The 61,815-nt window shown below is 55.4% G+C and overlaps 2 gene segments (V, D, J or C); one reads left to right on the top strand and one right to left on the bottom strand.

Moving 5' to 3' along the window:
- Window positions 1-4,146: 4,146 nt before the first annotated feature.
- LOC104577971 (immunoglobulin heavy constant alpha-like) lies at window positions 4,147-14,058 on the bottom strand. The segment is given in 5 exon segments: window positions 4,147-4,536; window positions 5,634-5,954; window positions 7,496-7,804; window positions 8,804-9,091; window positions 14,019-14,058. Coding segments are annotated over 5 exon segments (1,345 nt in total).
- Window positions 14,057-26,298, top strand: LOC148590644 (Ig gamma chain C region-like). The segment is given in 6 exon segments: window positions 14,057-14,083; window positions 14,150-14,222; window positions 19,770-20,045; window positions 22,151-22,480; window positions 23,598-23,930; window positions 25,967-26,298. Coding segments are annotated over 6 exon segments (1,371 nt in total).
- Window positions 26,299-61,815: the final 35,517 nt, after the last annotated feature.

The following is a 61,815-nucleotide window of genomic DNA, read 5'->3' as shown; positions in this document are numbered from 1 at the left end:
GGAATGCCATGGTGAGCTTGGGAATGCCACAGTGAACTTGGGAATGTTATAATGAGCCTGGGAATGCTATGATGACCTTGGGAATGCCATAGTGAGCTTGGGAATGCCATAACGAGCTTGGGAATGCCATAATGAGCTCGGAAATGCTGTAGTGATCTTGGGAATGCCATGACGAGCTTGGGAATATTATAATGGACTTGGGAATGCCATGATGAGCCTGGGAATGCCATGGTGAGCTTGGGAATATTATAATGGACTTGGGAATGCCACGGCGAGCTTGGGAATGCCATGGCGAGCTTGGGAATGCCATAAGGAGCTTGGCAATGCCATGATGAGTTTGGGAATGCCATGACGAGCTTGGGAATGTTATAATGGACTTGGGAATGCCAGAGTGATCTTGGCAATGCCATAATGAGCTTGGGAATGGCACGGTGAGCTCGGGAATGCTGTAATGAGCTTGGGAATGCCATAGTGAGCTTGGGAATGTTATAATGAGCCTGGGAATGTTATGATGACCTTGGGAATGCCATAATGAGCTTGGGAATGCCATAATGAGCTTGGGAATGCCACGGCAAGCTCGGGAATATTATAATGGACTTGGGAATGCCATAGCGAGCTTGGGAATGTTATGATGACCTTGGGAACGCCATGACGAGCTTGGGAATGCTGTAATGAGCTTGGGAATGCCATGGCGAGCTTGGGAATATTATAATGGACTTGGGAATGCCATGATGACCTTGGGAATGCCATGATGACCTTGGGAACGCGCCTCCCGCCTTGCCCGCTCCCGCATCCCGATCCCTCGACTTTTCCGGGTGCCATCACAAGATGGCCGCGCGCCCCGTCCCCATTCGGACACAAAAAAATGACACTTTTGCCCCAAAATTACCTATTTTGCACCTTGTTTATTCGGTTTTTAACCTTTTCCCCCCCAAATTTGCCTTGCGGCGCGCGGGGTTTCCCATGAAAACGGCCCCTCCGTTTCCCCTCCCCTTGGTCGATTCGACCGGGAAAAGGGGTGGGGAAACGAGGGCGTTTTGGGGCCAAAACCGGCGATTTTGGGGTTATTTTCGCCCCGTGCTGACTCAGAGGGGGAGACGGTGCCGGCGTAAACAGGAAACATCTGGCGGCCCCGGGCCAGATGTTTGGGGCAAATTTGGCCCGTTTTGGCTTCCCGAATGACTCAGCGGCGCCCGGAGAACGTGGGAAAAAGGGCAAAATCGGGCGGTTTTCTAATAGCGAAACCCGCCTTCTAGGGCGCGTTTTTGGGGCGATTTGCACGAAAACGCCGCGGTTTTGTCGCTCGAGAGTGAAAAATGGGGGTTGTTTGCACAAACCGGCCGTAAATTGGGGTGAAATGCGCCAAAACGCCCCGGTTTTGTTTCCGAGGGGAAAACGGGGGTTATCGGGGCGCAATGCACCAAAACACCCCAGTTTCACCCCAAAGGGATTAAAAAATGGAGATTTTTTTGCAACCTGGTGTAAATCAGGGTAAAATTCACCAAAACACCCTGGTTTCACACCAAAGGGAAAAAAAAGGGTGTTTTTTTTGCAACCTGGTGTAAATTGGGGTAAAATGCACCAAAACACCCCAGTTTCACCCCAAAGGGATTAAAAAATGGAGATTTTTTTTGCAACCTGGTGTAAATCGGGGTAAAATGCACCAAAACACCCCAGTTTCACCCCAAAGGGATTTAAAAAACGGGATTTTTTTGCAACCTGGTGCAAATCGGGGCACAATGCACCAAAACACCCCGGTTTCACCCCAAAAGGGGAAAAAAAAGGGTTATTTTTGCAACCTGGTGTAAAGCGGGGTGCAATGCACCAAAACAGCCTGGTTTCACCCCAAAAGGGAAAAAAAACAGGGATTTTTTTGCAACCTGGTGTAAATCGGGGTAAAATGCACCAAAACACCCCGGTTTCACCCCAAAAGGGAATAAAAAAGGGGATTTTTTTTGCAACCTGGTGTAAATTAGGGTAAAATACACCAAAACACCCCAGTTTCACCCCAAAGGGATTAAAAAAACGGGATTTTTTTGCAACCTGGTGCAAATTAGGGCACAATGCACCAAAACACCCCGGTTTCACCCCAAAGGGATTAAAAAATGGAGATTTTTTTGCAACCTGGTGTAAATCAGGGTAAAATACACCAAAACACCCCGGTTTCACCCCAAAAGGGGAAAAAAAAGGGTGTTTTTTTGCAACCTGGTGTAAATCGGGGTAAAATACACCAAAACACCCCAGATTCACCCCAAAGGGGAAAAAAAATGGGGATTTTTTTGCAACCTGCTGTAAATCGGGGTAAAATGCACCAAAACGCCGGCGTTTCCGGCTCCCCGGCGAGGACGAGGAGGACGAAGGCTCCGGGGCCCTCATTGGGACCCGTGGAGGTCACATGACCTGGGGAAGAGACCCGGTTTCATTAATTTGCCCCCGCTAATTGGGTTAATTAACCAATTAACGACCCAACGAGGCCGTTTTACCTTGAACAGGGTGACCCCGGTGCTGTAGCAGAGGCTGAGGAGGAAGAGGAAGATGAAGGTCACGGCCGTCCACAGGTCGCCGGGGTCCTCGGGGCTCTCGGCCGCCGCGTCCTCGCCGAACGTGACCACGACCCAGTCTGGGGGGACAGAACCGGGGGGCCCAATGAGCTCCCGGTGCGTTTTGGGGCAAAAAACGGCGATTTTGGGGCCAAAAACGCCCCCGTTTCCCGCCCCGAAGCGCGTGGTGAAGCAGCGGCGCCGCGATGGGTTTTTGGGCTCAAATCCACCCCCAAAATCCCCCATTTTCCCCCCATTTTCACCCGCCCCCAAAGCAAGGCCCGGGGGGATCCTTCGGCCCGTCGTTTTGGGGTGAAAAAGGGGCGTTTTGGGGTAACTCGGTGTCTAGAAGGAGCCAACGGGGGTGGGAGGGAGGAGCGATGAGTTTGGGGGTCCTGAGGGGGTTTCTTGCCCTTCTGGGGGGATGTGGGTTGTTTGGGGCTCTTTTCCCCGTGTTTTGGGCTCTTTCCCACCCATTTTGGGCTCTTTTCCCCCGTTTTGGCTTCTTTTCCCCTGTTCTAGGCTCTTTTCCCCCCATTTTGGGCTCTTTTCCCCCATTCTAGGCTCTTTCCTCCCCATTTTGGCTCTTTTCCCCCCATTTTCGCTCTTTCCTCACCATTTGGGCTCTTTCCTCCCCATTTTGGCTCTTTTCTCCCCATTTTGGCTCTTTCCCCCTGTTTGGGCTCTTTCCTCCCCATTTTGGCTCTTTCCTCCCCATTTTGGCTCTTTTCCCCCCATTTTGGGTTCTTTCCTCCCCATTTCGAGCTCTTTCCCCCAATTTTGGGCTCTTTCTCCCCCTTTTGGGCTCTTTCCTCCCCCTTTTGGGCCCTTTCTTCCCCTTTTGGGCTCTTTCTTCCTCTTTTGGGCTCTTTCTTCCCCTTTTGGGCTCTTTCCTCCAATTTTGGGCTCTTTTACCCCGTTTCAGGCTCTTTCCCCCCATTTCGGGCTCTTTCTCCCCATTTGGGGCTCCTTTCCCCTCATTTTGGGTTATTTCTTCCCAATTTTTTGGGCTCTTTCCCCCCATTTCAGGCTCTTTCCCCCCATTTCAGGCTCTTTCCCCCCATTTCGGGCTCCTTTCCCCCCCATTTCAGGCTCTTTCCCCCCATTTTGGGCTCCTTTCCCCTCATTTCGGGCTCTTTCTTCCCAATTTCGCACTCTTTCCCTCAATTTCGCGCTCTTTCCCCCAATCTCAGGCTCTTTCCTCCCATTTTGGGCTATTTTCCCCCGTTTTGGCTCTTTCTTCTCCATTTTGGCTCTTTCTTCTCCATTTTGGCTCTTTCCTCCCCATTTTGGCTCTTTCCTCCCCATTTTGGCTCTTTTCCCCCCATTTCACGCTCTTTCCCCCAATTTCACGCTCTTTCCTCCCATTCCATCCTCTTTTCCCCCCAATTTCATCCCAGGGCGCTCCGGGCAACCCGGGGCCGGAGGAGACCCCCCCCATTGGCCCCGTTGGGGTCAACCACGACCAGGCGCCATCACGTTGCATCTCCGCTTTATTCGGTAGCCCAAGGGCCACCCAACGCAACCCAACGCAACCCAACGCAACCCAACGCAACCCAACCCAACTCAACGCAACTCAACGCAACCCAACGCGCCCCAACGCGGCCGCTCAGGAGCAGGTGACGTCGGCGTCGGCCAGGACCACCGAGACGTTGACGGAGGCGGCTTTACCCGAGCTCTTGTCCAGGCTCTTCTGCACGAACGTGAGCGGCAGCCCCTCGTGGGCCACCACGCAGGCGAACGAGTCGCCCCGTTGCCACGCGGCCCACGTGGTCTGCAGGGCGCTGTAGACCGTGTAGCCCCCGGCGTCCTCCTCGGGGCCGAACACCTGGTAGCTCCCGCTGGCCACCGGCTGGTCCTGCTGGGTCCAGGTCACCAGGATGTCCTTGGGGCGGAAGTTGGTGGCCAGGCAGGTCAAGGTGGCCGTCTCCTCCCGCGCCAGCTCCTCCGCGGGCGGCCCCGAACACGTAGACCGAGGGCGCCTGCACGGGGCCCGCTGCGGAGACGGGGGGAAGAGGCGCTCGGGACGTGGCCACCGCTGGCCCGGGCGGCTCTCGCCATGGCCTGGACCCTTCCCGTTGACCGGTCCCTTCCATAGACCGGCCCAGTTGGCCCTTCCGGTAGGTTGGACCTTCCCAGTAGACCGGTCTCTTCCAGGAGAGCGGCCCATTGGGCTCTCCCAGTGGCCCAGTTGACCCTTCCAATAGACCAGACCCTTCCAATAGACCAGACCCTTCCAGTTGACCAGTCTCTTCCACTAGACCAGCCCAGTTGACTCCTCCAATAGACCAGACCCTTCCAATAGACCAAGCCCTTCCAGTAGAGTGGCCCAGTTGACCCCTCCAATAGACCAGACCCTTCCAGTTGACCCATCTCTTCCCATAGAGTGGCCTGGTTGACCCTTCCAATAGACCAGACCCTTCCAGTTGACCAATCTCTTCCACTAGACCAGCCCAGTTGACCCCTCCAATAGACCAGACCCTTCCAATAGACCAAGCCCTTCCACTAGGGTGGCCCAGTTGACTCCTCCAATAGACCAGACCCTTCCAATAGACCAAGCCCTTCCACTAGGGTGGCCCAGTTGACTCCTCCAATAGACCAGACCCTTCCAATAGACCCATCTCTTCCACTAGACTGGCCCAGTTGACCCTTCCAGTAGACCAGACCCTTCCAGTTGACCCATCTCTTCCCATAGAGTGGCCTGGTTGACCCTTCCAATAGACCAGACCCTTCCAGTTGACCAATCTCTTCCAGTAGACCGGCCCAGTTGACCCTTCCAATAGACCAGACCCTTCCAATAGACCCATCTCTTCCAGTAGACCGGCCCAGTTGACTCCTCCAATAGACCAGACCCTTCCAATAGACCAGACCCTTCCAATAGACCCATCTCTTCCAGTAGACCGGCCCAGTTGACTCCTCCAATAGACCAGACCCTTCCAATAGACCAAGCCCTTCCAGTAGAGTGGCCCAGTTGACCCTTCCAGTCGCCTCATCTACCCCAACAGCCCCAGCTCTCCATCCGACCCCATCCACCCGCGTCACCTCTCCCACCCGACCACCCCGGCGCGGGACCGGGCGTCCCGGAGCTCCTACCCGTGCTCTTCTCGATGCTCTTGCTGATGGGCTCGAGCAGCTCGGGGCCGGACACGGTGCACGTGAAGGTCTCCCCCGAGTTCCACTCCTCGGCGCAGACCTTGAGGACGCTGGCGACGCGGTAGAGCCCGTTGTCCTGGCGCGCGGCCTCCCCGGTGGCCGCGTCCAAGGCGCCGCCGCTGCCGCCCTTGCGCTTCCACGAGAAGGTGACGTCGCCCGGCGCCCGCACGTTGGTGGCCACGCAGGTCACGCTGGCGTTCTGCGTCACGAAGAGCTCCTCCAGGGTGGGCGGGAAGATCTCCACGATCACCGTGGCGTCATCTGCGTGGAGGAAGCGGCAGGTATTAACATTTTTCCCAAAAAAGAGAGAAAAAATGGCTTTTTTCCCCAAAAAAAGAGAGAAAATATGGCTTTTTTCTCAAAAAAGAGAGAAAAAATGGCTTTTTTTCCTCAAAAAAACTAGAAGCCCTCTCCTTCTTCTGGGTTCTCACCCAGGGGCTTTTTTTAGAGCTGCTGTCACCTCCCATGGGGGTTTCGCAGGTGGCCGCGGCGCCACCGCAAGCGGCGGGGGGTGACGAGACGCGTCCGGGCGCTGGCGCGTGCAGAGAGCGGCGTGGGACCGCGCGCCCGGCCATCCACACAACCATCCAGCTTCCCATCCATCCATCCATCCTCCCATCCATCCATCCACCCATCTTCCCATCCATCCATCCATCCATCCATCTTCCCATCCATCCATCCATCTTCCCATCCATCCATCTTCGCATCCATCCATCCATCTTCCCATCCATCCATCCATCCATCCATCCATCCATCTTTCCATCCATCCATCTTCCCATCCATCTTCCCATCCATCCATCCATCCATCCATCCATCCATTCATCCATTCATCTTCCCATCCATCCATCCATCCATCCATCCATCCATCCATCCATCCATCTTCCCATCCATCCATCCATCTTCCCATCCATCCATCCATCCATCCATCCATCCATCCATCCATCCATCTTCCCATCCATCCGTCCATCTCCCCATCCATCTACCTGTCCCTCCACCCACTCAGTCACCCATCTTCCTGTCCATCCATCTGCCCATCCATCCGCTCAACCATCTCTCCATCTATCAACCCCTCCATCCATTCAACCCATCTCTCCATCCATCAATCCATCCCTCCGTCCACTCAATCCATCCCTCCATCCATCAATCCATCCCTCCATCCACTCAACCATCCCTCCATCAACTCAATCCATCCCTCCATCCATCAACCCATCCCTCCATCCACCAACCCCTCCATCCACTCAACCCATCCCTCCATCCATCCATCCCTCCATCCACTCAACCCATTCCTCCATTCCCTCAATCCATCCCTCCATCCACTCAATCCATCCCTCCATCCACTCAACCCATCCCTCCATCCACCAACCCCTCCATCCACTCAACCCATCCACTCAATTCATCCCTCCATCCACTCAACCCATCCCTCCATCCACTCAACCCACTCAACCCATCCCTCCATCCACTCAATCCATCCCTCCATCCACTCAACCCATCCCTCCATCCACTCAATCCATCCCTCCATCCATCAACCCCTCCATCCACTCAACCCATCCACTCAATCCATCCCTCCATCCACTCAATCCATCCCTCCATCCACTCAACCCACTCAATCCATCCCTCCATCCACTCAACCCATCCCTCCATCCACCAACTCATCCCTCCATCCACTCAACCCATCCCTCCATCCACCAACCCATCCCTCCATCCACTCAACCCATCCCTCCATCCACCAACTCATCCCTCCATCACCCCCTCCACCCCCGTCCCCCCGTCCCGCCGCGTCCCCCGCGTCCTCCTCCCCTCACCTAAGCACTCGTTGCTGATGGAGCGCTCGATGGGCTCCAGCAGGGCCTCCTGGGACACGCGGCACGCGAACACGGCGCCCGCGTCCCAGCTCTCCCGGCTGACCCGGACCTGGCTCGACTGCACCGAGCGGTTGTCGGAGCACTCGGCGCACACGTAGTCCTCCCGCGGCGCCTCCAGCGGCTCCCCGTTCTGCAGCCATTCCACCTGGGCCTCGGCGAAGAGGTTCTCCACCAGGCAGGCGAGCAGGACCTCGTCCTCGCCCTCGTGGCTCAGGATCTTCACGTCGGGCTGGGCGGTAGGGCAGGATCCTGGAGAACAAGGAATTGGATGGGCTGGTGGCCCAAGACCTTGTGCAAGGCCAGGAGCGTCTTCAAGAGCCAACCAAGGTCTTGTTCAATGGAGGAACCAGATCAGGAGCATCTCCAGGACCTCCTGGAATCAATCAAGGCCTTGGATGATGGAGGAAACAAGGCCAGGAGCAACCCCAGGACCTCCTGGAGTCAACCAAGGCCTTGTAAGATGGAGGAACCAGGTCAGGAGCAACCCCAGGACCTCCTGGAGTCAGCCAAGGCCTCGTACAAGGCCAGAACCAAGGCCAAGAGCAACTCCAGGGCCTCCAAAGCTTCGTAGAAGGCCAGAACCAGGGCCAAGGGCAACTCTGGGGCCTCCAAAGCTTTGTAGAAGGCCAGAACTAAGACCAAGGGCAACTCCAGGGCCTCCAAAGCCAACCAAGGCCTCATAGAAGGCCCAAAGTGAGACCAGGAGCAACTCCAGGGCCTCCAAAGCCTTATACAAGGCCAGAACCAAGGCCAAGGGCAACTCTGGGTCCTCCAGAGCCAACTGAGGTCTCCAAAAAGGCAAAACCAAGGCCAGGGGCAACTCCAGGGCCTCCAAAGGCAACCAAGGCCAGAACCAAGGCCAAGGGCAATTCCAGGGCCTCCAAAGCCAACCAAGGCCTCATACAAGACCAGAATCAAGGCCAGGAGCATCTCCAGGGCCTTCAAATCCAACCAAGGCCTCATAGAAGGCCCAAAGTGAGACCAGGAGCATCTCCAGGGCCTCCAAAGCCACCCAAGGCCTCGTACAAGGCCAGAACCAAGGCCAGGAGCAACTCCAGGGCCTCCAAAGCCACCCAAGGCCTCATACAAGGCCAGAACCGAGACCAAGAGCATCTCCAGGGCCTCCAAAGCCAACCAAGGCCAGAACCAAGACCAAGGTCCACCAAGGCCTCATAGAAGGCCCAAAGAGAGACCAGGAGCCACCCCATCCCACCCAGGGCCCCCATCGAGGCCCGGATCCCTCCTCACCGGAGAAGCTCTTGGTGACGGTGGTGTCCGTGTCCGGGTGCGTCACGGTGCAGGACACGGAGTCGGCGTTGAGGTTGGCCAGGGTGGTCGTGAGGCTGGAGACCAGGGAGGAGACGCCGTCGGCGTCCGCGTAGACCGGGTAGACGTAGGACTCGTAGGGCTGCTCGGAGGCCCAGGTCACGGTGAGGGGCTCGGGGAAGAAGGCATCGGCCCAACAGGCGACGGTGACGTTGTCCTCGGGGCACGAACAGGGTTTCAACGGGTAGACAACGGGCGCCTGGGCCGGTTCTGGTGGGAGAGACGCGCGGTGACGTCGCGGCGGCCATTTTGCCCCGGAGGTGACGGGGTCGGCGGCCGAAAAGGGGACGTGAAAGTCCCGGCGGCGCCGGCGCCCCCCGGAAAAAAGGGGAAGTTCGAAAGGGCAGGAGTTTTCCCCCGAGACGCCGTTTCTGAGCCCAAAAAGGGCCCCGGCGCCGCCGGCGTCTCCTTGGGCTTCGGGGCGGCGAGAAGGGCTGGTGATTGGCCAAAAAGAGGGTTTTGGGGGTGTTTTTGGGGGGCAACGAGGGGTTTTGGGTCGCTCCCCGGCGAGGACGGGCCCGATTTGGGGGTGAATACGGCGAATTTGGGACGCGGCCCCCGAGGAGAGCGGCAGAGCGGCCCCCCAAGAGCAGGTATCGGAACGGGGCGTCGCGAGGGGCGCGAAAATGGGGTGGAAATGGGTGTTCGAGCACGAGCGTCGCGAGTGCGGGTTAAAAATGGGCTTTATGGGCACGGCTTGAGCACGAGCGTCGCGAGTACGGGTTAAGAATGGGCTTTATGGGCATGGCTTGAGCACGGGCATCGTGAGCTTGGCTTGATTAGGAGCCCTATGGGCACCGTTCGAGCATGAGTATCACGAGCTCGGCTCAATAAGGAGCCCTATGAGCTCGGCTTGAGCTCAAGCGTCGTGATCTTGGCTCAAACAAGGGCTTTGCGAGCACGATGAGCACGAGTATCATGAGCTCAGCTCAATAAGGAGCCCTATGAGCTCGGCTTGACCCCGGGCATCATGAGCTCGGCTCAATAAGGAGCCCTATGAGCTCAGCTTGAGCGCGAGCGTCGTGATCTTGGCTCAAACAAGGGCTTTGCGAGCACGATGAGCACGAGTATCATGAGCTCGGCTCAATAAGGAGCACTATGAGCTTGGCTTGAGCTCGGGCATCATGAGCTTGGCTCAAACAAGGGCTTTGCGAGCACGATGAGCACGAGTATCATGAGCTCAGCTCAATAAGGAGCCCTATGAGCTCGGCTTGAGCTCGGGCATCATGAGCTCGGCTCAATAAGGAGCACTATGAGCTCGGCTTGAGCTCGGGCATCATGAGCTCGGCTCAAACAAGGGCTTTGCGAGCACGATGAGCACGAGTATCATGAGCTCGGCTCAATAAGGAGCCCTATGAGCTCGGCTTGAGCGCGAGCGTCATGATCTTGGCTCAAACAAGGGCTTTGCGAGCACGATGAGCACGAGTATCGTGAGCTCGGCTCAATAAGGAGCCCTATGAGCTCAGCTTGAGCTCAAGCGTCATGATCTTGGCTCAAACAAGGGCTTTGCGAGCACGATGAGCACGAGTATCATGAGCTGGGCTTGATAATGAGCACTATGAGCTCGGCTTGAGCTCGGGCATCATGAGCTCAGCTCAATAAGGAGCTCTATGAGCTCGGCTCAATAAGGAGCCCTATGGGCACCACTCGAGCGCGTCGTGAGCGCGGCAGGAAGGCGAGTGCGGTGAGCACGAGTCGGTGGTGCCCGTCGTGAGCGCGGCGCGGAAACGAGCACGACTCGAGCATGAGCGTTGTGAGCTCGGCTCAATAAGGAGCCCTATGAGCTCGGCTCGAGCACGAGCATCACGAGCTCAGCTTGAAAATGAGCATTGAGAGCACGGCTCGAGCACGAGCGTCACAAGCTCTGCTCCATAAGGAGCTCTATGAGCACTGCTCTAGCGTGGGCATGGCGAGCTGGGCTCAAAAAGGGCTTTATGAGCACGACTCGAGCGCGAGCATCATGAGCTCGGCTTGAAAATGAGCTCTATGAGCTCGGCTCAAGCTCGTGCGTCGTGAGCTCGGCTCCATAAGGAGCCCTATGAGCTGGGCTCAAAAAGGGCTTTATGAGCACGACTCGAGCACCAGCATCATGAGCTCGGCTTGAAAATGAGCTCTATGAGCTCGGCTTGAGCTCGGGCATCATGAGCTCAGCTCAATAAGGAGCCCTATGAGCTCGGCTTGAGCTCGGGCATCATGAGCTCGGCTCGATAAGGAGCCCTATGAGCTCGGCTCGAGCTTGAGCATCGCTAGCTCGGCTTGGAAATGAGTACTATGAGCACGACTCGAGCTCAAACATCATGAGCTCAGCTCAAAAATGAGCACTATGAGCTCGGCTCAAGCACGAGCATCGTGAGCTCGGCTCCATAAGGAGCCCTATGAGCACGGCTCGAGCTCAAACATCGTGATCTTGGCTCAAAAAGGGCTTTGCGAACGCGACTCGAGCATGAGCATCGTGAGCTCGGCTTGAAAATGAGCCCTATGAGCACCGCTCGAGCACGAGCATCATGAGCTCAGCTTGATAAGGAGCTCTATGAGCTCGGCTTGAGCTCGGGCATCATGAGCTCGGCTCAATAAGGAGCTCTATGAGCTCGGCTTGAGCTCGGGCATCATGAGCTCGGCTCGATAAGGAGCTCTATGAGCTCGGCTCGAGCTTGAGCATCGCTAGCTCGGCTTGGAAATGAGTACTATGAGCACGACTCGAGCTCAAACATCATGAGCTCAGCTCAAAAATGAGCACTATGAGCTCAGCTCAAGCACGAGCATCACGAGCTCAGCTCCATAAGGAGCCCTATGAGCACCGCTCGAGCTCAAACATCGTGAGCTCGGCTTGAAAACGAGCACTATGAGCTCGGGTTGAGCATGGGCATCGCGAGCTCGGCTCAATAAGGAGCCCTATGAGCTCGGCTCGAGCACGAGGAACGCGAGGTCGGCTCGAAAATGAGCACTATGAGTGCGGCTCGAGCACGAGCATCGTGAGCTCAGCTTGATAAGGAGCCCTACGAACACCGCTCGAGCACGTGTCACGAGCTCTACTCCATAAGGAGCTCTATGAGCTCGGCTTGAGCTCGGGCATCATGAGCTCGGCTCGATAAGGAGCCCTATGAGCTCGGCTTGAGCTTGAGCATCGCTAGCTCGGCTTGGAAATGAGTACTATGAGCACGGCTCGAGCTCAAACATCATGAGCTCAGCTCAAAAATGAGCACTATGAGCTCGGCTCAAGCACGAGCATCGTGAGCTCGGCTCAATAAGGAGCCCTATGAGCTCGGCTTGACCCCGGGCATCATGAGCTCGGCTTGATAAGGAGCCCTACGAGCACTGCTCAAGCTCAAACATCGTGAGCTCGGCTTGAAAATGAGCACTATGAGCTCGGGTTGAGCTTGGGCATCGTGAGCTCGGCTCAATAAGGAGCCCTATGAGCTCGGCTCGAGCACGAGGAACGCGAGCTCGGCTCGGAAATGAGCAGTACGAGCTCGGTTCGAGCTCGAGCGTCGTGATTTTGGCTCAAAAACGAGCACTACGAGCATGGTTTGAGCTCAAAAATCACGATCTTGGCTCAAAAATGAGCACTACAAGCATGGTTTGAGCTCAAACGTCGCGATCTTGGCTCAAAAATGAGCACTATGAGCACAGCTTGAGCTCAAAAATCACGATTTTGGCCCAAAAATGAGCACTATGAGCACAGCTTGAGCTCAAAAATCACTATTTTTGTTCAAAAATGAGCACTACGAGCGTGGTTCGAGCTCAAACGTCGCGATCTCGGCTCAAAAATGAGCACTACGAGCACAGCTTGAGCTCAAAAATCACGATTTTGGCTCAAAAATGAGCACTATGAGCGTGGTTTGAGCTCAAAAATCACGATTTTGGCTCAAAAATGAGCACTATGAGCGTGGTTTGAGCTCAAACGTTGCGATCTCGGCTCAAAAATGAGCACTATGAGCACAGCTTGAGCTCAAAAATCACGATTTTGGCCCAAAAATGAGCACTATGAGCATGGTTCGAGCTCAAACGTCGTGATCCTGGCCCAAAAATGAGCACTATGAGCACAGCTTGAGCTCAAAAATCACGATCTTGGCTCAAAAATGAGCACTACGAGCACCGCTTGAGCTCAAACGTCACGATTTTGGCTCAAAAATGAGCAGTAGGAGCGTGGTTCGAGCTCAAAAATCACGATTTTGGCTCAAAAATGAGCACTATGAGCACAGCTTGAGCTCAAAAATCAGGATCTTGGCTCAAAAATGAGCACTATGAGCGCGGTTCGAGCTCAAAAATCGCGATTTTGGCTCAAAAATGAGCACTATGAGCACAGCTTGAGCTCAAAAATCACGATTTTGGCTCAAAAATGAGCACTATGAGCACAGCTTGAGGTCAAAAATCAGGATCTTGGCTCAAAAATGAGCACTATGAGCATGGTTCGAGCTCAAAAATCACAATTTTGGCTCAAAAATGAGCACTACGAGCGCGGTTCGAGCTCAAATGTCGCGATTTTGGCTCAAAAATGAGCACTATGAGCGTGGTTTGACCTCAAAAATCACGATCTTGGCTCAAAAATGAGCACTATGAGCACAGCTCGAGCTCAAAAATCATGATTTTGGCTCAAAAATGAGCCCTACGAGTGTGGTTCGAGCTCTAAAATCACGATCTTGGCTCAATAAGGAGCACTATGAGCACAGCTCGAGCTCAAAAATCATGATTTTGGCTCAAAAATGAGCACTACGAGCACAGCTTGAGCTCAAAACTCAGGATCTTGGCTCAAAAATGAGCACTATGAGCGCGGTTCGAGCTCAAAAATCATGATTTTGGCTCAAAAATGAGCACTATGAGCACCGCTTGAGCTCAAAAATCACGATTTTGGCTCAATAAGGAGCACTATGAGCACAGCTTGAGCTCAAAAATCACGATTTTGGCCCCAAAACGAGCCCTACGAGCACGACGAGCCCGCGCGCCGCGACATCGACCCCCAAACGGCTTCGGAATCGCGTCTCGAGGGCCAACGCGGCCCAAAAACCCCAAAATGGGGTTATTTTGCCCCAAAAGAGCCGGTTTTTGGCCCTTCCGGGGGGTTTCGGCGCCCCCGAGGGTCCCCCAACGCGTCCCCAACGTCCCCAATGTCCCCAATGACCCAATGACCCAAACCAACGTCGAGGCGGCACCACCGGGTCCTTCTTCACGACCGTCATGGCCGAGACCTGCAAGAGAAAAACGGTGATTTCCGGCGCGCGAAACGGGGCAAAAATCGCCCAAATTGACCCATTCTTTCTCGTTTTTCAGCCCCCGGGCCCGTTTTGGGCTGAAAAACGCCCGTTTTGGGGCCGCCGAGACGCCACGCGCTGCGAATCAAGAGGTGGGAAGTGGCCGCCCTCTCCATCGCGCCCGGATCGATGGATCGGCCGAGCGATTAGCGTTCCTATTGATTATTGATTATTGATTATTGATTATTGATCGTATCAATTATTGATTTTATTGGTTATCGATCCGATTTTATTGGGCGTTTCTCTATTAATTAATGGTCCGTTGATTGATCCTATTGGTTATTGATCGTGGCCGCCATCGACGCCGGCGCTTGGCCATCCCCTATTGGCCACTTATCGGCCACTTATCGATCACTTATTGGCCACTTATTGGTCCCTTATTGGTCACTTATCGGTCACTTATCGATCACTTATTGGCCGCTTATTGGCCGTTTATCGGTCGCTTATCGGTCATTTATTGGCCGTTTATTGGTTGCTTATTTGGCGCTTATTGGTCATTTATTGATCACTTATTGATCACTTATTGGCCACTTATCAGCCTCTTATCAGTCACTTAATGGTCACTTATTGATCACTTATTGGCCGCTAATTGGCTGCTAATTGGCCGCTTATTGGGCACTTATTGGCTGCTTATCGGTCACTTATTGGTCACTTATCGGTCACTAATTGGCCGCTTATTGGTCACTTATTGATCACTTATCGGCCGCTAATTGGCCACTTATTGGTCACTTATTGATCACTTATTGGCTGCTTATTGGTCACTTATTGGCCGCTAATTGGCTGCTTATCGGTCACTTATTGATCACTTATCGGTCACTTATTGATCACTCATCGGTCGCTTATTGATCACTTATTGGCCACTTATTGGCTGCTAATTGGCCGCTTATTGGTCGCTTATTTATCCCTTATTGGCCACTTATCGGCCGCTTATCAGTCACTTATAGGTCGCTTATTGGCCGCTAATTGGCCATTTATTGGCCGCTAATTGGCCGCTTATTGGTCGCTTATTGATCACTTATTGACCGCTTATTGGCCGCTAATTGGCCACTTATTGGCTGCTTATTGATCACTTATTGGTCACTTATTGGCTGCTTATCGGTCACTTATTGGTTGCTTATTGGTCACTTCTTATTGGCCACTTATTGATCACTTATTGGTCACTTATTGATGGCTTATCGGCCGCTTATTGATCGCTTATCAATCGCTTATTGGTCGCTTATTGATCACTTATTGGCTGCTTATTGGTCCCTTATTGGCTGCTTATTGGTCCCTTATTGGCTGCTTATTGGCTGCCTATTGGTCACTTATCAATCACTTATTGATCACCTATTGGCCGCTAATTGGCCGCTTATTGGTCGCTTATTGATCACTTATTGGCCACTTATCGGTCCCTTATTGGCTGCTTATTGGCTGCCTATTGGTCACTTATCGATCGCTTATCGATCACTTATCGATCGCTTATTGATCACTTATCGATCACTTATTGATCGCTTATCGGTCCCTTATCGGCCGCTCATTGGTCGCCTCCGCGCGGCGGGTCAGGACGCGGCGCCGTTTTGGGGCCGTTCAGGCAGAACGGGGCCGTTTCGGGCCCGTTTCTCAGGAAGTCGCTGGTTTCTCCAATTTTAGCCAATTTTCCACCCGCCCCAGCAGAGGCTTTTTTGGGTTTTTTTCGGGTTTTTCTCACCCTTTTTTTGGCCTTTTCGGCGTCCTCCAGGTCTCGGCTCAGAAAGGAGCCATTTGGCGCCTGGCAGCGGCCCCAAAAGCTCCAGTTTTGGCCCCAAATCTTCACCAGGGACCCAAGGGCTCCGTCATGGAGCTGGAACCTCCAGGATGGACCCAAAAACTCCATGAATGGACCCAAATTCTCCAGCATCGACCCCGGATCTCCTTCACGGACCCAAAAATCTCCATTATGGACCCAAATTCTCCAGCATCGACCCCGAATCTCCTTCACGGACCCAAATTCTCCATGAATGGACCCAAAAACTCCATTATGGACCCAAATTCTCCAGCATCGACCCCGGATCTCCTTCACGGACCCAAATTCTCCATGAATGGACCCAAAAACTCCATCACAGACCCAAATTCTCCATGAATGGACCCAGAATCTCCATCAGGGACCCAAATTCTCCAAGATTGACCCCAAAATCTCCATGAATGGCCCCAAATTCTCCAGCATCGACCCAAAAATCTCCATGAATGGACCCAGAATCTCCATCACGGACCCAAATTCTCCAACATTGACCCCAAATCTCCTTCGTGGACCCAAAATCTCCATGAATGAACCCAGAAACTTCATGAATGGACCCAAATTCTCCAGCTTCAACCCAAATTCTCCAACATTGACCCCAAATCTCCTTCGTGGACCCAAAATCTCCGTAAATGGACCCAGAATCTCCTTTGTGGAACCAAATTCTCCAACATTGACCTCGAATCTCCTTTGTGGACCCAAAATCTCCATGAATGGACCCAGAATCTCCATCACGGACCCAAATTCTCCAACATTGACCCCAAATCTCCTTCATAGACCCAAAATCCCCATAAATGGACCCAAAAACTCCTTCGCGGAGCCAATTTCTCCAGCATCGACCTCGAATCTCCATCACGGACCCAAATTCTTCGAGAATGGACCCAAAAGGACCGGGACGGACCCAGAATCTCCAGGTTTGGCCCCAAAAGCAGCGTCATGGCCCCAAATGTCCAAATTTGGACCCAAATCTTGGCCGGGGAGCCCAAAATCTCCAAAATGGAGCCCGGAATCTCCCACCTGGACCCAAAAACGCCCCTTTTGGACCCAAAATCGCCAACGTGGCCCTAGAGTGACCCGAAAGCTCCATAATGGACCCAAAATCGCCTCCAAATGGCTCCAGAAATGACCCAAAACTGCCGGAATTGACCCCAAAACTGGGGCAAGGGCCTCCGATATGGGTCCAAAAGGGCCAAAATGGCCCCCGAGTCTCCGGAAAGGCCCCAAAATCTCTCGTTTTGGCCCCAAATCTGAGCCGCGGGGAGGCCGGAGGTGAGAGGGGCTGGGAGCTATGGGGCTGGGGAGAGCTATGGGGCTATGGGGAGCTATGGGGAGCTATGGGGAGCTATGGGGCTAGGGGAGCTATGGGGCTGGGGAGATCTATGGGGCTGGGGGATCTATGGGGCTAGGGAGAGCTATGGGGCTAGGGGAGCTATGGGGCTGGGGGAGCTATGGGAGCTATGGGGCTAGAGGAGCTATGGGAGCTATGGGGAGCTATGGGGCAGGAGGAGCTATGGGGAGCTATGGGGCTGGGGGAGCTATGGGGCTATGGGAGCTATGGGGAGCTATGGGGCTGGAGGGGAGCTATGGGGCTAGGGAGAGCTATGGGGCTGGGGGAGCTATGGGGAGCTATGGGGCTATGGGCGCTATGGGGAGCTATGGGGAGCTATGGGGCTGGAGGGGAGCTATGGGGCTGGGGGAGCTATGGGGCTGGGGAGATCTATGGGGCTAGGGAGCTATGGGGCTGGGGGAGAGCTATGGGGAGCTATGGGGCTGGGGGGAGCTATGGGGCTGGAAGCTATGGGGCTAGGGGTAGCTATGGGGAGCTATGGGGCTGGTAGCTGTGGGGTTAGGGAGTAGCTATGGGGCTGGGAGAGCTATGGGGCTGGAAGCTATGGGGCTAGGGTTAGCTATAGGGCTGGAGAGGAGCTATGGGGCTAGGGGTAGCTATGGGGCTGGGAGCTATGGGGCTGGTAGCTGTAGGGATAGGGAGTAGCTATGGGGCTGGGAGCTGTGGGGCCAGGGGTAGCTGTGGGGCTAGGGGAGCTATAGGGAGCTATGGGGCTAGGGGTAACTATGGGGAGCTATGGGGCTGGTAGCTGTGGGGTTAGGGAGTAGCTATGGGGCTGGGAGAGCTATGGGGCTGGAGGTAGCTATGGGGCTGGAGGTAGCTATGGGGCTGGGGGAGCTATGGGGCTGGAGAGGAGCTATGGGGGGGTAGCTATGGGGCTGGAAGCTGTGGGACTATGGGGTAGCTGTGGGGCTAGGGGAGCTATGGGGAGCTATGGGGCTGGTAGCTGTGGGGCTGGTAGCCATAGGGATAGGGAGTAGCTATGGGGCTGGGGAGAGCTATGGGGCTGGGAGCTGTGGGGCCAGGGGTAGCTATGGGGCTGGGGAGAGCTATGGGGCTGGTAGCTGTGGGGCCAGGGGTAGCTATGGGGCTATGGGGAGCTATGGGGCAGGGAGCTCTGGGGCTACGGGTAGCTATGGGGCTGAAGGGAGCTATGGGGCTGGGGGAGCTATGGGGCTAGGGGTAGCTATGGGGAGCTATGGGGCTGGAAGCTGTGGGGTTAGGGAGTAGCTATGGGGCTGGGAGAGCTATGGGGCTGGGAGCTGTGGGGCCAGGGGTAGCTGTGGGGCTAGGGGAGCTATGGGGAGCTATGGGGCTGGAGGGGAGCTATGGGGCTAGGGGAGCTATGGGGAGCTATGGGGCTGGAGGGGAGCTATGGGGAGCTATGGGGCTGGAAGGTGTGGGGTTAGGGAGTAGCTATGGGGCTGGGGAGAGCTATGGGGGGGTAGCTATGGGGCTGGGAGCTGTGGGACTATGGGGTAGCTGTGGGGCTAGGGGAGCTATAGGGAGCTATGGGGCTGGGGAGAGCTATGGAGCTGGAAGCAGTGGGGCTACGGGTAGCTATGGGGCTGAGGGGAGCTATGGGGCAGGTAGCTATGGGGCTGGGAGCTGTGGGGCTGGTAGCTGTGGGTTAGGCAGTAGATGTGGGGCAGGGTCTATGGGGCTGGGACCGTCCGTGGGGCAGGAGGCAGCCGTGGGGCAGCACCATGGGGCTGGGGGGGGGGCTATGGGGCAGCAGCCGCCAGGCCCAGCCCCACAGATCCCCCCTGCCCCACAGATCCCCCTGCCCCACAGATCCCCCTGCCCCATAGATTCCCCTGCCCCACAGCTCCCCCTGCCCCATAGATCCCCCCTGCCCCATAGATCCCTTCCAGCCCCACAGATCCCCCCTGCCCCACGGAGCTGCCCCCCAAGTAGCTGTGAGAGCTGTGGGGCAGGGGGCTCCTCTCAGTCTCCTCCCCCTTCTATGGGGCTCCCCTCCGCTATGGGGCAGGGGGCTTCTCTATGGGCCCGCCCTGTTCTATGGGGCAGGAGGCTCCTCCCCATTCTATGGGGCTCCTCTCCTTTCTATGGGGCCCCTCCTCATTCTATGGGGCAGGGGGGTCCTCTCCCTTCTATGGGGCAGGGGGGTCCTCTCTAGCTCCTCCCCCTTCTATGGGGCTCCTCCCCATTCTATGGGGCAGGGGGCTCCTCCCTTTTCTATGGGGCAGGGGGGTCCTCTCTAGCTCCTCCCCATTCTATGGGGCTCCTCCCTCTTCTATGGGGCTCCTCCCCATTCTATGGGGCAGGAGGCTCCTCCCTTTTCTATGGGGCAGGAGGCCCCTCCTGTTCTATGGGGCAGGAGGCTCCTCCCCATTCTATGGGGCTCCTCCCCATTCTATGGGGCAGGAGGCTCCTCCCCCTTCTATGGGGCCCCTCCCCCTTCTATGGGGCAGGAGGCCCCTCCCCATTCTATGGGGCAGGAGGCCCCTCCCCTCTATGGGGCGGGGTCTCCCTACAGGTCCCCCCATTGACGCCCCTCCCTCCCTCCCCCCCCAGGCCCCGCCCCCTCCGTGTTCCCGCTCAGCCCCTGCTGCGGGGGCGGGGCCGACGCCCTGGGCTGCCTCGTGATTGGCCCGTTCGCGGCGGCCCCGCCCATCGCGTGGCGGGACGAGGCCACGGGCGCCGCCCTCGATGACGTCACCAGTGACGTCATTGGCCATGACGTCACGGGCGCCCTGCGAATCAGCAGCCTCCTGCGCCCGCCCCGCGGAGCCGGGGGGCGGAGCTTCCGCTGCGCCGTGGGGCAGAGCGGCCCGGCCGCCGTCGTCACAGGTGAGAGCGACGGGGGCGGGAACGGGGCCGAAACGGGGCCAAATTTGGAACGAATTGGCCCGGATTGGCCCGAATTTGGTCCAAATTGGTCCAAATTGGTGCAAATGGGTCCAAATGGGCCCAAATGGGCCCAAATTGGGCTGTTTTTGCAAAATGGAAGGGGTGGGATGTTTTGCCCGAATTGGCCCGAATTGGCCCGAATTGGTCCAAATTGGCCCGAATGGGCCCAAATGGGCTCACATGGGCTCAAATTGGCCCAAATTGGGCTGTTTTTGCAAACAGGAAGGGGTGGGATGTTTGGCCCGAATTGGCCCAAATTGGCCTGAATTGGTCCAAATAGGTCCAAATTGGTCCAAATTGGCCCGAATGGGCCCAAATTGGCCCAAATTGGGCTGTTTTTGCAAGAAGGAAGGGGTGGGACGTTTTGCCCGAATTGGCCCGAATTGGCCTGAATTGGTCCAAATTGGCCCGAATTGGTCCAAATGGGTCCAAATGGGTCCAAATGGGTCCAAATGGGCCCAAATTGGGCTGTTTTTGCAAGAAGGAAGGGGTGGGATGTTTTGCCCGAATTGGCCCGAATTGGTCCAAATTGGCCCGAATAGGTCCAAATTGGCCCGAATGGGCCCAAATGGGCTCACATGGGCTCAAATTGGCCCAAATTGGGCTGTTTTTGCAAACAGGAAGGGGTGGGACGTTTGGCCCGAATTGGTCCAAATTGGCCCGAATTGGTCCGAATTGGTCCAAATTGGCCCGAATTGGTCCAAATGGGTCCAAATGGGCCCAAATGGGCCCAAATTGGGCTGTTTTTGCAAAATGGAAGGGGTGGGATGTTTGGCCCGAATTGGCCCGAATTGGCCCGAATTGGTCCGAATTGGTCCAAATTTGGCCCAAATTGGCCCGAATGGGCCCAAATGGGCTCACATGGGCTCAAATTGGCCCAAATAGGGCTGTTTTTGCAAGAAGGAAGGGGTGGGATGTTTGGCCTGAATTGGTCCAAATAGGTCCAAATAGGTCCAAATTGGCCCGAATGGGCCCAAATGGGCCAAGAGTGCAAAATGGGGCAAAAACGGTGCAAAATGGGGAAAAACGGGTGAAAAGGATGCAAAATCAGTGCCAAAGCGATGCAAAATGGGGAAAATCGGTGCATAATGGTGCAAAATCGATGCAAAATGGGGCAAAATGGGGCAAAAACGGGGCAAAATAGGGGAAAATGGGGGGAAAACGATGCAAAATGGGGAAAAATGGGGAAAAAGGGTGCAAAATCGGTGCAAAATCGGTGCAAAATGGGGAAAAATTAGTGCAAAATGGGCAAAATGGGGCGAAAACGGTGCAAAATGGGGCAAAAACGGTGCAAATTCGGTGCAAAAATGGTGCAAAATGGGGCAAAAACGGGGGAAAAAAACGGGGAAATTCGATGTAAAACAGTGCAAAAACAGTGCCAAATGGGGAAAGATCGATTCCAAATGGTGCAAAATGGGGAAAAATCGCTGCAAAGTGGGGGAAAATCGCTGCAAAATGGTGCAAAAACTATGCTAAATGGTGCAAATTGGGGCAAAATCGATGCAAAATGGGGAAACATCGGTGCAAAATGCTGCAAAATCGATGCCAAATTGGTGCAGAAACGATGCAAAATGGGGAAAAAAGGGGGAAAAGGGTGCAAAATCAGTGCAAAATCGATGAAAAATGGGGAAAAAGGGTGCAAAATCGGTGCAAAATCGGGGCAAAATGGGGCAAAATCTGTGCAAAATGGGGCAAAATCGGTGCAAAATCGGTGCAAAATCCATGCAAAATGGGGAAAAGTCGGTGCAAAATGGGTGCAAAATCGCTGCAAAATGGGGCAAAAACAGTGCAAAACGGTACAAAATTGGTGCAAAATGGGGAAAATTGGGGGCAAAATGGGCAAAATTGGTGCGAAAACGGTGCAAAAACGGTGCAAAATGGGCAAAAACGGTGCCAAAATGGGCAAAAACGGTGCAAAAACGGCACAAAATGGGCAAAAACGGTGCCAAAACGGCACAAAATGGGGAAAAATGGTGCCAAACGGTGCCAAAAGGTGCCAAACGGTGCCAAACGGGTGCAAACGGGTCATTTTCTCCCCGTTTCAGCGTGCCCCCCGGGCGCCGCGTCCCCCCCGTGGCTCCGCGTCCTGCACTCCCCCGCGTGCGGCGCCGGCGGCTCCGTCGAGCTGCTCTGCGAGGCCGGCGGCTTCGCGCCGGCGCCGCTGGCCATGGAGTGGCTGGTGGACGGGGCGCCCGGGCTGCTCCCCATGGACGCCCTGGACGGGCCCCGGCGCGCGGGGGCCACCGGGACGTTCGCGGCTGCCGGGAGGGCCAACGTGTCGCGGGACGAGTGGACGCGCGGCCGGGTCTACACGTGCCGCGCGGAGCACCCCGGGAGCGGCGCCGTCGTGGAGGAGCACGCGCGGTTCTGCCCAGGTGGGACGCGCGATGGGGGGCTTGGGTGGGCTTGGAGGGGTCTTGGGAGGGGCTTGGATGGGTCTACAATGATGGAGGGTCTTGGATTGGTCTTGGAAGGGTCTTGGGAGGGTCTTGGATGGGTCTACAATGATGGAGGGTCAACAATGATAGAGGGTCTTGGATGGGTCTTGGATGGGTCTTGGATGGGTCTACAATGATGGAGGGTCTTGGAAGGATGGAGGGTCTTGGATGGGTCTTGGATGGGTCTACAATGATGGAGGGTCTACAATGATGGAGGGTCTACAATGATGGAGGGTCTTGGAAGGATGGAGGGTCTTGGATGGGTCTCGGAAGGGTCTACAATGATGGAGGGTCTTGGATGGGTCTTGGAAGGGTCTTGGAAGGGTCTTGGATGGGTCTCGGAAGGGTCTTGGGAGGGTCTTGGATGGGTCTACAATGATGGAGGGTCAACAATGATAGAGGGTCTTGGATGGGTCTTGGATGGGTCTTGGATTGGTCTTGGAGGGGTCTTGGAAGGGTCTACAATGATGGAGGGTCTTGGATGGGTCTTGGAGGGTCTTGGAAGGGTCTACAATGATGGAGGGTCTACAATGATGGAGGGTCTACAATGATGGAGGGTCTTGGAAGGGTCTTGGATGGGTCTTGGAAGGGTCTACAATGATGGAGGGTCTTGGAAGGGTCTTGGATGGGTCTTGGAAGGGTCTACAATGATGGAGGGTCTTGGAAGGGTCTTGGATGGGTCTTGGAGGGGTCTTGGATGGGTCTACAAGGATGGAGGGTCTTGGATGGGTCTACAATGATAGAGGGTCAACAATGATGGAGGGTCTACAATGATGGAGGGTCTTGGATGGGTCTTGGATGGGTCTTGGATGGGTCTACAATGATGGAGGGTCTACAATGATGGAGGGTCTTGGAAGGATGAAGGGTCTTGGATGGGTCTTGGAAGGGTCTACAATGAGGGAGGGTCTTGGAAGGCTCCTGGAAGGGACGTCCAGCCATAGCGAGTCTCGCGATGCCGAAGGGACGTCCAACACGGAGGGTCTCCAGACCCGAGGCCGTAGGGCCTGGCGGGTCCCCCCGCGCCCCCCATGACACCATCATGGCCGCCCCGCAGGCCCCGAGCTCCGCTGCAGCAGCCCCGTGTCGGCCTTCGTGCTCCCGCCGGGCCCGGCCTCGCTCTACGTGCGCCGCTCGGCGCGGCTGCTCTGCCTCGTGGTCGACCTCCCCGGCGAGGCCGGCCTGGAGGTGACGTGGAGCCGCGAGCGGCCGGGGCCGCTGCGCCCGGCGCCGCTGCGCGTGCGGCCCCACGCCAACGGCACCTACACGGCGCTCAGCGCGCTCGACGTGGGCGTCGACGACTGGGAGGCCGGCGAGCGCTTCGAGTGCGCCGTGCGCCACGGGGCGCTGCCCGCGCCGCTCGTGCGCTCGCTCGCGCGGAGGCCGCCAGGTGGGTGCTGGGCCGGGAGGGGAGGGCGGGAACGGGCGGGTTCGGGGTCTGTGGGGGGCAAAAAGACCCGGGTTCGGCCTCCGCGGGCCAAAAAAGACCCGGATTCGGCCTCCTAGGGCCCAAAATCACCTGGATTCGGCCTCCTAAAATCACCCGGATTCGGCCTCCTAGGGCCCAAAATCACCCGGATTCGGCCTCCTAAAATCACCCGGATTCGGCCTCCTAAAATCACCCGGATTCGGCCTCCCTGGGCCAAAAAATACCCAGATTTGGCCTCCTCAGGCCCCAAAATCACCTGGATTCGGCCTCCTAAAATCACCTGGTTTCAGCCTCCTAAAATCACCCGGATTCGGCCTCCTAGGGCCCTAATTCACCTGGATTTGGCCTCCCTGGGCCCTAAATCACCCGGATTCGGCCTCCACGGGCCAAAAAATACCCCGATTCGGCCTCCTCGGGCCCAAAATCACCCGGATTCGGCCTCCTAAAATCACCCGGATTCGGCCTCCATGGGCCCAAAATCACCCAGATTTGGCCTCCTAGGGCCCCAAATCACCCGGATTCGGCCTCCATGGGCCCAAAATCACCCAGATTTGGCCTCCCTGGGCCAAAAATCACCTGGATTCGGCCTCCACGGGCCAAAAAATACCCGGATTCGGCCTCCTAAAATCACCTGGATTCGGCCTCCTAAAATCACCCGGATTCGGCCTCCTAAAATCACCCGGGTTCGGCCTCCACGGGCCAAAAAAGACCCGGATTCGGCCTCCTAGGGCCCAAAATCACCTGGATTCGGCCTCCTAAAATCACCCGGATTCGGCCTCCTAGGGCCCCAAATCACCCAGATTCGGCCTCCTAAAATCACCTGGATTCGGCCTCCGCAGACCCCAAATCACCCAGATTCGGCCTCCCTGGGCCCTAAATCACCTGGATTCGGCCTCCACGGGCCAAAAAATACCCGGATTCGGCCTCCCTGGGCCCTAAATCACCTGGATTCGGCCTCCTAAAATCACCCGGATTCGGCCTCCCTGGGGGAGATTGAGGCCAAAATTGCCCAGATTCGGCCTCCTTTGGTCCCAAATTGCCCAGATTCAGCCTCCTCGGACCCAAAATCACCCAGATTCGGCCTCCCTGGGGGCAATTGAGGCCAAAATCACCCGGATTCGGCCTCCCCGGACCCAAAATTGCCCGGATTCGGCCTCCCTGGGCCCAAAAGAACCCGGATTTGCCCTCCCTGGGGGCGGTTGAGCCCCAAAATCACCCGGATTCAGCCTCCCTGGGCCCCAAATCACCCGGATTCGGCCTCCCCGGGGTGGTTGTGCCCCAAATGACCCCGAACCGGCCTCCCTGGAGGCCGCTGTGCCCAAAGTGCCCCATTTTCACCCTCCCTGCACCCAATCACCCCCAATCACCCCAAATCCTCCCCAATCACCCCCAATTGCCCCCAATTGCCCCCAATCACCCCAAATTGCCCCCAATCACCCCCAAATCGCCCCATTTTCCCCCTCCTCACCCCAATTGCCCCCAATCACCCCAATCACCCCCAATCTCCCCCAATCGCCCCAAATCACCCCCAAATTGCCCCAATCGCCCCCAATCACCCCCAATCGCCCCAAATCATCCCCAAATTGCCCCATTTTCCCCCTCCTCACCCCAAATCGCCCCAATCACCTTCAATCGCCCCCAATCGCCCCCAATTGCCCCCAATCACCCCCAATCACCCCCAATTGCCCCAATCACCCCCAATTGCCCCCAATTGCCCCCAATCGCCCCCACTCACCCCATTTTCCCCCTTTCACACCCAATTGCCCCCAATCACCCCCAACCGCCCCCAATCGCCCCCAATCACCCCAAATCACCCCCAAATCGCCCCAATCGCCCCCACTCACCCCAATCTCCCCCAATCGCCCCAAATCACCCCCAAATCACCCCAATCGCCCCCAATCACCCCCAATCACCCCCAATCACCCCAAATCACCCCAAATCACCCCAAATCGCCCCAATCTCCCCCACTCACCCCAATCCCCCCATTCCCCCCCCAGAGAAGCTCTCGGCTCCCTCCGTCCTCGTCCTGGCGGCCCCGGACGAGGCCCCGTCGGCCTCCCCCGACGTCCACCTCACCTGCCTGGTCACCGGGTTCCACCCGGCCGCCGCGGACGTCGAGTGGCTCCAGGGCAGCGCGGCCGTCCCCGCCGGCGCCGCCGCCACCACCGCCCCCCAGCGCGACGGCCGCGGCGCCTTCTTCCTCTATAGCAAATTGAGCGTCGGGCGCGACGCGTGGGACCGCGGCGACGTCTTCACGTGCGTCGTGGCCCACGAGGCCCTGCCGGGGAGGCTGCTCCAGCGCTCGCTGCAGAAGAGCCCCGGTAAATAGAGGGGGCGCCCCCCGTGGCGAGCAATAAAGCCCCCCGTGATGACGGCCCCACGCGTCGCTTGTCTGCGCGCCGGGGCGGTGGGGGGGGGGGCGGTGGGTGGGTTGGGTGGTTGATGGTTGGTTGATGGTTGGTTGGTTGATGGGTTGGTTGATGAGTTGGTTGATGGTTGATGGTTGGTTGGTTGATGAGTTGGTTGATGGTTGATGGTTGGTTGATGGTTGGTTGATGAGTTGGTTGATGGTTGGTTGGTTGAGTGGATGAGTTGGTTGGTTGATGGTTGATGAGTTGGGTGGTTGATGGGTTGGTTGGTTGATGGGTTGGTTGGTTGGTTGATGACTTGGTTGGTTGAGTGGATGAGCAGGTTGGTTGGTTGATGGGTTGGTTGATTGATGGGTTGGTTGGTTGATGGGTTGGTTGGTTGGTTGGTTGGTTGGTTGATTGGTGGATTGGTTGATGGGTTGGTTGGTTGATGGGCTGGTTGGTTGATGGGTTGGTTGGTTGATGGTTGGTTGATGGGCTGGTTGGTTGATGGGCTGGTTGGTTGATGGGCTGGTTGGTTGGTTGATGGGTTGGTTGGTTGAGTGGATGGGTTGGTTGATGAGTTGGTTGGTTGATGGGTTGGTTGGTTGATGGGTTGGTTGGTTGATGGGTTGGTTGGTTGATGGGTTGGTTGATGGGTTGGTTGGTTGATGGTTGGTTGGTTGATGTGTTGGTTGGTTGATGGTTGGTTGGTTGATGTGTTGGTTGGTTGATGGTTGGTTGGTTGATGGTTGATGGGTTGGTTGGTTGGTTGATTGATGGGTTGGTTGATGGGTGGGTTGGTTGATGGGTGGGTTAGTGGGTTGATGGGTGGGTTGGTTGATGGCTCGGTTAGTTGATTGATGGGTTGGTTGATTGGTTGATGGGTTGGTTGAGTGGATGAGATGGTTGATGGGTTGGTTGGTTGGTTGACGGGTGGGTTGGTTGATGGGTGGTTTGGATGACGGGTGGGTTGGTTGGTTGGTTGACGGGTGGGTTGGTTGATGGGTGGGCTGGTTGATGGGTGAGTTGGTTGGTTGGTTGATGGGTTGGTTGATGGGTGGTTTGGTTGACGGGTGGGTTGGTTGGTTGCTGGGTGGGTTGAGTGGATGAGATGGTTGATGGGTGGGTTGGTTGGTTGATGGGTTGGTTGATGGGTGGGTTGGTTGGTTGGTTGATGGATGGGTTGATTGGTTGATGGGTTGGTTGGTTGGTTGATGGGATGGTTAGTTGTTGATGGGTGGGCTGGTTGATGGGTTGGTTGGTTGATGGGTTCATTGATCTACTGGTTGGTTGGGTGGGTGGATGGTCGGTTGGTCTATTGGTTGGTTGATGGGTTGGTTGGTTGGTGGGTTCATTGATTGGGTTGGTTGGTTGATGGGTTGGTTGGTTGGATGGTTGGTTGATCTGTTGGTTGGGTGGGTGGTTGGTTGGATGGTTGGTTGCTCTATTGGGTGGATGTTTGGTTGGTTGGATGGGTGGGTGACTGGTTGAAGGATGGCTTGGATGATCGTTGATTGGTCCATGAGTTGGTTGCTCCATGGGTTGGTTGGTTGATGGATTGGTTGGTCAATGGGCTGGTTGGTCAATGGGCTGGTTGGTCAATGGGTGGGTGGTTGCTCGATAGGTTGGTTGGTCGATGGGTTGGTTGGTCCATGGGTTAGTTGGTCCATGGGTTGATTGGTCGATGGGTGGGTTGGTTGGTCGATGGGTTGGTTGGTTGATGGGTTGGCTGGGTGGGTGGTTGGTTGGTCCATGGGTCTGTTGGTCCATGAGTCAGGTGGTCCATGGGTCGGTTGGTCCATGGGTTGGTTGGTCAATGGGTTGGTTGGATGGGTGGTTGGTTGGTCCACGGGTTGGTCGGTTGGTGTATGGGTTGGTTAATGGGATGGGTCGGTTGGTCCATGGGTTGGTTGGTCCATGGGTTGGTTGGATGGGTGGTTGGTTGGTCCATGGGTTGGTTAATGGGATGGGTCGGTTGGTCCATGGGTTCGTTGGTCCATGGGTTGGTTGGATGGGTGGTTGGCTGCTCGACGGGTGGTCGGTTGGTCCATGGGTTGGTTGGTCCATGGGTTGGTTGGCCAGTGGGTTGGTTGGTTCCATGAGTTGGTTGGATGGGTGGTTGGCTGCTCGATGGGTGGTTGATTGGTCCATGGGTTGGTTAATGGGATGGGTTGGTTGGTCCATGGGTTGGTTGGTCGATGGGTTGGTTAGTCCATGGGTTGGTTGGATGGGTGGTTGGGTGGTTTGGTTGCTCGATGGGGTGGTTGGGTGGGTTGGTTGCTCGATGGGTTGGTTGCTCGATGGGTTGGTTAGTCCATGGGTTGGTTGCTCGATGGGGTGGTTGGGTTGGTTGGTTGCTCGAGGGGTTGGTTGCTCGATGGGTTGGTTGGTCCATGGGTTGGTTGGTCCATGGGTCGGTCGGTCCATGGGTTGGTTGCTCGATGGGTTGGTTAATGGGATGGGTTGGTTGCTTCGTGGGTTGGTTGGTCGGTCGATGGGTCGGTTGGTCCATGGGTTGGTTAGTCCATGGGTTGGTTGGATGGGTGGTTGGTTGCTCCATGGGTCGGTTGGTCGGTTGGGCTGGTTGTTGATTCGTTGGCTTGGTTGTTGCTCGGTTGTTGGTTGGTTGTTGCTTGGTTGTTGCTCGGTTGTTGCTCGGTTGTTGCTTGGTTGGTCGGTCAACGGTTGAGTTGGTCGCTTGGTCGGTCGGGTGGTTGTTCATTGGTTGGTGGTTGTTGGTGGCTCTTGATTGGTTGGTGCTTCTCCATCACTTCCTTCCTTGGTCCCTCATTGGCTGCAGGCGCCACCGGGGCCGTGGGGAGAGGGAGGGACACGGGGACCCCCCAATGTCCCCAATGTCCCCAATGTCCCCCCATTGTCCCCAATGTCCCCATGACCCCCATTGTCCCCCATGACCCCATTGATCCCATTGTCCCCATTGTCCCCATTGTCCCCATTGTCCTCAATGTCCCAATGTCCCCCGATTGTCCCCAATGTCTCCATTGTCCCCCATGACTCCCATGTCCCCCCATTGTCCCCATGACCCCCATTGTCCCCATCATCCCCATTGACCCCATTGTCCCCATGTCCCCCCATTCCCCCCATTGTCCCCATCGTCCCCAATGTCCCCATTGCCCCCCATGACCCCCATGTCCCCCATTGTCCCCAATGTCCCCATGACCCCCATTGTCCCCCATGACCCCATTGTCCCCATTGTCCCCAATGTCCCCATGTCCCCCCATGTCCCCCAATTGTCCCCATTGCCCCATTGTCCCCATTGACCCCATTGTCCCCATGTCCCCCATTGTCCCCAATGTCCCCATGACCCCCATTGTCCCCCATGACCCCACTGATCCCATTGTCCCCGTTGTCCCCAATGTCCCCATGTCCCCCCATTGTCCCCATGACCCCCATGTCCCCCCATATCCCCCAATTGACCCCATTGTCCCCAATGTCCCCATGACCCCCATCGTCCCCCATGACCCCATTCCCCCCATTGTCCCCATTGTCCCCATTGTCCCCATTGACCCCATTGTCCCCAATGCCCCCCATGTCCCCCATTCCCCCCATTCCCCCCATGTCCCCAATGACCCCCATGTCCCCCATTGTCCCCATTGTCCCCATTGACCCCATTGTCCCCATGTCCCCAATGACCCCATGTCCCCATTGTCCCCATTGCCCCCATTGTCCCCATTCCCCCCATTCCCCCCATTCCCCCCATTGACCCCATTCCCCCCATCGTCCCCAATGACCCCCATTCCCCCCATTCCCCCCATTGTCCCCATCGTCCCCATTCCCCCCATTGTCCCCATTCCCCCCATTGTCCCCCAGGCCTCTCCCTCCCCGGCACCCCCTGCCCGGACGCGGCCGCCGGGGACCCCGATGGCCCCTGGGCCCCCCTGGGCGCCGTCGTCTCCCTGTTCCTGCTGAGCGTCGGCTACAGCGCGACCGTCACCCTGTGCAAGGTGAGACCATAGGGACCTATAGGGACCATGGGGACCCATAGGGACCATAGAGTGACATTGAGACCCATAGAGACCCATAGGGACCATGGGGACCATAGAGTGACCCGTAGGGACCATAGGGACCATAGGGACCCATAGGGACCCATAGAGTGACCCTGTTCCTGCTGAGCGTCGGCTACAGCGCGACCGTCACCCTGTGCAAGGTGAGACCATGGGGACCCATAGAAACCCCATAGGGACCATGGGGACCTATAGAGTGACCCGTAGAGACCCATAGGGACCATGGGGACCATAGAGTGACCCATGGGGACCATAGGGACCATAGGGACCCATAGAGTGACCCATAGGGACCCATAGAGACCATGGGGACCATAGGGACCATAGGGACCCATAGGGACCTATAGAGTGACCCTGTTCCTGCTGAGCGTCGGCTACAGCGCGACCGTCACCCTGTGCAAGGTGAGACCAGAGAGGGACCCATAGAAACCCCATAGGGACCCATAGAGTGACCCATAGAGACCCATAGGGACCATAGGGACCCATAGAGACCCATAGAAACCCCATAGGGACCATGGGGACCATAGAGTGACCCGTAGGGACCATAGGGACCATAGGGACCCATAGGGACCTATAGAGTGACCCTGTTCCTGCTGAGCGTCGGCTACAGCGCGACCGTCACCCTGTGCAAGGTGAGACCAGAGAGGGACCCATAGAAACCCCATAGGGACCCATAGAGTGACCCATAGAGACCCATAGGGACCATAGGGACCCATAGAGACCCATAGAAACCCCATAGGGACCATGGGGACCATAGAGTGACCCGTAGGGACCATAGGGACCATAGGGACCCATAGGGACCTATAGAGTGACCCTGTTCCTGCTGAGCGTCGGCTACAGCGCGACCGTCACCCTGTGCAAGGTGAGACCCATAGGGACCTATAGAGACCCATAGAGACCCATAGAGTGACCCATAGAGACCATAGGGACCCATAGAGACCATAGAGACCCATAGAGTGACCCGTAGAGACCCATGGGGACCCATAGAGAGACATTGAGACCCATAGAGACCCATAGAGAGACCCATAGAGACCCATAGGGACCCATAGAGTGACCCATAGAGACCCATGGGGACCATAGGGACCATAGAGTGACCCATAGGGACCATAGAGAGACATTGAGACCCATAGAGACCCATAGAGTGACCCATAGAGACCCATGGGGACCATAGGGACCCATAGAGTGACCCATAGGGACCATAGGGACCATAGAGACCCATAGAGACCCATAGGGACCCATAGAGACCATAGAGACCCATAGGGACCCATAGGGACCATAGGGACCCATGGAGACCCATAGGGACCATAGAGACCCATAGAGACCCATAGGGACCCATAGAGACCCATAGGGACCCATAGACCCCATAGAGACCCATAGAGACCCATAGGGACCATAGAGACCCATAGACCCCATAGAGACCCATAGAGACCCATAGGGACCATAGAGACCCATAGAGACCCATAGAGACCCATAGGGACCCATAGGGACCCATAGGGACCCATAAGGACCATAGGGACCCATAGGGACCATAGGGACCCATAGGGAGCCATAGAGACCCATAGGGACCCATAGGGACCCATAGAGACCCATAGAGACCCATAGGGACCCATAGGGACCATAGGGACCCATAGGGACCATAGGGACCATAGGGACCCATAGGGACCATAGAGACCCATAGAGACCCATAGGGACCCATAGAGACCCATGGAGACCCATAGAGACCCATAGAGACCCATAGAGACCCATAGGGACCCATAGGGCCCCCCCTGCCCCACATCTCTAGGGCAGCCCCACGGCGCCGCCTCCTCTGCCCCCCATCCAGGTCAAGTGGCTCCTGGGCACCGTCCTGCAGCTGCGGCAGCTCCGTGGGGCCAAGGAGGGCGTCTAGGGCCGGCCCCACAAGTGGGACCCACGGCGGGACCCACGGCCGGACCCACAAGTGGCGTCTGGGGCGGCCCCACGGTGGGACCCACAAGTGGCGTCTGGGGCCAGACCCACAAGTGGCGCTGCCGCCGGCCCCATCGCGGGGCCCCCGTTGCTTTTTTGGGGGGGAAAAAGAAGAGAAAAGGAGAAAATCGGCTCTGTCTGTGCTATGGGGCAGGGGCTGCTATGGGGCAGAGGGTGCTATGGGGCACAGAGGGAGGTTGCAATGGGGCAGGGTGAGTGCTATGGGGCAGGGGGTGCAATGGGGCAGGGGCTGCCATGGGGCAGGGGGTTGCAATGGGGCACAGGGCATCGCTATGGGGCACAGGGCACCGCTATGGGGCTGCTATGGGGCACAGAGCGCCGCTATGGGGCACAGGGAGCTGCTATGGGGCACAGGGGCTCCTATGGGGCACAGGGGCTGCTATGGGGCACAGGGCGCCGATATGGGGCTGCTATGGGGCACAGCGCGTGGTGCTATGGGCCGTGGGCGGGCCGAGGGCGCCGCTATGGGGCGGCAGCGGGAGCTGCCGTGGGGCACAGGACGCTGCTATGGGGCACAGGGCATCGCTATGGGGCACAGGGCGCTGCAATGGGGCTCCTATGGGGCAGAGAGCGCCGCTATGGGGCACAGAGGTTGCTATGGGGCACAGGGCACCACTATGGGACACAGGGGCCGCTATGGGGCACACGGCGCTGCTATGGGGCACAGGATGTGCTGGGCCGTGGGCCGAGAGCGCCGCTATGGGGCAGCAGCGGGAACCGCAATGGGGCACAGGGGCCGCTATGGGGCACAGGGCGCCGCTATGGGGCTCCTATGGGGCACAGGGGCTGCTATGGGGCACAGGGGCTGCTATGGGGCACAGGGCGCCGCTATGGGGCACAGGGGCCGCTATGGGGCACAGGGGCTGCTATGGGGCACAGGGGCTGCTATGGGGCACAGAGCGCCGCTATGGGGCTCCTGTGGGGCACAGGGGCATCGCTATGGGGCATAGGGGCTGCTATGGGGCACAGAGCATCGCTATGGGGCACAGGGGCCGCTATGGGGCACAGGGCGCCGCTATGGGGCTCCTATGGGGCACAGGGGCTGCTATGGGGCACAGGGCCCCGCTATGGGGCACAGGGGCCACTATGGGGCTCCTATGGGGCACAGGGCCCCGCTATGGGGCATAGGGAGCTGCTATGGGACTCCTATGGGGCACAGGGGCTGCTATGGGGCACAGGGCCCCGCTATGGGGCACAGAGCGCCGCTATGGGGCTCCTATGGGGCACAGGGCCCCGCTATGGGGCAGGGCCGCGGGCCGCGGGCGCCGCTATGGGGCAGCCGCGGGAACCGCAGTGGGGCAGAGGCTCCGGCCCCGCCCGCTCCCTGGGGCCGCCCCCCCCTCGCTATGGGGCAGGGCCTGGGGGGGGGGGGGCGGGGCCCCGTTTGCAGCGTTTCTATGGGGCGCCGGGAGAGCCGCGTGTGGGGCAGAGCCCCCAACCCGGTGAGTGCCCGAGCGGGGGGGGATCTATGGGGCAGGGGGGTCTATGGGGGGCACAGGGATCTATGGGGTGGGGGGGATCTATGGGGCACGGGGGTCTCTAGGGGGCACAGGGATCTATGGGGCAGGGGGGTCTATGGGGCAGAGGGGGGTATCTATAGAGCGCAGGGGTCTATGGGGCACGGGGGTCTCTATGGGGCAGGGGGATCTATGGGGCACAGGGATCCAAGGGGCGGGGGGGTCTATGGGGCACGGGGGTCTCTATGGGGCAGGGGGATCTATGGGGCTGGGGGGTCTCTATGGGGCACGGGGGTCTATGGGGTACAGGGATCCATGGGGCGGAGGGGTCTATGGGGCTGGGGGATCTATGGGGCAGGGGGGGATCTATGGGGCTGGGGGGGATCTATGGGGCAGGGGGGTCTATGGGGCAGGGGGGTCTATGGGGCCGGGGGGGATCTATGGGGCAGGGGGATCTATGGGGCAGGGGGTCTCTATGGGGCACAGGGATCCATGGGGCGGAGGGGTCTATGGGGCACGGGGGTCTCTATGGGGCTGGGGGATCTATGGGGTTCTATAGGGCACAGGGATTTATGGGGCAGGGGGATCTATGGGGCACAGGGATCTATGGGGCACAGGGATCTATGGGGCAGGGGGATCCATGGGGCACAGGGATCTATGGGGCAGGGGGGTCTCTATGGGGCACGGGGGTCTCTATGGGGCAGGGGGATCTATGGGACATGGGGAGCTATGGGGCAGGGGGAGCTATGGGGCACAGGGATCCATGGGGCAGAAGGATCTATGGGGCAGGGGGATCTATGGGGCATGGGGAGCTATGGGGCATGGGGAGCTATGGGGCAGGGAGGGCTCCCCTCTAGCTATAGGGCAAATGTCGCTATGGGGCAGAGGGGGGCCCTATGGGGCAGGGGATCCATATGGGTTGGGGGGAGCTATAGGGCTGGGGGTCCCTATGGGGCAGGGGGGAGCTGTGGGGCTGGGGGAGCTCCCCTATAGCTATAGGGGTAGCTATAGGGCAGCTATAGGGCAGCTATAGGGCAGGGTGCAGGTATAGGGCAGCTATAGGGCAGGGGCTGCTATAGGGCAGGGGCTGCTATAGGGCAGCTATAGGGCTGGGTAGGCTATAGGGCAGGGGGAGCTCCCCTATAGCTATAGGGCAGGGGGTCCCTATAGGGCAGGGGGATCTATAGGGCAGCTATAGGGCAGGGAGTAGCTATAGGGCTGAGGTCCCCATAGGGCAGGGGCTGCTATAGGGCAGCTATAGGGCTGGGTAGGCTATAGGGCAGGGGAGGGCTCCCCTATAGCTATAGGGAAGCTATAGGGCAGCGCTGGCTATAGGGCAGGGTAAGCTCTAGGGCAGCTATAGGGCAGGGGCTGCTATAGGGCAGCTATGGGGCAGGGGGAGCCCCCCTATAGCTATAGGGCAGGGGGTCCCTATAGGGCAGGGGCTGCTATAGGGCAGCTATGGGGCAGCTATGGGGCAGGGGTAGCTATAGGGCAGGGGGGTCCCTATAGGGCAGGGGGGTCCCTATAGGGCTGAGGTCCCTATAGGGCAGGGGGATCTATGGGGCAGGGGGATCTATGGGGCAGGGGGGTCCCCTATAGCTATAGGGCAGGGGCTGCTATAGGGCAGCTATAGGGCTGGGTAAGCTATAGGGCAGGGGAGGGCTCCCCTATAGCTATAGGGCAGGGGGATCTATAGGGCAGCTATAGGGCAGGGTAAGCTATAGGGCAGCTATAGGGCAGCTATGGGGCAGGGGTAGCTATGGGGCAGGGGCTGCTATAGGGCAGCTATGGGGCAGGGATAAGTATAGGGCTGAGGTCCCTATAGGGCAGGGGGATCTATGGGGCAGGGGGATCTATGGGGCTGGGGGATCTATGGGGCAGGGGGGTCCCCTATAGCTATAGGGCAGGGGCTGCTATAGGGCAGCTATAGGGCTGGGTAAGCTATAGGGCAGGGGAGGGCTCCCCTATAGCTATGGGGCAGGGGGATCTATAGGGCAGCTATGGGGCAGGGAGTAGCTATGGGGCAGGGGCTGCTATAGGGCAGCTATGGGGCAGGGATAAGTATAGGGCTGGGTTAGCTATAGGGCAGGGGGTCCCTATAGGGCAGGGGAAGATCTATGGGGCTGGGGGGATCTATGGGGCAGGGGGATCTATGGGGCAGGGGGATCTATGGGGCAGGGGAGGATCTATGGGGCAGGGGGATCTATGGGGCAGGGGGAGCTCCCCTATGGGGCAGGGGGTCCCTATGGGGCTCCCTATGGGGCCGGGGATCCTGGGGGGGGGGCGTCCAACAAGGGGTAAATTTGGGGCAAAAAGGGGCCGTTTTGGGGCAGAGGGTCCCACTTTTTGGGGTGAAAAAAGCAAAATTTGGGGGCCGCGGGGCCCCATTTTGGGTGCAAACGGCTGCATTTTGGGTGCAAAAAGGCTGTGTTTTTTGAGGAAAAAACATGCGATTTGGGTGCCAAAAAAAGGCCCCGTTTGGGGCCCGGGGGTTTCGTTTTGGGTGCAAAAGGCGCAGAATGAGTCAAAAGGGCTCCGGAAGTTGCAATTTCCGTCGCTGGGGCTGCGTTTTGGGGGCAAACGGTGCAATTCTGGGTGCAAACGTTGCAATTCTGGGGGCAAACGTTGCAAATCTTGCAATTCTGGGTGCAAATCTTGCAATTTCGGGTGCAAACGCTGCAATTTGGGTGCAAACCTTGCAATTCTGGGTGCAAACACCACAATTTGGGTGCAAACTTTGCAATTCCGGGTGCAAACTCCCCAATTTGGGTGCAAACTCTGCAATTTGGGTGCAAGGTCCACAATGTGGGCGCAAACCTTGCAATTCTGGGTGCAAACCTTGCAATTTGGGTGCAAATCTTGCAATTCCTGGTGCAAACGTTGCAAATCTTGCAATTCCAGGTGCAAATCTTGCAATTCTGGGTGCAAACTTTGCAATTCCGGTGCAAATCTTGCAATTCTGGTTGCAAAGGCTGCAATTTGGGTGCAAGCGTTGCAATTCCGGGTGCAAATGTTGCTAATCTTGCAATTCTGGGTGCAAACCTTGCAATTCCCGGTGCAAATCTTGCAATTCCGGTGCAATTCTTGCAATTCCAGGTGCAAACTTTGCAATTTGGGTGCAAACTCCACAATGTGGGTGCAAACCTTGCAATTCCGGGTGCAAATGTTGCTAATCTTGCAATTTCAGGTGCAAACGTTGCAATTCCGGGTGCAAACCTTGCAATTTGGGTGCAAATCTTGCAATTCCAGATGCAAATCTTGCAATTCCGGGTGCAAACTTTGCAATTCCGGGTGCAAATCTTGCAATTCCGGGTGCAAACCTTGCAATTTGGGTGCAAACCTTGCAATTCCGCGTGCAAACTCCATAATTTGGGTGCAATTCTTGCAATTCCGGGTGCAAATCTTGCAATTTGGGTGCAAAGGCTGCAATTTGGGTGCAAACTCCACAATTTGGGTGCAATTCTTGCAATTCCGGGTGCAAACGTTGCAATTCGCGGTGCAAACCTTGCAATTCTTGCAATTCCGGGTGCAAACGTTGCAAACCTTGCAATTCCGCGTGCAAACTCTGCAATTTGGGTGCAAAGGCTGCAATTTGGGTGCAATTCTTGCAATTCCGGGTGCAATCCTTGCAATGTCCTGACGTGTCCCCCCATGTCCCCCCGTGTCCCCCCGTGTCCCCCCAGCCCCGTGACGGCCCCGTCCGTGTTCCCCTTGGGGCCCCATAGGGACCCCCTGCCCTATAGGGGTGCAATTTTGGGTCCAAACGTTGCAATTCCGGGTGCAAACTCCCCAATTTGGGTGCAAACGCTGCAATTTGGGTGCAAGGTCCACAATGTGGGCGCAAACCTTGCAATTCTGGGTGCAAACCTTGCAATTTGGGTGCAAATCTTGCAATTCCAGGTGCAAATCTTGCAATTCTGGGTGCAAACACCACAATTTGGGTGCAAACTTTGCAATTCTGGGTGCAAACCTTGCAATTCCAGGTGCAAACGTTGCAATTTGGGTGCAAATCTTGCAATTCCAGGTGCAAATCTTGCAATTCTGGGTGCAAACTCCACAATTTGGGTGCAAACTTTGCAATTCCATGTGCAAACCTTGCAATTTGGGTGCAAATCTTGCAATTCCGGGTGCAAACACCACAATTTGGGTGCAAACTTTGCAATTCCGGGTGCTAATGCTGCAATTTGGATGCAAATCTTGCAATTCCGGGTGCAAATCTTGCAATTCCGGGTGCAAACGTTGCAATTCCCGGTGCAAACGTTGCAATTCTTGCAATTCCGGGTGCAAACCTTGCAATTCCGCGTGCAAACTCCACAATTTGGGTGCAATTCTTGCAGTTCCGCGTGCAAACTCTGCAATTTGGGTGCAATTCTTCCAATTTCGGGTGCAAATCTTGCAATTTGGGTGCAATTCTTGCAATTCCGGGTGCAATCCTTGCAATGTCCTGACGTGTCCCCCATGTCCCCCCGTGTCCCCCCGTGTCCCCCCAGCCCCGTGACGGCCCCGTCCGTGTTCCCCTTGGGGCCCCATAGGGACCCCCTGCCCTATAGGGGTGCAATTTTGGGTCCAAACGTTGCAATTCCGGGTGCAAACTCCCCAATTTGGGTGCAAACGCTGCAATTTGGGTGCAAGCTCCACAATGTGGGCGCAAACCTTGCAATTCTGGGTACAAACCTTGCAATTTGGGTGCAAATCTTGCAATTCCGGGTGCAAACACCACAATTTGTGTGCAAACTTTGCAATTCTGGGTGCAAACCTTGCAATTTGGGTGCAAATCTTGCAATTCCAGGTGCAAATCTTGCAATTCCGGGTGCAAACTCCACAATTTGGGTGCAAACCTTTCAATTCCATGTGCAAACGCTGCAATTTGGGTGCAAATCTTGCAAATCTGGATGCAAATCTTGCAATTCGCGGTGCAAACCTTGCAATTCTTGCAATTCCGGGTGCAACCCTTGCAATGCTCTAACGTGTCCCCCATGTCCCCCCATGTCCCCCCGTGTCCCCTGTGTCCCCCATGTCCCGGTGCAAACGTTGCAATTCTTGCAATTCCGCGTGCAAACTCCACAATTTGGGTGCAATTCTTGCAATTCCGCGTGCAAACTCCACAATTTGGGTGCAATTCTTGCAATTCCGGGTGCAATCCTTGCAATGTCCTGACGTGTCCCCCCGTGTCCCCCCGTGTCCCCCCGTGTCCCCCCAGCCCCGTGACGGCCCCGTCCGTGTTCCCCTTGGGTCCCATAGGGACCCCCTGCCCTATAGGGGTGCAATTTTGGGTCCAAACGTTGCAATTCCGGGTGCAAACTCCCCAATTTGGGTGCAAACGCTGCAATTTGGGTGCAAGGTCCACAATGTGGGCGCGAACCTTGCAATTCTGGGTGCAAACCTTGCAATTCTGGGTGCAAATCTTGCAATTCCAGGTGCAAATCTTGCAATTCCGGGTGCAAACACCACAATTTGGGTGCAAACTTTGCAATTCTGGGTGCAAACCTTGCAATTTGGGTGCAAATCTTGCAATTTGGGTGCAAATCTTGCAATTCCAGGTGCAAACCTTGCAATTCCATGTGCAAACGCTGCAATTTGGGTGCAAATCTTGCAAATCTGGATGCAAATCTTGCAATTCCGGGTGCAAACGCTGCAATTTGGGTGCAAACTCCACAATTTGGGTGCAATTCTTGCAATTCCGGGTGCAAACGTTGCAATTCCCGGTGCAAACCTTGCAATTCTTGCAATTCCAGGTGCAAACCTTGCAATTCCGCGTGCAAACTCCACAATTTGGGTGCAATTCTTGCATTTCCGGGTGCAAACGTTGCAATTCGCGGTGCAAACCTTGCAATTCTTGCAATTCCGGGTGCAACCCTTGCAATGCCCTGACGTGTCCCCCATGTCCCCCTGTGTCCCCCCGTGTCCCCTGTGCCCCCCATGTCCCGGTGCAAACGTTGCAATTCTTGAAATTCCGGGTGCAAACGTTGCAAACCTTGCAATTCCGCGTGCAAACTCCACAATTTGGGTGCAAAGGCTGCAATTTGGGTGCAATTCTTGCAATTCCGGGTGCAACCCTTGCAATGCTCTGACGTGTCCCCTATGTCCCCCGTGTCCCCCCAGCCCGCGTGACGGCCCCGTCCGTGTTCCCGCTCGGTCCCTGCGGCGATTCCGGCGCCTCCGAGCGCCTCTTCGGCTGCTTCGTGAGCGGCTTCTTCCCGGAGCCGGCGACGGTCCGATGGGATGCGGCCGGATCGGGAACGCGGGCCCGGACATTCCCGGCCGTGCGGGATCCCTCATCCGGCCTCTTCCGCCTCACCGGGAGCCTCGGCGTTCCCGCCGGATCCGGGGATTCCTTCGTGTGCACCGTGGAGCACCGGCCGTCCGGATTCCGGGAATCGCGCACGGCGAAACGTGAGTTGTGATGAGGGGTGCGACGCGTTGCAAAGGGCTTGGGTTGCATTGCATGCGCTTGCATGTGCATTGCATGCGCTTGCGTGTGCATTGCAATGGGTTTTGCATTGCAAAAGTCTTGGGTTGCATTGCACATGTGCAATTGCATTGCATTGCAATGGGTTTTGCATTGCAAACATCTTGGGTTGCATTGCACATGTGCAATTGCATTGCATTGCATGCGCTTGCATGTGCATTGGAAACGGTTTTGCATTGCAAAAGTCTTGGGTTGCATTGCACGCATGCAATTGGATTGCATTGCAACGGGTTTTGCATTGCAAATGTCTTGGGTTGCATTCCATGCGTGCAATTGCATTGCATTGCATGCACTTGCATGGGCATTGGAAACAGTTTTGCATTGCAAAAGTCTTGGGTTGCATTGCACACATGCAATTGCATTGCATTGCATGCACATTGCAAAGGGGTTTGTGTTGCAAATGTCTTGGGCTGCATCGCATGCGTGTGGCTGCATTGCATTGCATGCATGCATTGGCGTTGCAAAGGGCTCCGCGTTGCATTGCTGCAGCTGCAGCTTGCATTGCATGCATGGATTTGTGCTGCAAGCGGCTTGCATTGCACCAGCTCTTTTAGGGGCTGCAATTGGCTCTTTTTGGGGTTGCAACCAGGTAATTTGGGGTTGCAATGGGGCCAAATTTAGTACTGGAATCAGACCATACGGGGGTGGCAATCGGCCCACTTAGGGGTTGCAATCACAAGATTTGGGGTTGCAATAGGCCCTGTTAGGGGTTGCAATTGGGTATTTTTGGGGTTGCAATTGGGTATTTTATGGGTTGCAATTGGCTCTTTTTGGGGTTGCAATTGGGTATTTTAGGGGTTGCAATTGGCTCTTTTTGGGGTTGCAATTGGGTATTTTATGGGTTGCAATTAGTTCTTTTTGGGGTTGCAATTGGGTATTTTATGGGTTGCAATTGGGCATTTTAGGGGTTGCAATTGGCTCTTTTTGGGGTTGCAATTGGCTTTTTTAGGGGTTGCAATTAGCTCTTTTTGGGGTTGCAATTGGGCATTTTATGGGTTGCAATTGGGCATTTTAGGGGTTGCAATTGGCTCTTTTTGGGGTTGCAATTGGCTTTTTTAGGGGTTGCAATTGGCCCATTTAGGGGTTGCAATCGGCCCATCTAGGGGTTGCAATCAGACAACTTGGGGTTGTAATTGGCTCTTTTGTGGGTTGCAATTGGCTCTTTTTGGGGTTGCAATCAGCCCACTTAGGGGTTGCAATCGCCCCATTTATGGGTTGCAATCTTCCCATTTAGGGGTTGCAATCGGCTCTTTTAGGGGTTGCAATTGGCTGTTTTAGGGGTTGCAATTGGCTCACTTAGGGGTTGCAATCGTCCCATTTATGGGTTGCAATTGGCTCTTTTAGGGGTTGCAATCAGACAACTCGGGGTTGCAATTGGGTATTTTACGGGTTGCAATTGGGTATTTTAGGGGTTGCAATTGGCTGTTTTAGGGGTTGCAATTGGGTATTTCAGGGGTTGCAATCGGGTATTTTATGGGTTGCAATTAGACAACTCGGGGTTGCAATCGGGCCATTTAGGGGTTGCAATTGGCTCTTTTTGGGGTTGCAATCAGCCCACTTAGGCGTTGCAATTGGGCCATTTAGGGGTTGCAATTGGCTCTTTTTGGGGTTGAAATCAGCCCACTTAGGGGTTGCAATTGGGCCATTTAGGGGATGCAATTGGGTATTTTAGGGGTTGCAATCAGACAACTTGGGGTTGCAATTGGGCCATTTAGGGGTTGCAATTGGCTCTTTTTGGGGTTGCAATCAGCCCACTTAGGGGTTGCAATTGGGCCATTTAGGGGTTGCAATTGGCTCTTTTTGGGGTTGCAATCAGCCCACTTAGGGGTTGCAATTGGGCCATTTAGGGGTTGCAATTGGCTCTTTTTGGGGTTGCAATCAGCCCACTTAGGGGTTGCAATTGGGCCATTTAGGGGTTGCAATTGGCTCTTTTAGGGGTTGCAATCAGACAACTCGGGGTTGCAATTGGGTATTTTATGGGTTGCAATTGGCTCTTTTAGGGGTTGCAATTGGCTCACTTAGGGGTTGCAATCAGCCCACTTAGGGGTTGCAATTGGGCCATTTAAGGGTTGCAATCGGGTCTTTTAGGGGTTGCAATTGGCTCTTTTAGGGGTTGCAATTAGACAACTCGGGGTTGCAATCAGGCCATTTAGGGGATGCAATTGGGTATTTTAGGGGTTGCAATTGGCTGTTTTAGGGGTTGCAATTGGGTAGTTTAGGGGTTGCAATCAGACAACTCGGCGTTGCAATTGGGTATTTTAGGGGTTGCAATTGGCTCTTTTTGGGGTTGCAATCAGCCCACTTAGGGGTTGCAATCAGACAACTCGGGGTTGCAATCGGGCCATTTAGGGGTTGCAATCAGCCCACTTAGGGGTTGCAATTGGGTATTTTAGGGGTTGCAATTGGGTATTTTAGGAGTTGCACTCAGCTCTTTTAGGGGTTGCAATTGGGTAGTTTAGGGGTTGCAATTGGGTAGTTTAGGGGTTGCAATCAGACAACTCGGGGTTGCAATCGGGCCATTTAGGGGTTGCAATTGGCTCTTTTTGGGGTTGCAATTGGGTATTTTAGGGGTTGGAATCAGCCCACTTAGGGGTTGCAATTGGGCCATTTAGGGGTTGCAATCAGCCCAATTAGGGGTTGCAATTGGGCCATTTAGGGGTTGCAATTGGGCCATTTAGGGGTTGCAATCGACCCATTCAGGGGATGCAATTGGGTATTTTAGGGGTTGCAACCGGGTATTTTCTGGGTTGCAATGGGCCCTTTTTGGGCCGTTTCGGGCCGCTTTGTCACGCCGCACCGCCGCTTCCCCGCGCGCTGACGCCGCTTCCGCCGCAGCCTCCGCGCCGCCGCCGTCGCCCCCGGCCGTGCGGCTGCTGCACGCCTGCAGCGCCGGCACCGTGGAGCTGCTCTGCATCGTCTCCCGCTTCCGCCCGCAAGAACTGCGGATCCGGTGGCTCGCGGACGGCGCCCAGGCCACGCAGAGCCCCACGACGGGGCCGCTGCTGCAAGGGGACGTCGCGGGCACCTATAGCACCAGCAGCAGCATCAGCGTCGCGTTGGATGAATGGAGGGAACGTGCGTTCGCGTGCGAGGTGACGCACGCGGCCAGCGGGACCGTGGTGCAGGAGAGCGCGCGCGCGTGCCCAGGTGAGCCCCGGCGCGCGGGAGGCGTGCAAATGTGTGTAAATGCGGCTGGAGTGCGTGCAAATGCGTGCAAGTGCACGCGGGATGCGTGCAAATGCACGTGGGATGTGTGCAAATGCGTGTAAATGCGGCTGGAGTGCGTGCAAATGCGTGCAAATGTGTGCAAGTGCATGTGGGATGCGTGCAAATGCAAGTGGAATGCGTGCAAATGCGGCTGGAGTGCGTGCAAATGCGTGCAAGTGCACGTGGGATGCGTGCGAATGCAGCTGGAGTGCGTGCAAATGCGTGCAAATGCAGCTGGAGTGCGTGCAAATGCGTGCAAATGCACGTGGGATGTGTGCAAATGCGTGCAAATGCACATGGGATGTGTGCAAATGCAAGTGGAATGCATGCAAATGCAACTGGAATGTGTGCAAATGCACGTGGGATGCATGCAAATGCAAGTGGAATGCGTGCAAATGCGGCTGGAGTGCGTGCAAATGCGTGCAAATGCACGCGGGATGTGTGCAAATGCGGCTGGAGTGCGTGCAAATGCGTGCAAATGCACGTGGGATGTGTGCAAATGCGTGCAAATGCGGCTGGAGTGCGTGCAAATGCACGCGGGATGCGTGCAAATGCGTGCAAATGCAGCTGGAATGCATGCAAATGCACGTGGGATGTGTGCAAATGTACCTGGAATGTGTGCAAATGCAGCTGGGAAAAGGTTGGGAGTGTGCAGAGTGCATGCAAGTGCACCTGGGAGCATGCACGAGTGTGCAAAGTGGCATTCAGTGTGTGCAAATGCACGTGGAATATGTGCAAATGCAGCTGAGATCTGTGCAAATGCAACTGGGAAGGGGTTGGGAGCATGCACGAGTGTGCAAAGTTGCATTGAGTGCATGCAAATGCACCTGAAATGCGTGCAAATGCAGCTAGGAAGGGGTTGGGAGCGTGCATGAATGTGCAAAGTGGTGTTCAGTGTGTGCAAACAGGGAATTAGAGCACAGACAAGCATGCAAGCAAAGCTTTCAAACATGCACAATTGCCCAAACAGGGATTTTGAGCATGCACGAGTGCAGAACCAGGGATTTCGAGCATGCACGACTGCAGAACCAGGGATTTCGTGCATGCACAATTGCAGAAACATTGATTTCGAGCATGCACAATTGCAGAAACCCAAATTTCAAGCATGCACGAGTGCAGAATCAGGGATTTGGAGCATGCACGAGTGCAGAATCAGGGATTTTGAGCATGCACGAGTGCAGAATCAGGGATTTTGAGCATGCACAATTGCAGAATCATGGATTTTGAGCATGCACAATTGCAGAATCAGGGATTTCGAGCATGCACAATTGCAGAATCAGGGATTTCGAGCATGCACGAGTGCAGAACCAGGGATTTCGAGCATGCACGACTGCAGAACCAGGCATTTCGAGCATGCACAATTGCAGCACCCCCGTGCACCCCGCAGGCGCCGAGGCCGACCCCAGCGGCATCCAGGTGTTCGTGGTGCCGCCCAGCCCGGCCGAGCTCTACCTGTCGGGCAGCCCCGCGCTGCTGTGCCTGGTGTCGGGGCTGCCGAGCAACGAGGGCCTGGACGTCAAGTGGACGCGGGAGCGCGCGGGGCCGCTGGCGCCGCGGCCGCTGCAGCTGCGGGAGCTGCTCGACTGCAGCAACAGGGGTTTGGTGCATGCACGAGTGCAGAATCAGGGATTTGGGGCATGCACGAGTGCAGAATCAGGGATTTCGTGCATGCACGAGTGCAGAATCAGGGATTTCGAGCATGCACGACTGCAGAAATAGGGATTTCGAGCATGCACAATTGCAGAAACCCAAATTTCGAGCATGCACGAGTGCAGTAACAGGGATTTCGAGCATGCACGAGTGCAGAAACAGGGATTTGGTGCATGCACGAGTGCAGAAACCGCTATTTAGAGCATGCACAATTGCAGAAACAGGGAGTTCCAGCATGCACGAGTGCAGTAACATGGGTTTTGAGCATGCACGAGTGCAGAAACAGGCATATCGAGCATGCACAATTTCAGAAACCCAAATTTTGAGCATGCACGACTGCAGAATCAGGGATTTCGAGCAGGCACAATTGCAGAATCAGGGATTTCAAGCATGCACAATTGCAGTAACAGGGATTTCAAGCATGCACAATTGCAGAATCAGGGATTTCGAGCATGCACGAGTGCAGAAACCCAAATTTTGAGCATGCACGAGTGCAGTAACAGGGATTTCGAGCATGCACGAGTGCAGAACCAGGGATTTCGAGCATGCACGAGTGCCGAATCGGGGATTTCGAGCATGCACAATTGCAGCACCCCCGTGCACCCCGCAGGCGCCGAGGCCGACTCGAGCGGCATCCAGGTGTTCGTGGTGCCGCCCAGCCCGGCCGAGCTCTACCTGTCGGGCAGCCCCGCGCTGCTGTGCCTGGTGTCGGGGCTGCCGAGCGACGAGGGCCTGGACGTCAAGTGGACGCGGGAGCGCGCGGGGCCGCTGGCGCCGCGGCCGCTGCAGCTGCGGGAGCTGCTCGACTGCAGCAACAGGGGTTTGGTGCATGCACGAGTGCAGAATCAGGGATTTGGGGCATGCACGAGTGCAGAATCAGGGATTTTGTGCATGCACGAGTGCAGAAACCGCTATTTAGAGCATGCACAATTGCAGAAACAGGGAGTTCCAGCATGCACGAGTGCAGTAACAGGGATTTCGAGCATGCACGAGTGCAGAATCAGGGATTTTGAGCATGCACAATTGCAGAAACCCAAATTTCGAGCATGCACAATTGCAGAAACATGGATTTTGAGCATGCACGAGTGCAGAATCGGGGATTTCGAGCATGCACAATTGCAGAACCAGGGATTTCGAGCATGCATGAGTGCAGAACCAGGGATTTCGAGCATGCACAACTGCAGCACCCCCCGTGCACCCCGCAGGCGCCGAGGCCGACTCCAGCGGCATCCAGGTGCAGAATCAGGGATTTCGAGCATGCACGAGTGCAGAAACATGGATTTTGAGCAAGCACAATTGCAGAAACCCAAATTTTGAGCATGCACAAGTGCAGAACCAGGGATTTCGAGCATGCACGACTGCAGTAACAGGGATTTCGAGCATGCACAATTGCAGAATCAGGGATTTCAAGCATGCACAATTGCAGTAACAGGGATTTTGAACATGCACGAGTGCAGAACCAGGGATTTTGAGCATGCACAATTGCAGAATCCCAAATTTCGAGCATGCACGAGTGCAGAACCAGGGATTTCGAGCATGCACGAGTGCAGAACCAGGCATTTCGAGCATGCACAATTGCAGAAACCCAAATTTCGAGCATGCACGAGTGCAGAACCAGGCATTTCGAGCATGCACAATTGCAGTAACAGGTATTTAGTGAATGCACAATTGAAGAAACAGGTGTTTAGTGCATGCACGAGTGCAGAATCAGGTATTTAGAGCATGCACAATTGCAGAAACATGGATTTTGAGCATGCACGAGTGCAGAACCAGGGATTTTGAGCATGCACGATTGCAGAAACAGGGATTTTGAGCATGCATGAGTGCAGAAACAGGGATTTCGAGCATGCACAATTGCAGAAACCCAAATTTTGAGCATGCACGAGTGCAGAAACAGAGATTTTGAGCATGCACGAGTGCAGTAACAGGGATTTCGAGCATGCACGAGTGCAGTAACATGGATTTTGAGCATGCACGAGTGCAGAACCAGGCATTTCGAGCATGCACAACTGCAGCACCCCCCGTGCACCCCGCAGGCGCCGAGGCCGACTCGAGCGGCATCCAGGTGTTCGTGGTGCCGCCCAGCCCGGCCGAGCTCTACCTGTCGGGCAGCCCCGCGCTGCTGTGCCTGGTGTCGGGGCTGCCGAGCGACGAGGGCCTGGACGTCAAGTGGACGCGGGAGCGCGCGGGGCCGCTGGCGCCGCGGCCGCTGCAGCTGCGGGAGCTGCTCAACTGCAGCAACAGGGGTTTGGTGCATGCACGAGTGCAGAAACAGGGATTTGGTGCATGCACGAGTGCAGAATCAGGGGTTTTGAGGATGCACGAGTGCAGAAACCGCTATTTAGAGCATGCACAATTGCAGAAACAGGGAGTTCCAGCATGCACGACTGCAGTAACAGGTATTAAGTGCATGCACAATTGCAGAATCAGGGATTTTGAGCATGCACGAGTGCAGAATCAGGGATTTTGAGGATGCACGAGTGCAGAAACAGGGATTTAGAGCATGCACGAGTGCAGAAACCGCTATTTAGAGCATGCACAGTTGCAGAAACAGGGAGTTCCAGCATGCACGACTGCAGTAACAGGTATTAAGTGCATGCACAATTGCAGAAACCCAAATTTCGAGCATGCACGAGTGCAGAACCAGGGATTTCGTGCATGCACAATTGCAGAATCAGGGATTTTGAGCATGCACGAGTGCAGTAACAGGGATTTTGAGCATGCACGAGTGCAGTAACAGGGATTTCGAGCATGCACAATTGCAGAAACCCAAATTTCGAGCATGCACGAGTGCAGAACCAGGTATTTCGAGCATGCACGAGTGCAGTAACAGGGATTTCGAGCATGCACGAGTGCAGAACCAGGGATTTCGAGCATGCACGAGTGCAGAATCAGGGATTTCGAGCATGCACAATTGCAGAAACCCAAATTTCGAGCATGCACGAGTGCAGAACCAGGGATTTCGAGCATGCACGAGTGCAGAACCAGGCATTTCGAGCATGCACAATTGCAGCACCCCCCGTGCACCCCGCAGGCGCCGAGGCCGACCCCAGCGGCATCCAGGTGTTCGTGGTGCCGCCCAGCCCGGCCGAGCTCTACCTGTCGGGCAGCCCCGCGCTGCTGTGCCTGGTGTCGGGGCTGCCGAGCGACGAGGGCCTGGACGTCAAGTGGACGCGGGAGCGCGCGGGGCCGCTGGCGCCGCGGCCGCTGCAGCTGCGGGAGCTGCTCGACTGCAGCAACAGGGGTTTGGTGCATGCACGAGTGCAGAAACAGGGATTTGGTGCATGCACGACTGCAGAAACAGGGATTTTGCGCATGCACAATTGCAGAAACAGGTATTTAGTGCATGCACGAGTGCAGAACCAGGGATTTCGAGCATGCACGACTGCAGAATCAGGGAATTAGAGCATGCACAATTGCAGAATCAGGGATTTCAAGCATGCATAATTGCAGTAACAGGTATTTAGTGCATGCACAATTGCAGAAACAGGTATTTAGTGCATGCACGAGTGCAGAATCAGGGATTTTGAGCATGCACGAGTGCAGAAATAGGCATTTCGAGCATGCACAATTGCAGAATCCAGGATTTCGAGCATGCACGATTGCAGAAATAGGCATTTCGAGCATGCACAATTGCAGAAACCCAAATTTTGAGCATGCACGAGTGCAGTAACAGGGATTTCGAGCATGCACGAGTGCAGAACCAGGGATTTCGAGCATGCACAATTGCAGAAACAGAGATTTCGAGCATGCACGACTGCAGAAATAGGGATTTCGAGCATGCACGAGTGCAGAACCAGGGATTTTGAGCATGCACAATTGCAGCACCCCCCGTGCACCCCGCAGGCGCCGAGGCCGACTCGAGCGGCATCCAGGTGCAGAATCAGGGATTTCGAGCATGCACGAATGCAGAATCAGGCATTTCGAGCATGCACAATTGCAGAAACCCAGATTTCGAGCATGCATGACTGCAGTAACAGGGATTTCGAGCATGCACGAGTGCAGAACCAGGGATTTTGAGCATGCACGAGTGCAGAAACCCAAATTTCGAGCATGCACGAGTGCAGGAACAGGGATTTTGAGCATGCACGAGTGCAGAAACAGGGATTTTGAGCATGCACAATTGCAGAATCAGGGATTTTGAGCATGCACGAGTGCAGAACCAGGGATTTCGAGCATGCACGAGTGCAGAATCAGGGATTTCGAGCATGCACGAGTGCAGAATCAGGGATTTCGAGCATGCACGAGTGCAGAACCAGGGATTTTGAGCATGCACAATTGCAGAAACCCAAATTTCAAGCATGCACGAGTGCAGTAACAGGGATTTTGAGCATGCACGAGTGCAGAAACCCAAATTTCGAGCATGCACAAGTGCAGAATCGGGGATTTTGAGCATGCACAATTGCAGAAACCCAAATTTCGAGCATGCACGAGTGCAGAATCAGGGATTTCGAGCATGCACGAGTGCAGAATCAGGGATTTCGAGCATGCACAATTGCAGAATCAGGGATTTCGAGCATGCACGAGTGCAGAACCAGGGATTTCGAGCATGCACGACTGCAGAACCAGGCATTTCGAGCATGCACAATTGCAGCACCCCCGTGCACCCCGCAGGCGCCGAGGCCGACTCGAGCGGCATCCAGGTGTTCGTGGTGCCGCCCAGCCCGGCCGAGCTCTACCTGTCGGGCAGCCCCGCGCTGCTGTGCCTGGTGTCGGGGCTGCCGAGCGACGAGGGCCTGGACGTCAAGTGGACGCGGGAGCGCGCGGGGCCGCTGGCGCCGCGGCCGCTGCAGCTGCGGGAGCTGCTCGACTGCAGCAACAGGGGTTTAATGCATGCACGAGTGCAGAATCAGGGGTTTTGAGGATGCACGAGTGCAGTAACAGGGATTTGGTGCATGCACGAGTGCAGAAACCGCTATTTAGAGCATGCACAATTGCAGAAACAGGGAGTTCCAGCATGCACGAGTGCAGTAACAGGGAATTCGTGCATGCACGAGTGCAGAACCAGGGATTTCGAGCATGCACGAGTGTAGAATCATGGATTTAGAGCATGCACAATTACAGAAACCCAAATTTCGAGCATGCACGAGTGCAGAATCGGGGATTTTGAGCATGCACAATTGCAGAAACCCAAATTTCGAGCATGCACGAGTGCAGAATCAGGGATTTTGAGCATGCACGACTGCAAAAACAGGGATTTTGAGCATGCACAATTGCAGAATCAGGGATTTCGAGCATGCACAATTGCAGAATCATGGATTTTGAGCATGCACAATTGCAGAATTGGGGATTTTGAGCATGCACGAGTGCAGAATCAGGGATTTCGAGCATGCACGAGTGCAGAACCAGGGATTTTGAGCATGCACAATTGCAGAAACAAGTATTTCAAGCATGCACGAGTGCAGTAACAGGGATTTTGAGCATGCACAAATGCAGAATCAAGTATTTTGAGCATGCACGAGTGCAGAACCAGGGATTTCGAGCATGCAGGAGTGCAAAACCAGGCATTTCGAGCATGCACAACTGCAGCACCCCCCGTGCACCCCGCAGGCGCCGAGGCCGACTCGAGCGGCATCCAGGTGTTCGTGGTGCCGCCCAGCCCGGCCGAGCTCTACCTGTCGGGCAGCCCCGCGCTGCTGTGCCTGGTGTCGGGGCTGCCGAGCGACGAGGGCCTGGACGTCAAGTGGACGCGGGAGCGCGCGGGGCCGCTGGCGCCGCGGCCGCTGCAGCTGCGGGAGCTGCTCGACTGCAGCAACAGGGGTTTAGTGCATGCACGAGTGCAGAAACAGGGATTTGGTGCATGCACGAGTGCAGAATCAGGGATTTGGTGCATGCACGAGTGCAGAAACAGGGATTTGGTGCATGCACGAGTGCAGAATCAGGGATTTCGAGCATGCACGAGTGCAGAAACAGGGATTTGGTGCATGCACGAGTGCAGAAACAGGGATTTGGTGCATGCACGAGTGCAGAATCAGGGGTTTTGAGGATGCACAAGTGCAGAAACAGGGATTTTGAGCATGCACAATTGCAGAAACAGGGATTTTGAGCATGCACGAGTGCAGAAACCGCTATTTAGAGCATGCACAATTGCAGAAACAGGGAGTTCCAGCATGCACGAGTGCAGTAACAGGGATTTCGAGCATGCACGAGTGCAGAACCAGGGATTTCGAGCATGCACGAGTGCAGAACCAGGGATTTCGAGCATGCACAATTGCAGCACCCCCCGTGCCCCCCGCAGGCGCCGAGGCCGACCCCAGCGGCATCCAGGTGTTCGTGGTGCCGCCCAGCCCGGCCGAGCTCTACCTGTCGGGCAGCCCCGCGCTGCTGTGCCTGGTGTCGGGGCTGCCGAGCGACGAGGGCCTGGACGTCAAGTGGACGCGGGAGCGCGCGGGGCCGCTGGCGCCGCGGCCGCTGCAGCTGCGGGAGCTGCTCGACTGCAGCAACAGGGGTTTAGTGCATGCACGAGTGCAGAAACAGGGATTTCGAGCATGCACGAGTGCAGAAACAGGGATTTCAAGCATGCACGAGTGCAGAATCAAGTATTTCGAGCATGCACAATTGCAGAAACAAGTATTTTGAGCATGCACAATTGCAGAATCAGGGATTTTGAGCATGCACAATTGCAGAATCCCAAATTTCGAGCATGCATGAGTGCAGAATCAGGGATTTCGAGCATGCACAATTGCAGAATCAGGGATTTCGAGCATGCACGAGTGCAGTAACAGGGATTTCGAGCATGCACGAGTGCAGAATCAGGGATTTCGAGCATGCACAATTGCAGAAACCCAAATTTCGAGCATGCACGAGTGCAGAACCAGGGATTTTGAGCATGCACGAGTGCAGAACCAGGGATTTCGAGCATGCACAATTGCAGCACCCCCCGTGCACCCCGCAGGCGCCGAGGCCGACTCGAGCGGCATCCAGGTGTTCGTGGTGCCGCCCAGCCCGGCCGAGCTCTACCTGTCGGGCAGCCCCGCGCTGCTGTGCCTGGTGTCGGGGCTGCCGAGCGACGAGGGCCTGGACGTCAAGTGGACGCGGGAGCGCGCGGGGCCGCTGGCGCCGCGGCCGCTGCAGCTGCGGGAGCTGCTCGACTGCAGCAACAGGGGTTTAGTGCATGCACGAGTGCAGAAACAGGGATTTCGAGCATGCACGAGTGCAGAAACAGGGATTTCGAGCATGCACGAGTGCAGAATCAAGTATTTCGAGCATGCACAATTGCAGAAACAAGTATTTTGAGCATGCACAATTGCAGAATCAGGGATTTTGAGCATGCACAATTGCAGAATCCCAAATTTCGAGCATGCATGAGTGCAGAATCAGGGATTTCGAGCATGCACAATTGCAGAATCAGGGATTTCGAGCATGCACGAGTGCAGTAACAGGGATTTCGAGCATGCACGAGTGCAGAATCAGGGATTTCGAGCATGCACAATTGCAGAAACCCAAATTTCGAGCATGCACGAGTGCAGAACCAGGGATTTTGAGCATGCACGAGTGCAGAACCAGGGATTTCGAGCATGCACAATTGCAGCACCCCCCGTGCACCCCGCAGGCGCCGAGGCCGACTCGAGCGGCATCCAGGTGTTCGTGGTGCCGCCCAGCCCGGCCGAGCTCTACCTGTCGGGCAGCCCCGCGCTGCTGTGCCTGGTGTCGGGGCTGCCGAGCGACGAGGGCCTGGACGTCAAGTGGACGCGGGAGCGCGCGGGGCCGCTGGCGCCGCGGCCGCTGCAGCTGCGGGAGCTGCTCGACTGCAGCAACAGGGGTTTAGTGCATGCACGAGTGCAGAATCAGGGGTTTTGAGGATGCACGAGTGCAGAAACAGGGATTTTGAGCATGCACGAGTGCAGAATCAGGGATTTGGTGCATGCACGAGTGCAGTAACAGGGATTTAGAGCATGCACGAGTGCAGAAACCGCTATTTAGAGCATGCACAATTGCAGAAACAGGGAGTTCCAGCATGCACGAGTGCAGTAACAGGGATTTCGTGCATGCACGAGTGCAGAATCAGGGATTTTGAGCATGCACGACTGCAGAAATAGGCATTTCGAGCATGCACAATTGCAGAATCAGGGATTTTGAGCATGCACGAGTGTAGAATCAGGGATTTAGAGCATGCACAATTACAGAAACCCAAATTTCGAGCATGCAGGAGTGCAGAATCAGGGATTTCGAGCATGCACGAGTGTAGAATCAGGGATTTCGAGCATGCACGAGTGCAGAACCAGGGATTTCGAGCATGCACGAGTGCAGAACCAGGGATTTCGAGCATGCACAATTGCAGCACCCCCCGTGCACCCCGCAGGCGCCGAGGCCGACCCGAGCGGCATCCAGGTGTTCGTGGTGCCGCCCAGCCCGGCCGAGCTCTACCTGTCGGGCAGCCCCGCGCTGCTGTGCCTGGTGTCGGGGCTGCCGAGCGACGAGGGCCTGGACGTCAAGTGGACGCGGGAGCGCGCGGGGCCGCTGGCGCCGCGGCCGCTGCAGCTGCGGGAGCTGCCGAACGGCACCTTCAGCGCCCTGAGCCGCCTGCCCGTCACCAAGGAGGCCTGGGACGGCGGCGAGGCCTTCACGTGCACCGTGAGCTACGGGGAGCTGCCGGCGCCGCGCAGCCGCCGCGCGCAGAGGGACGCCGGTGAGACGGGGCGGCGCGCGGGGGGCGGGGGGGTGCACCGGAATGGGGTGCATTGCGTTGCATGGGGGTGGTTGCATGCTTCGGGCTTTGCATTGCACCGGAATTAGGTGCATCCTGCTTGCATTGCATTGCACAGGGTGATTGCATGCTCCGGGCTTTGCATTGCGTTGCATGGGGGTAATTGCACCCTCATGGCTTTGCATTGCAACAAAAGGAGGTGCATTGCATTGCATGGGGGTGGTTGCATGCTTCGGGCTTTGCATTGCACCAAAATGAGGTGCATTGCATTGCATGGGAGTAATTGCACCCTCATGGCTTTGCATTGCACCGGAATGAGGTGCATTGCGTTGCATGGGAGTAATTGCACCCTCATGGCTTTGCATTGCACCAAAATTAGGTGCATTGCATTGCACAGGGTGATTGCAAGCTCCAGGCTTTGCATTGCATTACACAGGGTGATTGCACGCTCTGGGCTTTGCATTGCACCAAAAGGAGGTGCATCCCGCTTGCATTGCGTTGCATGGGGGTGGTTGCATGCTTCGGGATTTGCATTGCACCGAAATTAGGTGCATTGCGTTGCATGGGGGTAATTGCACCCTCATGGCTTTGCATTGCACCGAAATTAGGTGCATCCTGCTTGCATTGCATTGCATCTCCCATTGCATTGCATTGCATTGCCCTTTGCATTGCAACCCCATTGCATTGCAACCCCATTGCATTGCAACCCCATTGCGTTGCAAATCCCTTTGCATTGCAACCATCTTCCCTTGCAACCCCCATTCCATTGCAACTCCCTTTGCATTGCAAATCCCATTTCATTGCAACCCCCCTTGCTTTGCAACCCCATTGCATTGCAACCCCCTTCCATTGCAACCCCATTCCATTGCAAATCCCTTTGCATTGCAAGCCCCTTCCATTGCAACCCCCTTTGCATTGCAACCCCCATTGCTTTGCAACCCCACTTGCTTTGCAACCCCCTTGCATTGCAAATCCCTTTGCATTGCAAATCCCTTTGCATTGCAACCCCATTCCATTGCAAACCCCTTTGCATTGCAACCCCATTGCATTACAACCCCCTTTGCATTGCAACCCCATTCCATTTCAAACCCCTTTGCATCGCATCCCCTTTGCATTGCAACCCCTTTTGCATCACACCCCCCTTTGCATTGCAACCCTATTGCATTGCAACCCCCATTTCATTGCAACCCCATTGCTTTGCAACCTGCTTCCATTGCAAACCCCTTTGCATTGCAAACCCCTTTTGCATTGCAACCCCCTTCCATTGCAAACCCCTTTGCATCGCACCCCTTTTGCATTGCAACCGCCTTTGCATTACAACCCCATTCCATTGCAACCCCTTTTGCATCGCATCCCCTTTGCATTGCAACCCCCTTTGCATAGCACCCCCTTTGCATTGCAACCCCCATTTCATTGCAACCCCATTGCTTTGCAACCCGCTTCCATTGCAAACCCCTTTGCATTGCAAACCCCTTTGCATTGCACCCCCATTGCATTGCAACCCCTTTTGCATCGCATCCCCTTTGCATTGCAACCCCCTTTGCATTGCAACCCCTTTTGCATTGCAACCCCTTTTGCATCGCATCCCCTTTGCATTGCAACCCTATTGCATTGCAACCCCCTTTGCATTGCAACCCCATTCCATTGCAACCCCCTTTGCATTGCATCCCCTTTGCATTGCAACTCCATTCCATCGCACCCCCTTTGCATCGCACCCCCTTTGCATCGCACCCCCTTTGCATTGCAACCCCATTCCATTGCAAACCCCTTTTGCATCGCACCCCCTTTGCATTGCAACCCCATTGCTTTGCAACCCCCATTTCATTGCAATCCCATTGCTTTGCAACTCGCTTCCATTGCAACCCCCTTTGCATTGCAACCCCTTTTGCATTGCAACCCCTTTTGCATCGCACCCCCTTTGCATTGCAACCCCATTCCATTGCAAACCCCTTTTGCATCGCATCCCCTTTGCATTGCAACCCCCTTTGCACCGCACCCCCTTTCCTAACCCCCCCCCCATTCCCCCCAGGCCAGCGCCTCGTCCCCACCGTCCACCTGTACCCGCCGCCCGCGGAGGAGCTGAGCGCGCCGGGCGACGCGGTGACGCTCACGTGCCTGGTGCAGGGCTTCTTCCCGCCGCACGTCTCCGTGCAATGGCTGCGCGACCGCGAGGCCCTCCCGGCGTCCGGGGCGACCACGTCGGCGCCCGCGCGCGAGCCCGGGGGCCCCGGGGCCTCCTACTTCGTCTACAGCCGCCGCGCGGTCCCGCGGCGCCAGTGGGAGCGCGGCGACACCTTCAGCTGCATGGCGGTGCACGAGGCGCTGCCCATGCGCTTCCTGCAGCGCTCCGTCAGCTGCGCGCCCGGTAAATAGGGGGACGGGAGGGCGCGTGCGGGGGCTTTTGGGGGGCTTTTTGCACGCTTTTTGCAAGTTTTCTGCAAGCTTTTTGCATGCTTTTTGCAAGTTTTCTGCAAGCTTTTTGCATGCTTTTTGCAAGCTCTTTGCATGCTTTTTGCACACTTTTTTGCACGCTTTTTGCACGCCTTTTCCATGGCTTTTTGCACGCTTTTTGCATGGCTTTTTGCATGGCTTTTTGCACGCTTTTGCATGGCTTTTTGCAAGCTTTTTGCATGCTTTTTGCAAGCTCTTTGCATGCTTTTTGCACCCTTTTTTGCACGCCTTTTGCATGCTTTTTGCATGCTTTTTGCATGCTTTCTGCAAGCTTTCTGCAAGTTTTCTGCACGCTTTTTGCATGCTTTTTGCATGCTTTTTGCATGCTTGTTGCAAGCTTGTGGCAAGCTTTTTGCAAGTTTTATGCTGGCTGGTTGCAAGCTTTTTTCCCCATTTGCAATCGCCTTGCAATCGCCCTGCAATCTTCATGCAATCTCCTTGCAATCGCCATGCAACGTTTTTGCTATCTCCTTGCAACGTCCTTGCGATCTCCTTGCAATTGCCATGCAATCGCCTTGCAAGCTCCTTGCATCTTCTTGCAATCTTCATGCAATCTCCTTGCAATCGCCTTGCAATTGCCTTGCAATCGCCATGCAACTTTCTTGCAATCTCCTTACAATCGCTTTGCAATCACCTTGTGATCTCCTTGCAATCTTCATGCAATCTCCTTGCAATCGCCTTGCAATTGCCATGCAATTGTCTTGCAATCGCCTTGCAATCTCCTTGCAATCTCCCTGTAAACCTCATGCAAACTGATTGCAAATTTCGGCGAGCTTTTTGCAAGCTTATTGCAATTTCTTCTGCAATCTCTTTGCAAGCTCTTTGCAATCTTATTTTGCCAATTTAGTGTGCCCATTTTGCAATTTGTTTGCAACTTTCTTGCACCGTCGCCACCTCCTGCTTGCGCCCCCTTCGCCCCCCGTTTCCACCCGGTGTTTTTGCCCCGTTTCCCCCCGTTTTTTGCCGTTTTCGCCCCCGTTTTGTTCCTCCCCGGCTTGCAAATAAAGAGATGGAAGGAGCGGCCTGTGCCTGTGCGGGGGTTGGGACGCGGGGGGCGCGGGGACGGACGGACGGACGGACGGACACGCGGGCATGGACGGGGTGCAAGGACAGACGGACACATTGCAAAGACAGACGGACACATTGCAAGGACAGAGGGACACATTGCAAGGACAGAGGGACATGTGCATGCATGGGGTGCAAGGACAGACAGACGGACACATGCACGGGGTGCAAGGACAGATGGACACATTGCAAGGACAGACGGACACATTGCAAGGACAGAGGGACATGTGCATGCACGGGGTGCAAGGACAGACAGACGGACACATGCACGGGGTGCAAGGACAGACGGACACATTGCAAGGACAGACGGACACATTGCAAGGACAGAGGGACATGTGCATGCACGGGGTGCAAGGACAGATGGACACATTGCAAGGACAGACGGACACATTGCAAGGACAGAGGGACATGTGCATGCACAGGGTGCAAGGACAGATGGACATGGGGATGCACGGGGTGCAAGGACAGACGGACACATTGCAAGGACAGAGGGACATGTGCATGCATGGGGTGCAAGGACAGACAGACGGACACATGCACGGGGTGCAAGGACAGATGGACACATTGCAAGGACAGACGGACACATTGCAAGGATGGATGGACACATTGCAAGGACAGACAGACGGACACATGCACGGGGTGAAAGGACAGACAGACACAGTGCAAGGACAGATGGACATGTGCATGCACGGGGTGCAAGGACAGATGGACACATTGCAAGGACAGACACATTGCAAGGACAGACAGACACGTGCGTGCACAGGGTGCAAGGACGGACATATTGCAGGGACAGACAGACACATTGCAAGGACAGACAGACACGTGCATGCACAGGGTGCAAGGACAGACAGACACGGTGCAAGGACAGATGGACATGTGCATGCATGGGGTGCAAGGACAGATGGACACAGTGCAAGGACAGACGGACACGTGCATGCACAGGGTGCAAGGACAGACAGACACATTGCAAGGACAGACGGACACGTGCATGCACGGGGTGCAAGGACAGACGAACACATTGCAAGGACAGATGGACACAGGCATGCACAGGGTGCAAGGACAGATGGACACATTGCAAGGACAGACACATTGCAAGGACAGACGGACACGTGCATGCACAGGGTGCAAGGACAGATGGACATGGGGATGCACGGGGTGCAAGGACAGATGGACACGGTGCAAGGACAGACGGACACATTGCAAGGACAGATGGACACATTGCAAGGACAGACGGACACGTGCATGCACAAGGTGCAAGGACAGACGGACATGTGCATGCACAGGGTGCAAGGACAGACAGACGGACACGTGCATGCACGGGGTGCAAGGACAGACGGACACATTGCAAAGACAGATGGACATGTGTGCATGCACAGGGTGCAAGGACAGACATATTGCAAGGACAGACAGACACATTGCAAGGACAGACAGACATGTGCATGCACAGGGTGCAAGGACAGATGGACACGGTGCAAGGACAGACAGACACATTGCAAGGACAGACGGACATGTGCAGGCACAGGGTGCAAGGACAAATGGACACGTGCATGCACGGGGTGCAAGGACAGATGGACACGGTGCAAGGACAGACAGACATGTGCATGCACAGGGTGCAAGGACGGACATATTGCAAGGACAGACAGACACATTGCAAGGACAGACAGACACGTGCATGCACGGGGTGCAAGGACAGACAGACACTGCAAGGACAGACAGACACATTGCAAGGACAGACAGACACATGCATGCACGGGGTGCAAGGAGAGATGACCACATTGCAAGGACAGACGGACACATTGCAAGGACAGACGGACACGTGCATGCACAGGGTGCAAGGACAGACGGACACGTGCATGCACGGGGTGCAAGGACAGACACATTGCAAGGACAGACAGACACATTGCAAGGACAGACGGACACGTGCATGCACGGGGTGCAAGGACAGACGGACACATTGCAAGGACAGACAGACACATTGCAAGGACAAACGGACACGTGCATGCACGGGGGTGCAGGACGGGTGGGGGGGACACATTTCAGGGCCCCCCCTTGATGTGTCCCCTCCCCGGCCAGGGCTGCTCCTGCCCCCGGACCTGTGCGTGGCCGCCCCGGAGCAGCCCGAGGGGCCCTGGGACACCCTGGCCGTCTTCATCACCCTCTTCCTCCTCAGCGTCTGCTACAGCGCCACCGTCACCCTGTGCAAGGTGGGCAGGGGCGCGCGGGGTGCAAAACGGGCGCAAATGCAATGCAAAAATGCAAAATGCAAAATGCAAAGCGGGTGCAAATGCAATGCAAAATGCAAATGCAAAGCAGGTGCAAATGCAATGCAAAATGCAAAAGGGGTGCAAATGCAATGCAAAATGCAAAGCAAAATGCAAATGCAAAATGCAAAGCGGGCGCAAATGCAATGCAAAAAATGCAAAATGCAAAATGCAAAATGCAAAATGCAAAATGCAAAGCGGGCGCAAATGCAATGCAAAAATGCAAAATGCAAAAGGGGGGCAAAGGCAATGCAAAATGCAAAGCAAAATGCAAATGCAAAATGCAAAGTGGTGCAAATGCAATGCAAAAATGCAAAGGAAAATGCAAACACAAAATGCAAAATGCAAAGTGGGTGCAAATGCAGTGCAAAATGCAAAGCAAAATGCAAATGCAAAATGCAAAGCGGGCGCAAATGCAATGCAAAAATGCAAAATGCAAAAGGAGTGCAAATGCAGTGCAAAATGCAAAGCAAAATGCAAATGCAAAATGCAAAGCGGGCGCAAATGCAATGCAAAAAATGCAAAATGCAAAAGGGGGGCAAATGCAATGCAAAATGCAAAAGGGGGGCAAAGGCAATGCAAAATGCAAAGCAAAATGCAAATGCAAAATGCAAAATGCAAAGCGGGTGCAAATGCAATGCAAAAATGCAAAGGAAAATGCAAACACAAAATGCAAAATGCAAAGTGGGTGCAAATGCAGTGCAAAATGCAAAGCAAAATGCAAAATGCAAAGCGGGCGCAAATGCAATGTAAAAAATGCAAAATGCAAAAGGGGTGCAAAGACAGTGCAAAATGCAAAGCAAAATGCAAATGCAAAATGCAAAGCGGGCGCAAATGCAATGCAAAAATGCAAAATGCAAAAGGGGTGCAAATGCAATGCAAAATGCAAAAGGGGGGCAAAGGCAATGCAAAATGCAAAGCAAAATGCAAATGCAAAATGCAAAATGCCAATGCAAAGCGGGCGCAAATGCAATGCAAAAATGCAAAATGCAAAATGCAAAGCGGGCGCAAATGCAATGCAAAAATGCAAAATACAAAAGGGGTGCAAATGCAATGCAAAAATGCAAAGCAAAATGCAAATGCAAAATGCAAAATGCAAAGCGGGCGCAAATGCAATGCAAAAAATGCAAAATGCAAAATGCAAAGCGGGTGCAAATGCAATGCAAAAATGAAAAATGAAAAATGCAAAGCGGGTGCAAATGCAATGCAAAAATGAAAAATGCAAAATGCAAAGCGGGCGCAAATGCAATGCAAAAATGCAAAATGCAAAAGGGGGGCAAAGGCAATGCAAAATGCAAAGCAAAATGCAAATGCAAAATGCAAAATGCAAAATGCAAAATGCAAAGCGGGCGCAAATGCAATGCAAAAATGCAAAATGCAAAAGGGGGGCAAAGGCAATGCAAAATGCAAAGCAAAATGCAAACGCAAAATGCAAAATGCAAAATGCAAAATGCAAAGCGGGCGCAAATGCAATGCAAAAATGCAAAATGCAAAAGGGGTGCAAATGCAGTGCAAAATGCAAAGCAAAATGCAAATGCAAAATGCAAAATGCAAAGCGGGCGCAAATGCAATGCAAAAATGCAAAATGCAAAAGGGGTGCAAATGCAATGCAAAATGCAAAAGGGGGGCAAAGGCAATGCAAAATGCAAAGCAAAATGCAAATGCAAAATGCAAAATGCAAAATGCAAAGCGGGTGCAAATGCAATGCAAAAATGCAAATGCAAAATGCAAAATGCAAAGTGGGTGCAAACGCAATGCAAAGTGCAATGCAAAATGCAAAATGCAAAATGCAAAATGCAAAATGGAAAATGCAAATGCAAATGCAAAATGCAAATGCAAAATGCAAAATGCAAATGCAAAATGCAAAGCAGGTGCAAATGCAATGCAAAATGCAAATGCAAAATGCAAAATGCAAAGTGGTGCAAATGCAAATGCAAAGCGGGTACAAATGCAATGCAAAATGCAAATGCAAAGCGGGCGCAAATGCAAAGCAGATGCAAATGCACAGCTAAATGCAAAATGGGTGCAAATGCAATGCAAAATGCAAAGCAAAATGCCAATGCAAAGCGGGTGCAAATGCAAAATGCAAATGCAAAATGATGCAAATGCAAAGCAGATGCAAATGCACAGCAAAATGCAAATGCAAAGCAGACACAAAGGCAAAATGCAAATGCAAAGGGGATGGAAATGCAAAGCAGGTGCCAATGCAAATGCAAAGGTGAAATGCAAATGCAAAGGGGATGCAAATGCAAATGAGATGCAAATGCAAACGCAGGTCCAGTGGCTCCTGGCCAC

Source organism: Tinamus guttatus, unplaced genomic scaffold, assembly GCF_059628265.1.
Source record: "Tinamus guttatus ecotype Peru unplaced genomic scaffold, ASM5962826v1 Tinamus_guttatus_pri_ptg001183l, whole genome shotgun sequence".
NCBI lineage: Eukaryota > Metazoa > Chordata > Aves > Tinamiformes > Tinamidae > Tinamus > Tinamus guttatus.
This window is presented reverse-complemented; position numbering and strand designations above follow the sequence as displayed.